This window comes from Gossypium hirsutum, chromosome A01, assembly GCF_007990345.1.
Source record: "Gossypium hirsutum isolate 1008001.06 chromosome A01, Gossypium_hirsutum_v2.1, whole genome shotgun sequence".
NCBI classification, from domain to species: domain Eukaryota; kingdom Viridiplantae; phylum Streptophyta; class Magnoliopsida; order Malvales; family Malvaceae; genus Gossypium; species Gossypium hirsutum.
Window position 1 is genome coordinate 100733183 of NC_053424.1, and position 71807 is coordinate 100804989.

Consider the following 71807-nt stretch of genomic DNA (forward strand, 5'->3'; position numbering starts at 1 on the left):
GAACTCGGGAAAGAGAATAGAAAAGCTGATTTAGAAGTTAGAGAAGTGTAAAAGAGGTCATCGAGCAAGTTATTTCAATCTGCATCAAAGAAGTTTAGAGATGATTATAGTTGTTCAATGACTAATGTGGGATATTCGAATAGAGATCGTACTAGATCGCATTCAAGTTTCAAAGCTCTAGCTACATCTATTGCCATTGTTGCAAATGTTTAATTTGATCGCCCTGAGTGCAAACACTATGGTAAAAGACATCTCGGCAATTGTAGATTTTATGATCGGACTTGTTTCAAATATGAATCATTAGACCATTTCATTCGTGATTGCCCAGAATCTGTTGAGCAAGAAACTGTACAAAATCCTAGGCCAAGTGGCAATGCATCTCGTGGTAGACCTTCCAAAAATTTGAGAAATGTGAGTGATAGTCAAAGAGGGACTAAAGACACTGCTTTTAGATCCGATGCTCGCACAAGTGCCAGAGCTTATGCCATTCAAGCTCGTGAGGAAACTTTGTCATCGAATGTGATTACGGGTACATTTACTCTTTATGATACTTCTGTGATTGCTTTGATAGATCCTGGATCAACGCATTCTTATATATGCATTAATTTAGTGAACAGTAAGACTTTTCCTGTAGAGTCTACTAAATTTTTTATTAGAGTGTCAAACCCCTTAGGCAGATTTGTTTTGGTTGATAAAGTTTGCAAGAACTGTCCATTAATGTTTCAAGACATTTGTTTTCTGGCTGATTTAATGTTATTGCCCTTTGACGAGTTTGATATAATTTTGGGTATGGATTGGTTAACTTTGCATGATACTATTGTGAATTGAAAATGGAAAACTATTGATTTGAGATGTAAGAATGATAAAATAGTTTGAATTGAGTCCAGTGATTTAAATGGGTTATCAGCTGTAATATCTTCGATGAAAGCTTTGAATATTGTGAGAAAAGGTTGTGAAGCTTACTTTGCCTATGTGATTGATTTGAAAGTGCTAAAAAAGAAAATTGAATCAGTACCTATTGTCTGTGAATTCTCTGATGTGTTTCCTGAAGAACTTCCGGGATTACCTCTGATCTGAGAAGTTGAATTTGGCATTGAGTTAGTACAGGGAACTACTCTGATTTCGATAGCTCCGTATAGAATGGCTCCGACCAGGTTAAAGAATTAAAGTCTCAGTTGCAAGAGTTGACTGATACAGGATTTGCGAGACCAAGTTTCTCACCTTGGGGTGCTCATGTTCTGTTTGTGAAAAGGAAAGATGGCACGATGAGAATGTGCATAGATTATCATCAGTTGAATAAGGTGACTATTAAGAATTAATACCCTTTGCCTCAAATTATTGATTTGTTTGATCAATTGAATGGAGCTACCGTATTTTCGAAGATAGATTTAAGATCAAGTTATTATCAATTGCGAGTGAAAGACTCAGGCATTCTAAAAACTGCATTTAGAACAAGGTACGGGAGCTATGAGTTTTTAGTTATGCCTTTTGGATTAACTAATGCACCTGCTATCTTTATGGATTTGATGAATTGAATTTTCAGACCGTATTTAGATCAATTTGTTGTCGTATTCATTGATGACATATTGATTTATTCACATGATGAATCTGAGCATGCCGAACATCTGAGAATAGTACTACATTTTTTGTGAGATAAGCAATTATATGCGAAGTTCAGTAAATATGAATTCTGGTTGTGAGAAGTCAATTTTCTAGGCCATATTATATCAGCATCAGGTATCCTAGCTGATCCGAGAAAAATTTCGGCTATTCTGGATTGGAAGCCTCCAAGAAATGTTTCTGAAGTCCACAGTTTTCTAAGACTTACTGGTTATTACCGTAGATTTGTATAAGGTTTTCTATAATTGTAACTCCATTAACAAAACTGCTTCAAAAATATGTGAAGTTTGAATGGTCCGAAAAGTGTCAGAAAAGCTTTGATCAGTTGAAAACTTTGTTGACTGAAGCTCCAGTGTTAGTACAACTCGAAACGGGTAAAGAATTTGTGAGCTATTGTGATGCTTCGTTGAACGGTCTGGGATATGTTTTAATGTAGGAAGGAAAAGTCATTGCTTATGCTTCGAGACAGTTAAAGCCACACGAAAAGAACTATCCGACGCATGACCTTGAGTTAGCTGCGATTGTGTTTGCATTGAAAATATGGCGTCACTATTTGTTCAATGAGAAATTTCATGTATATTCTAATCATAAGAGTTTGAAATATCCGATGACTCAGAAAGATCTGAATCTGCAACAGAGAAGATGGTTAGAACTGTTAAAAGTCTATGATCTTGTAATTGATTATCATCTAGGAAAAGCAAATGTTGTTGCTGATGCTTTGAGTCGAAAATCACTGTTTGCTCTGCGTGCTATGAATTCTCATTTGGTTCTGTCAAATGATGGTTCGGTTTTAGCTAAATTTAAATCAAGACTGTTATTCATTCAATAGATTATTGATGCTCAAAAAGTTGATAATGAGATAATAGCAAAACGAGCTCAGTGTGATTTAGATTTTGATTCAGAATTCAGAATTGATAAAGATGATTATTTGAGATTTAGAGATTGATTTGTGTTTCGAGAAATCCAGAGTTGATTCAGATGATTTTGAATGAAGCTCACAATAGTTGTTTATCTGTTCATCCGGGTAGTACGAAGATGTATAATGATCTGAAAGAGCATTACTGGTGGTCTGCAATGAAAAGAGTATCTCTATCTTTGTTTCTAAATGTTTAATTTGTCAGCAAGTTAAAGCTGAACATCAGGTGCTATCCGGGTTGTTACGACCGATTATGATTCCAGAATGGAAATGGGATAGCGTGACAATGGACTTTGTTTCGAGTTTGCCCCTATCTCCGAGAAAGAAATATGCAATCTGGGTTATAGTTGATCGATTGACGAAATCAGCCCATTTTATTCCGGTACAGTCGGACTAGTCACTTGATAAGTTAGTTGAGTTATACATTTCCAATATTGTAAGATTACATGATGTGCCATTATCTATTGTGTCCAACAGAGATCCGAGATTCACATCACGATTTTGGAAGAAATTGCAAGATGTTTTGGGTACAAAATTGCATTTCAGCACTACTTTTCACCTGCAAACAGATGGTCAATCCAAGCTGATTATTTAGATTCTTGAGGATATGTTGAGATGTTCCATTCATGAGTTTGAAGGTACGTGGGAACAATATTTGCCTTTGATTGAATTCGCTTATAATAACAGTTTTCAATGAAGCATTAAAATGGCACAATACGAAGCCTTATATGGTCGCAAATGTCGTACACCTTTGTATTGGACTAAGCTTAGTGAGAATAAGATACACGGGGTTGTTTTGATAAAAGAAACTGAACAGAAAGTAAAAGTGATCCAAGATAGTCTGAAAGCAGCTTTCGATCGACAAAAATCTTATGCAGATTTGAAAGGAAAAGATCAACGACAAAGTGTTTTTGAAAGTATCTCCGTGGAAGAAAGTACTCCAATTTGGAAGAAAAGGCAAATTGAGTCCGAGGTTCATCTGGCCGTAGGAGATTACCAAGCATATCCAGTCGGTTGCATATAGATTGTTGTTGCCACCTAAGCTAGAAAAGATTTACAATGTGTTTCACGTATCGATGCTTCGATGACACAGATCCAATCCTTCGCATGTAATTTCTTCGTCTGAGATTGAGATTCAGTCTGATATGACCTACAATGAAAAATCGATCCGTATCTTAGCTCGTGAGGATAAAGAATTACGAAATAAGAAAATTTCATTAGTTAAAATGATGTGGCATCGGCATGATGTTGAATAGGCTACGTGGGAGATCGAAGATGCTATGAGACAACAATATCTGAACCTATTTGACGGAGAGATTTTCGGGGACGAAAATCCCTTAGGGGGGAGAATTGTAACAGTCCGGTTTAGACCCTAGTCGGAATAGAGGTTTTGAGAACACAAATCTGAGTCAGAAAAATATTTAAATATTATTTTCTGTGTTTTCAGTATGTGACTAAGCATGTGTGAAAGTTTCGTATGAAAATTTAATCGCTTGTGTGCTCAATTTGATAAAAGGACCTAATCGCGTAAATTTTAAAAGTTGCCAACTAATTGTTAAAGTGCCTATTTAATATGTCTTTGTAAATGAAAGGTCCTTATGTTGATATTTGACCATTTTAAGCTTGAGTGGACATTAATCAAATTGTATATAGTGGTTTATTAATGTTTTAATGAAAGGACAAAATGGTAAAATAAATAATTACGTTAATTAATTTAAATAAAGGCATGAAAATAAGCCATTTTATGTTCATGTTGGCCGAATATATCAAAGAAAAAGAAAGAAAAAGGATTCTTAGGGTTTGGCTTTGATTCTCTTTGATTAAGGTATGAGTTTTGTTCTATTTTAAAAAATTTCTATGTTTTTTTTATCGTTGCTTTGTGTTTTACTAAGCTCATACCTCAATTTATGATTTCATTGATGATTTTTTGTTGAGCTATTAATGAAACTATAAGTTTTATGAAGTTTGATGTTTGTAAATGAAAGATATGTGTTGGGTTAGTATATTTTGTTTTTGAATTTTTGATGAATTTGAGTAATTTGGGCTAAATTATAAAAATGAGATTTTGAGGGACTAAAATGTAAAATAAATGAAATATATGGACTTGTATGAACTCCATAAAAATTTAGCTAGACATGTGTATAAAGAAATTATGTGTATTTTGTTATTTTATGAAATAAGGACTAAAGTGTCAATGTGAAAAGGTGAGGGCTAGTTTGTAAAGTGCCCTAAATATATGTTTGTGGATTGATTTGAATGAATGTGAAAGTGAATAAGTTAAATTTGAATTGATATAGATCAAGAATCAAAGAAAACAGAATTAGGTCGAGGAAAGTCGAAAGTCGTCGAGTAGCCAACTCTATTTATTACATACGAGGTAAGTCTATATACAAATAAATGTGTTTATAATGATTTACTTATGCTTAAATTCTATTTAAAAATGATGAATGGCTTATTGAATTGAATATGAGATATCCGAGAAAGTATTGACAAAGTTTCGACGTCCAAAAAGCCTCGTACGAACCTTAAGAATAGTTAGGATACATATGTCATGACATAGGATCCGATATGTGTTATCGTGTAGGACCATGTTTGGGACATTGGCATCGACTTATAATTTACGTGTAAGACTACGTCTGGGACGTTGGCATCGTACTTTATTTCGTGTAAGACCTTGTCTGGGATAGTGGCATCGATATTTGATTACATGTAAGACCATGTCTGGGACGTTGAAATTGTATGAGCTTTCTGAGCTATCCGCATATCCTTATGATTCCTAATGATTCAATGGGTATTCCAAGAAAAGAATGAATATATGAGATGTGTATCCAATTCAGGTACTTTTGAAATGTATACTACTTTTTAGAATTAAAAGGTAAGTATATGTATTAATGATGATATGTGATATAAGTATGAGAAAGTATGCCATATGTGTAAATGAATTGAGTATATGAGAAATGTATATAAATTATGTGGTTTGTAATAGTATTTGACTATGAATTATATGTAATTATATGATGCTTATATGTTTTAATTGATAAGTTTATTTGTATATGGCTTACTAAGCTTTTGAAAGCTTACTTTGTGTGTGTTTGCATTGTTTTATAGATATCGTAGCTATTGGAAGCTTGGGGATCATCGAGAATTGTCACCAAACTATCAAACCTTATTTTGGTACCTTTTGACATTGTGAATATAATAGTATGACATGTATAGGCTAGAAGTATTTGGATATGTTTTGTAATGAATATATATTTAGCCATGTGATATGGCTAGTTTGTGTTTGAACTTATGGTTTGATTTTGGTATATGATATGTGATGCAATTGTGGTATGTTTGATGTGTTCATGAATAGCTAAGAGAAATGGTAAGTTTGGTATGTGCTTAATTGTGGAATTGGTAAGAATGTGGTGTGAAATTGAATGTGAATATCAAGGTTATAATCATATGTTTTGGTATGTATTTGGCTTATAGAATGATATATTTTGATATTTGTTACAAGTGTGGAAATTGTTGAAAATGAAATGGCATGGAAGATGCATGATTTGGGTTTGAAATTGGCTGAAATTATAGTGCAAATGTGTTTGGTTTTATGCTTGTAGGTATGACCCAAAATGGGAGGCAAGTTGGCGTTTTAAATGGCCTATTTTTTCCCACACGGGCAGGGACACGGGCTTGTGTATTAGCCGTGTTGCTCGAGGGCCATTTTGAAATAAGCCTGGGCAGACCACTCGGTCGCACACACGGGTGTGTGCTAGGCAGTGTGGCCAAGTCAGTTTCGACCACGGGTTTGACACACGGGCATGTGACTAGCCGTGTGACCCAAATCAGTAGCCTCCCTAATTTTCACACGGCCTGGCACACGGGCGTGTCTTGTAGTCGTGTGGACTAGTCAGTATGTATGCCCTGTTTTGACACGGTATAGACACATGGGTGTGTCTAAAGCCATGTGAGGCACACTGCTTATTCACATGGACGTGTGACCTGTACAACTTTGAAAAATGTTTAAATTTCAAAAAAATTTGTATGAGCTCGGTTTAGTCTCGACCCCTTTCTAAAGCATGATTAAGGTCTCGAAGACCTATATAAGGGAGTTTATAATGATGTTTTACTATAGTGGATGATGTTATTGAATTGTTTGTAAAATGTTCTGATTTGTCTGGTAATGCCTTTAACCTTAGTCCAGCGACAGATATGGGTTTGCAGTGTTACATTTTATGTTTTTGAGATCGTTGCATTTAGGTCCTACTAACTCGAGTGTTAATTCATTAAATCATTAAATTTTTTGACTTGTGCCATTGTTGAATTTATAGTATTTTTGAAGTTTTATAATGGTTTTGTGAGCTTGATATTTGAACAATATTAATTTGTTAAGTAAGTTTGGGTGATGTTGACGATTAGGGATTTAAATGTTAAAGTTGTAATAGTTCATGGAATTTTTGTGAAATTGTGAAATTTATGAGTTGTTATAGAATTATAGGAATTTTGGTTAGATGGGAATTTGGCTTAAGGTTGGTAATTGATTAAATTTTGAGGAAGGGATTAAATTGTATAAAAGTTAATTATTGAGGGTAAATGAGTGAAAATAAAATTTAAGGGTGAAAGGTTTGAATATAAGTAATGAATGGTGTTTGAATTAGTTAATGGAATTAATTTATTATGTTTAGATTAAGAAACGAGTGGATCGGTTGTTAATTGTGGGCAAGAGAAAGTTGTTGAGTAATCATCTTCGGGTCTTAGTAGCTATCTCAATTCAATAAGTTTGTAAACTTATTTTGGTTATAATTAGTTAATAAATATTGTTGTTGATGTTTATATGTTTTCAAAAATTGTTGAAAAAAAATTATTTATGTTAGATATACTGAATTTCTGAAATAATTTCGATGGATCAAGTAAAAGTTTCTTATATGAGATTTCTAACAAAATTTTTTATTTGGACCGAGTTCCTGCATGTGTTGCAGACCCGAATGTACATGTAACACCCCGTGCCCGAGACCGTTGCCGGAGTCGAACACGAGGTGCTGACCGACTTAGTTCATTTACTTGCACAGTTCATTTTAAAAATTTCCAGACAGCTGGCTAACTGTGTCACTGTAACCTTAAAAATCATATCTTGATTTCCACAACTCGAAAATCAGTTTCGTGATTTTTCCCTGAAACTAGACTCATATATTCATCTACAATTTTTTTTCTATAATTTTTGGTCAAGCCAATTAGTACAGTTTATTAGTTAAAGTCTCCCATATTACAGGGATCAACTACACTGCCTTCACGCATTTCGACTTGGATATCTCCCTGTACAGGGCTTCAATACTGATGCCATTTGTTTCTATAGAAACTAGACTCAAAGAGGAATCTATACATATATGGCATGACTCCTAATTATCTCTGGTTAATTTATAATGAATTTCCAAATTCGGAACAGGGAATCCAGAAACTGTTCTGTCCCTGTTTCACGAAAACCTAAATATCTCTTAACATACAACTCATATGACCGTTTCGTTTCTTCCATATGAAAGTAGATTCATAAAGGTTCATTTACATAATTTATTCACTATTTAATTCCATTCCTACTATTTTTAGTGATTTTTCACATCCACATCGCTGCTGCTGTCAGCATCTGCCTTTAAGGTAGACTTTACCTATTTCATAGTTTCCATGATTCAATTAGCCCTTTTTTTTTTTTTGCATACATAGCACAAAGTATAATCATGATTAACCATTCCAATGGCTAATCGTTTCCAAACATTTCCACACCTCTTAGTGATCAACATACAAAACAATTATAGTACTATGCTAAAAACGTATATAAGCCATTTTCGCATGGCTATCCAAATTTACACAAAATCCATGGGTACATGACCAACAACAAGAAGGGTAGTCCTATACATGCCATTTCAAAGTTCAACCAAAATTGTACCAAAAGGGGGCTTTGATAGTGTGGGAGACTTCGACTTCCAAAAATCCCGAGTCCGATAGCTGACGAGCCAAAATTTATAAAACAGAGAAACAAAGAAACGGAGTAAGCAATTTATGCTTAGTAAGTTTTGAGCAAGGGATTGCAGCACAACAAAAGTATAGCATTCATATAGCTAAACGGATAATTTCATATGCACAAATTCTCAATATCATACTTACTTCACATTACCAACCCTTATGTTCATACACAAAAGATCAACTTAGCCAAAGGCCGGTAGCTCATTTATCGACTGAGCGAATACAGATTTGTAAGGGATCAACTAATTCAAAGCACACACGAAACATACCTCATCGCTGGGATTTTACGAGCGTATAAATTTAAATTTTTACAGCAAGATTGCTCATTCCCAAATCAAGCATCTTCGGGGTTTAGCCGGATATAACCACTCGCACAAGGCCTTCGGGTCTTAACCCGGATATGGTCACTAGCATAAATGCCTTCGGGACTTAGCCCGGATTTAGTCGCTAGCACAAATGCCTTCGGATCTTAGTCCGGATATAGTCGCTTAGCACAAAAGCCTTCGGGACTTAGCCCGGATATCATTCGAGTAACCATGCACATATATCAATAAGTCATGACACATTCATATTTCATTTTCATTACCAAAGCTCAAACACAAGACACTTATCACATTTACAATTTCGGCTCAATAGCCACATACAAGAGCATGATTTTGATTTACTTAAGACATAATCTAATCGAATCATAATTTAAGTCCCATTACTCGAAAACTTACCTCGGATGTTTTCGAACGATTCCGATGGCTATTCGACCACTTTTTCCTTCCATTTATCGGATTTAGTTCCCCTTTACTCTTGAGCTTAATTTAACAAATAAATTGATTTAATCATTTGAGCATCGAAAAGAGGAACTCAAGGTACTTGGCCCACATATATTCATTAGACATTAAAGTCACATATGTACGGAATCATGAATCAAACTCAACGCATTAGTTAATACTCTCCTTAGCCGAATTTTCTAAGTCAAGATAAAGCCTTCAATATGCTTACCCATGGCCGAACAACACATCAACCTATGTACTCATTCATGTGGCCGATTATGCATGTCTATGTTGAGGCCAATTATATACTCAATACCACACACAAATGGCATACCTTTTACTAACTAATGCATTACATATTATAACTCAATACGCATCCATCATGTACTCCATAACCGAAACACCATCATATGTAAATATATACCTTGAGATATTGTATATGTCATACCAATACGTCATGTGCAAACATATATATATATGTGCAAGAGCTGAACCTCAAAGTTGATTATAACTAAACATGAACATAAATCCAAAACACAAATCTTACCTACCATGCAATAAGCATAAATCATACTTATGGATATACCATGGCCGAATACATCACAACACCATACCATTTCAATTTTGGTCATGGTTAAACAAAGAACTTAATGTCTCACTCAAAAATGCTAAAAAGAAAATCCAAGAGTCATCAATCCACCATCACATGTATCATTAACAAGCTTCATATTTAGCATGCAATGGCATTAACACAAAATCCACCTAGGCCAAATATCATCCCCATGACATAGCAAAGATTTGAACCATGGGCTAATTAGAACTCAAGCTAGCAACTAAAAACATGCATGAATCTCATGGCACAACCTCAAACATACCTTAATCTAGATACAAGTATGGCCAAACCTCCTTCTAATCCTCTTTCAAACCAAACTTGAAGCAAGAACTCCTTCCTTCTTCCTTAGAATTTTCGGCCAAAAGAAATGAAAAAGGATGAACAAATTTTTTCTTTTCTTTTCTCCAACTCACGGCAATGGGGGGGGGGAACACTCACACACATTCTTTTTTTTTCTTCCTTCCATTTCTTATTAGTTTATTGCCCATGCTTCTTATTTTATTTTTCCATTAACACAACATGTTTTATGACATGTTTTGCCCATCATCCCTTGTCATGGCCAGCCACTAGTACTTAAATGGGGGGAAATTGACATGCAAGTCCACCCCTTTGATTACATGCACTATTAGGCCACTTGCATTTGCCTAGCACATTTCTAAATTTTCTCACATAAGTCCTATCAACTAAATTCACATGCAATTAACTAAATCGAAGCTTAAAACTTTCACACATTTATATTCACATATTTTAGGCAATAATTATCATATTCAAATAATTTGGTGACTCGGTCTAGCGGTCCCGAGACCGCTTTCCGACTAGGGTCACTTTAGGGCTGTCACAACTCTCCCCCACTTAAGAAATTTTCGTCCCCGAAAATCTTACCGGTAAATAGGTTTGGGTATCGTTCTTTCATCGAGCTCTCGGTTTCCCAAGTAGCTTCCTCGATCCCGTGTTTGAGCCATAACACCTTAACTAACGGAACCCTTTTGTTTCACAACTCTTTCACTTCACGAGCTAGGATACGCATCGGTTCTTCTTTATAACTCATATCGGCTTGAATTTCAACCTCTGATAGGCTAATTATGTGCGATGGATCAGATCTATAGCGTAGAAGCATCGAAACATGAAAGACGTCGTGAATCTTTTCAAGTTCAGGGGGCAAAATCAATCAATACGCAACTGGACCGACTTGTTCGGATATTTCGTATGGCCCGATGAACCTCGGACTCAATTTGCCCTTACGCTCAAATCTGAGTATCTTTTTCCAAGGTGAAACTTTAAGAAACACCTTATCTCCCACCTGATACTCAATGTCTTTTCGTTTCAGATCCGCGTACGACTTCTGGCGATCTGAGGCTATCTTTAGACTTTCACGGATTACTTTTACTTTCTGTTCAGCATCTTTAATCAAATCCACTCCGAAAATTTTACTTTCACCGAGCTCGGTCTAAAAAAATGGTGTACGACATTTACGCCCGTACAAAGCCTCGTAAGGTGCCTTCTTAATACTTGATTGAAAACTATTGTTGTAAGCGAATTCAATCAATGGTAAATACCGTTCCTATGAACCACTAAACTCAAGGATGCAACATCTCAACATATCCTCAAGTATCTGAATTACCCGCTAGGATTGACCATCGGTTTGTGGATGAAAAGCGGTGCTAAAATGCAGCTTGGTACCCAAAGCTTCTTGCAATTTCTTCCAAAATCGCGAGGTGAATCTCGGATCTCTATCCGACACAACAGAAATCGGTACCCCGTGTAATCTCACAATCTGAGAAACATACAATTCAGCTAGTTTATCCAATGAAAAATCCGTACGCACGGGGATAAAGTGAGCCGACTTAGTCAGTCTATCAACAACAACCCAAATCGCATCCTTCTTACTTGCTGACAATGGCAGTCCGGACACAAAGTCCATTGTGACTCGATCCCATTTCCACTCGGGTATCATGATCGGCTGAAGTAATCCTGAAGGCACTTGATGTTCCGCTTTCACTTGTTGACATATTAAACATCTCAAAACAAAGTCGGAGATGTCTCGTTTCATACCATGCCACCAAAACTGACGTTTCAAATCGTTGTACATTTTTGTACTCCCTGGGTGCATTGACATTCGGCTACAATGGGCTTCGTTCAGAATCATCGAAATGAGTTCCGAATTCCTTGGAACACACAAACGACTTCTGAACCTCAAACAATCATCATCATCAATTTGAAACTCCGATTCCTTGTTCGAAACACACTCAGCCCGTTTTGCAACCAATTCATCATTGACTTTCTGAGCTTCACGAATTTGATGAATTAATAATGGTTTGGCTTTTAATTCAGCTACTAACACATTGTCGGGTAGAACAGACAAGTGTACATTCATCGCTCGCAAAGCAAACAGTGATTTCCGGCTTAAGGCATCCGCAACCACATTAGCCTTTCCCGGGTGATAATTAATGACAAGCTCATAATCTTTCAACAACTCAAGCCAACGCCTTTGTCGCAGATTCAAGTCTCGTTGGGTCATCAAATATTTGAGACTTTTGTGATCCGAAAATACATGGCACTTCTCACCAAACAAATAATGTCGCCATATTTTCAAAGCAAATACGATGGCGGCTAGTTCGAGATCATGGGTCGGATAATTTCTCTCGTGTGGCTTCAATTGTCTCGACGCATAGGCCACAACTCGACCTTCTTGCATCAATACGCAACCCAACCCAAGTAGGGATGCGTCACTATAAATGACAAACTCTTTGCCTGATTCGGGTTGCACTAAAATTGGAGCTTCAGTCAAATAAGTTTTCAGTTGATCGAAACTTTTCTGACATTTCTCTGTCCATTCGAACTTAACATCCTTTTGAAGTAGCTTCTTCATTGGTGTGGCTATCATCGAGAAACCTTTTACAAATCGTCGATAATAACCGGCGAGCCCCAGGAAGCTCCGAACTTCGGTAATATTTCTTGGAGGCTTCCAGTTAAGTATGGCTGAAATTTTGCTCGGGTCAACTCGAATACCCGATGCGGATACCACATGACCCAAGAAGCTAACCTCTCTTAACCAGAACTCACACTTACTGAACTTAGCATATAACTGCTTATCCCGCAAAATTTGCAACACTAATCTCAGGTGCTCAGCATGTTCGGTCTCATCTCTTGAATAGACCAAGATGTCATCAATGAACACAACTACGAACCGGTCTAAATACTGTCTGAAGATCCCATTCATCAAATCCATAAATACCGCAGGGGCATTAGTGAGCCCGAACGGCATCACTAAGAACTCGTAGTGACCGTACCTCGTTTTGAAAGCAGTTTTGGGTACGTCCGAATCTTGAATCCGCAACTGATAATAACCCGATCTTAAATCTATCTTCGAAAACACTGAGGCTCCCTTTAGTTGATCAAACAAATCATCAATACACGGTAACGGATATTTATTCTTTATCGTCACTTTATTCAGTTGACGATAGTCAATGCACAACCTCATGGTTCTGTCCTTCTTTTTCACAAACAATACTGGTGCACCCCAAGGTGAGAAACTTGGTCGAGCGAAACCTCTATCCGTCAATTCTTGCAACTGAGCTTTCAACTCTTTTAACTCGGTTGGTGCCATACGATACGGAGCTATCGAAATCGGCGTAGTCTCAGGTACAAGCTCAATACCAAACTCTATCTCCCGAACAGGTGGCAAACCCGGTAATTCTTCGAGAAAAACATCCGGGCATTCACAAATTAATGGTACCGACTCAAGTTTCTTTTCTAATTCCTTGTTATCAAGTACATATGCAAGGTATGCTTCATACCCCTTTCTTACATATTTCTGAGCCAACATTGAGGATATTACAACTGGCAACCCATCCAAGTCCATAGACTCAACTCGGATTACTTCGTTATTTGCGCACCTCAAATCAATAGTCTTGCTCTTGCAATTCACAACCGCATCATGCACGGTCAACCAATCCAACCCGAGAATAACATCAAATTCATCAAACGGCAGAAGCATCAAGTCCGCCGGAAAACAGGAACCTCGAATTACTAGGGGACATTTCTTACACACTTTGTCGACAAGCACGTAACGACCCAAGGGATTTGACACCCGAATTACGAACTCAGTAGACTCAATAGGTAAAGTCTTACTGGATGCTAAGGTTCACATATATAAGAATGAGTAGAACCGGGGTCAATCAAAGCAATTACATTAGTATCAAAGAGAGTAAAAGTACCGGTAATAACATCAGGCGAAGAAGCGTCCTCGCGGGCACGTATAGCATAAGCTCTAGCAGGCGCACGAGCCTCAGATCTGGTTGTAGTATCTCTAGATCCTCTCTGACTGCCACTAGCATTGCTCGTGTTTCTAGACGGTCTACCCCGAGCAGTAGTAGCACCTGGTTTCCCACTCTGACTTACATTTTGTTCAGGCAACCTCGGGCAATCCTTGATAAAGTGGTCAGCTGATCCACACTTATAGCAGGAGCGGTCATGGAACCTACAGCTCCCCGAATGCCATTTACCACAATGCTGACACTCCGTTCTGTCTCGACGTTCATTCCCAACACTGGCGACCGAAGTTCCTCGTGTACCCACAGGGGGTCGATCACGATCTCGTCTAAAAAGGCCCGAAGTGCCTCTAGACCGGCCCACATCATCTCAAAATTTCTTCGATGCCTGTTGAAGAGACTTTCCCGAGGATCTTTTACGAAACTCTCTAGTTCCCACATCAACTTTTTGTTTTTCTTTTCTAAGCTCTTCGGCTTTACAAGCTCGCTCGACAAGTACTACGAACTCTCGTATTTCAAGAATGCCAACGAACATTTTTATATCTTCATTCAGCCCATCCTCGAAGCGTTTACACATGATAGCCTCGGACGAAACACATTCCCGAGCGTATCTACTGAGTCTAACAAATTTTCGCTCGTAATCAATAACTGACATAGAACCTTGCTTAAGCTCAAGAAATTCCTTCCGTTTTTGATCAACAAATCTCTGACTGATATACTTTTTCCGAAACTCAGTTTGGAAAAACTCCCAAGTTACTTGCTCTCGGGGCACATCAGAAGTCAGAGTACTCCACCAATAGTAGGCAGAATCGCGTAGCAAGGAGATTGTACACTTTAGGCATTCATCGGGTGTACAAGATAGCTCATCGAGTACCCGGATAGTGTTGTCCAACCAAAATTCAGCTTGCTCGGCATCGTCGCTATCCGTAGCTTTAAATTCAGTAGCCCCATGTTTTCGGATACTGTCAACTAGGGGCTTATTTGACCTTATTTGGTCAGTTACCGGAGGTATTGTAGGTACGGGGGTTGTATTAGTCGGGAATGGAGGTTGTGGAACAGCCGTATTAATTCGAATGTATTGGTTGAACCAATCATTCATCACGCTATAAAAAGGTTGCCTAGCCTCATCATTCGGATTGCTAGCAATCGGTTGAGAGTCCGACGGAGCTGTCCCTTGTGCGGGAGCAGGCGCCACACTCTCAAGATCATCAGCTACCGCTCGGTCGGGATCGGGATCCATTACTATAAATAAACACATTTTCAATTGTCAAAAATCACCACACTATCAAATAATCACAAAATGGCATGTATAGCTAGACCGAAACGTATTATGGTAGTCCTAGAATCGACTAAACCGTGCTCTGATACCAATAAAATTGTAACACCCCGTGCCCGAGATCGTTGCCGGAGTCGAACACGAGGTGCTGACCGACTTAGTTCATTTACTTGCACAGTTCATTTTAAAAATTTCCAGACAGCTGGCTAACTGTGTCGCCGTCACCTTAAAAATCATATCTTGAGTTCCACAACTCGAAAATCAGTTTCGTGATTTTTCCCTGAAACTAGACTCATATATACATCTACAATTTGTTTTCTATAATTTTTGGTCGGGCCAATTAGTACAGTTTATTAGTTAAAGTCTCCCATGTTACAGGGATCGACTACACTGACCTTCGCGCATTACGACTTGGATATCTCCCTGTACAGGGCTTCAATACTGATGCCTTTTGTTTCTATAGAAACGAGACTCAAATAGGAATCTATACATATATGGAATGACTCCTAATTATCTCTGGTTAATTTATAATGAATTTCCAAAGTCAGAACAGGGAATCCAGAAACCGTTCTGGCTCTGTTTCACGAAAACCTAAATTTCTCTTAACATACAACTCATATGACCGTTTCGTTTCTTCCATATGAAATTAGATTCATCAAGGTTCATTTACATAATTTATTCACTATTTAATTCTATTCCTACTATTTTTAGTGATTTTTCACATCAACATCGCTGCTGCTGTCAGCATCTGCCTTTAAGGTAGATTTTACCTATTTCATAGTTTCCATGATTCAATTAGCCCTGTTTTTTTTGCATACATAGCACAAAGTATAATCATGATTAACCATTCCAATGGCTAATCGTTTCCAAACATTTCCACACCTCTTAGTGATCAACATACAAAACGATTATAGTACTATGCTAAAAACGTATATAAGCCATTTTCGCATGGCTATCCAAATTTACACAAAATCCATGGGTACATGACCAACAACAAGAAGGGTAGTCCTATACATGCCATTTCAAAGTTCAACCAAAATTGTACCAAAAGGGGGCTTTGATAGTGTGGGAGACTTCGACTTCCAAAAATCCCGAGTTCGATAGCTGACGAGCCAAAATCTATAAAACAGAGAAACAAAGAAACGGAGTAAGCAATTTATGCTTAGTAAGTTTTGAGCAAGGGATTGCAGCACAACAAAAGTATAGCATTCATATAGCTAAACGGATAATTTCATATGCACAAATTCTCAATATCATACTTACTTCACATTACCAACCCTTATGTTCATACACAAAAGATCAACTTAGCCAAAGGCCGGTAGCTCATTTATCGACTGAGCGAATACAGATTTGTAAGGGATCAACTAATTCAAAGCACACACGAAACATACCTCATCGCTGGGATTTTACGAGCGTATAAATTTAAATTTTTACAGCAAGATCGCTCATTCCCAAATCAAGCATCTTCGGGGTTTAGCCGGATATAACCACTCGCACAAGGCCTTCGGGTCTTAACCCGGATATGGTCACTAGCATAAATGCCTTCGGGACTTAGCCCAGATTTAGTCGCTAGCACAAATGCCTTTTGATCTTAGTCCGGATGTAGTCGCTTAGCACAAAAGCCTTCGGGACTTAGCCCGGATATCATTCGAGTAACCATGCACATATATCAATAAGTCATGACACATTCATATTTCATTTTCATTACTAAAGCTCAAACACAAGACACTTATCACATTTACAATTTCGGCTCAATAGCCACATACAAGAGCATGATTTTGATTTACTTAAGACATAATCTAATCGAATCATAATTTAAGTCCCATTACTCGAAAACTTACCTCGGATGTTGTCGAACGATTTCGATGGCTATTCGACCACTTTTTCCTTCCCTTTATCGGATTTAGTTCCCCTTTGCTGTTGAGCTTAATTTAACAAATAAATTGATTTAATCATTTGAGCATCGAAAAGAGGAACTTAAGGTACTTGGCCCACATATATTCATTAGACATTAAAGTCACATATGTACGGAATCATGAATCAAACTCAACACATTAGTTAATACTCTCCTTAGCCGAATTTTCTAAGTCAAGATAAAGCCTTCAATATGTTTACCTATGGCCGAACAACACATCAACCTATGTACTCATTCATGTGGCCGATTATGCATGTCTATGTTGAGGCCAATTATATACTCAATACCACACACAAATGGCATACCTTTTACTAACTAATGCATTACATATTATAACTCAATACGCATCCATCATGTACTCCATAACCGAAACACCATCATATGTAAATATATACCTTGAGATATTGTATATGTCATACCAATACGTCATGTGCAAACATATATATATATGTGCAAGAGCCGAACCTCAAAGTTGATTATAACTAAACATGAACATAAATCCAAAACACAAATCTTACCTACCATGCAATAAGCATAAATCATACTTATGGATATACCATGGCCGAATACATCACAACACCATACCATTTCAATTTTGGTCATGGTTAAACAAAGAACTTAATGTCTCACTCAAAAATGCTAAAAAGAAAATCCAAGAGTCATCAATCCACCATCACATGTATCATTAACAAGCTTCATATTTAGCATGCAATGGCATTAACACAAAATCCACCTAGGCCGAATATCATCCCCATGACATAGCAAAGATTTGAACCATGGGCTAATTAGAACTCAAGCTAGCAACTAAAAACATGCATGAATCTCATGGCACAACCTCAAACATACCTTAATCTAGATACAAGTATGGCCAAACCTCCTCCTAATCCTCTTCCAAACCAAACATGAAGCAAGAACTCCTTCCTTCTTCCTTAGAATTTTCGGCCAAAAGAAATGAAAAAGGATGAACAAATTTTTTTTTCTTTTCTCCAACTCACGGCAATGGGGGGGGAACACTTACACACATTCTTTTTTTTTGTTTTCTTCCTTCCATTTCTTATTAGTTTATTGCCCATGCTTCTTATTTTATTTTTCCATTAACACAACATGTTTCATGACATGTTTTGCCCATGCAAGTCCACCCCTTTGATTACATGCACTATTAGGCCACTTGCATTTGCCTAGCACATTTCTAAATTTTCTCACATAAGTCCTATCAACTAAATTCACATGCAATTAACTAAATCGAAGCTTAAAACTTTCACACATTTATATTCACACATTTTAGGCAATAATTATCACATTCAAATAATTTGGTGACTCGGTCTAGCGGTCCCGAGACCGCTTTCCGACTAGGGTCACTTTAGGGCTGTCACAGTACATGTGACTCGGATTTAGCGTGGACTGGTAATCCGTTGTTGTTTTACATTTATACTTAGCCTTGGCCAGGCTAGTTTATCTAGTTGTCATTGGTTTAACCCAGACAGGTAACCTGACATATTTAATATGTATCTAACTAACTCTTACGAGCGTTATCAATCATGTATTTGAAAAATTTTACAAAGATCCATTGGAAGAATAAAGACTAATTGATACGAAACAATTTCAATGAAATAAGTGAATTACAAATTCTGATTATTCGTACATTCAAATGTTACTAACATGAAATTGTTGGAATGTGTTGTAATAAGGTTGAGGTTTATTTGCTATGTGCAAATAACATTTAAATGAGTTTGGTAAGTTAATATGTTAAATTGTAAAAACTTACTAAGTAATTCGTATACTTACTTTGTTATTATTTTCTGTAGATTTTGAACTTTTGGAGCGTGTTGAGCGGATCATCGAAGCTCACACAAATCATCGACTATCATCGGTAGATTTTGAAGTCTTGGTTGGTGGTTATATGTGGCATGCATATAGGATGCTTATTATGTGAATGTTTGTTTGTATTAGTTTGCAAATGCTTGTATATATGTAGTTGATATATGTTTTATAAGTTTAGTTCTTTTGGAAGTGTGTGTTATAAGTCATGTTGAATTAAGTTGATATATGGTATGAACTTAAAATGATAATGTTGATAGTTCTTGATGTTTGAATGGATGGAATGTATGAATTTGTTAAAGTTGAATGCAAATTTATTTGATGATTGAATTGTGGTGTCAATGAGAGCATATTGGTTAGACACATAGGTTTTATGTTTTTGACATGTTTTAGACTTGTTTGAAGTTGTTTTTGACAATATATAAGGGTTGGTTTTAGGCTTGGCTTGGTTCCCAAGTGATGTGTGAAATTTGTCTTGTTTTAGAAGCAATTTTTGGTGCACATGGCCTGGGACACGGGCTGTCACACAGTTGTGTGCCATACACCGCGTCCTAACACGGTTGTGTTTCATTTTAAATTTTAGTGCATGATTGTTCACACGGGCTAAGAGAGCTACACAGTTGTATGATGAGATTTCGAATACCCATATGGGCAGGCACACGGGCTAAGACACTACCGTGTGATCCTATTTCGAATACCAACACAGGAGAGCACAAGGGCTAAGACATGGTCGTGTGACCCTACTTCTAATTGTACATGGGCAGACACACAGGCTGGGACACGGCCATGTGTCCCATAATTCGAATTGTACACAGTTGGCCACACAACCATGTCTTCGAGCCACACAACCTAGGCTATGTCACATGTCCTGGCCACATGGCCATGTGACTCCTTTTTCCAAAATTTTCTAATTTTTCTAAAATCTTCTATTTTGTTTCGAATTAGTCCTTGAATGTTCCCAAACTATTTTTAGGGCCCCATAGGCTCGATTTAAGGCACGTAAATGCATTTATGCTATAAATGAAATGTCTATTTGAATATTAGTATTTAATTTGAATTATTTTTTTCTATTTGATGTTAAATGATTTTAATTTTATTGTAACTTTAATCTGGCGATGGAGACGGGTTAAGGATATTTCACCAACATTTTTCATTAGACATTTGCATATCACATTTTTGGATTCTCACCATATAAACACATATAACCATTGTATCATATATCCGTTTGAAGCCATTTATAATATTGTCAAAACATAATTCATTCATAAATATTATCATAGTAATGTTATCAAGATGATATTAATAGTTAACACATACCAATTACTTTCAAACTCATCAAGCCATGATAACTCATAAATACTAATAGGCCATCAAAATAATTCATCGAATTTTAAGTGCTTAATAAGTTATGTAAAGAAATCAAATTAGGTTAGCACAAATCGATATCATTACTCGTCGATTGCTTTCGCCTTTCCTTTGACCCTTGATGTTCCAACATCATCTTTGGCTACATCCAATAATTCAATTATCAAAGCAAGTTAATTACAGATATTCAAACATAGATTTCATTAACAGAGAGAATAAATGTATTCTCTCAATTTATCCATTTTGTACCTTAATATTAATTTTTTCTATAACTCAAAACCCACTTGTTTGAATCTAAATCTGACCCTATATACAAACTCTAGGGATCCTAAATTATCTAAAAACTTATATAACTTCCATAGTTCTCATCATTTTCTTACAAGATTTAAATTATTCATCAATGGTTATATTGTTTATACTTCATCAGGTCCCATTTTTAAACATCACACCTTATTTCTAGCTTGCTTTTACCATGATTTAAGCTTTGACTATTAAACATTCATGATTTCAAGCTTTCATTCTCTGAGTTCTCTAAAGCTCGAACAATGGTAAACTATACAAAACTTTGACAATTTCAAAATCTAATAAATTGGTTATGAAAACCTAATAGGCTTATCTAATATTCTAACAAAAATAAAAGGAAAAAGTCTCCTCACCTTTGAAGATGATGGACAATTGTAGAGGAAGGAGAAGACTTTAAATATTTTTTTTCGTTTCTTTCTTTGATTTTTGGTGAGGAAGAAGATAATAGGAATAACTAAGGTTCATTCTCTCATCCACTATCTCATATATATATATAAAGAGACCTTCTTTGATCCAACATCCCCATCTTGTGCCAAATCCTGTTGTAGCCATATTGTCAAATTCAAGCATGATAATAAGACCACCTGCCCTCATTTTGACTTTTTACATTCAATGCAAGTACAACTCCATCCACGATCTACCTTCCCTTGAAAAATTAGTTTATCAATAACCTTTTGAGGTTTTCTTGCTAAAAGCTTAGAGATGATTTTGTAAGTTGATTTAACGAGACTGACTACAGCAATCTATAAGTCATTTTGTATTTTCCTTCTAGTTTCAATCTCTAGGTTAGCTCAATGTGTCAAAAGTTCCAGCTTTCATTTCTACATCAATTACTTTTTTATCAACGTCTCCTAATACAAGGGCTTTTCTTTGATGCTGTTTGGGCCAAATTTTTTAATTACATGGCTACTAGAGGTCATCATGTCCTGCCCGGCTAGAAGGTCCACTCGAAAAGTGAGAAGGTTTGAGTAAAATATAGGCTCAAATAATGAGATTCGATAAAAAATTGAAGCCCGTTTTCTAAACGGGCGAGGCCTTGGGTAAACTTTTTTTGGCCCAGCCCGCATTTGCAAAAACAAAATTACCGTTGTTTCCACGGTTTTACTATTGCTTCTATTGTTTTACTAATTAATTGTTATAGTTTAGAAATATTAGGAAAGATGAAATGATTTTGATGGTGGGCCAGCTGAAAAGACTAGTTTTGGTAGGTGAAAAATTTTGTAAAAAGATTTTGATTAATCCACTCAGATTGGATTTAAAATTAATGGAAAAGTGATCTTTTTTTTTTTGAAATGTGTTTTACCTTCTTCACTACAATTGACTTGAAAAAGATTGTTCAAAGTCAAAAGGGAGAATATATTCAGACATTAATCTCCCATTAATTGGATATAGTTAGAGGTGTTTATCGGTCGAGTTGGATTCAGGTCGAGCTTAAGCATGATATTAACATATCTTATGTTTGTTCAAGTTTGGTTCGGCCCAAAATATAGGGTTAAAATTTTGTCCAAACTCACCCATATTTGCAAAAGACTAACCCAACCCATTTTAGGTCCGTCCATATTATTTTTAAATTTTCAAAAATATTTATACTATATTATATTAATATTTAATGATTTCTTTGAATTTGATCAATTGAGATATCTTGAAACAAGAGCAATATGAATATAAAATAATATATATTTCAGTCGAATTCAAATTGGATTCTTTATACATTTTTTTATTTATTATAAATTTTTATATAATCATCTTAACATTATTTTAATGTTTACATTAGAGTAGTATTATATATTTAGTGTTGTAACACCCCTTACCCGTACCCGAGATCGGGATCAAGTACGAGGCGTTACCAGACATGTACTCGAACATTTTCGAGAAATATGGGTTATAAAATTTTGTTCCAATTTGAACCCAATCAAACAACATCTTAGTGTCCCTATTATGGGCCTACGGGGCCCAAAACATACATTGAGAAAGGTCTGAGACTAAACCGAGGACCTGAGAAAGTTCTTGAAAAAATTTTTAAGTTAAGCCTCACACGCCCGTGTAGAGGCAATACACACGCCCGTGTGCTTTGGGACACGCCCGTGTCCCCTACCCGTGTGGAATTAATTGAATTTATTTTCTATTTCGAACCTACAGGGGTTTTCACATGGCTAAGCACATGCCCGTATCCCTGGCCCGTGTCCTTCACACAGCCTAGACACGCCCGTGTGGCCGCTTTTGTCCAAAAACTCGAGTATTCTGTTTATGACGTCAGCATGCATTTAGGGGCACTCGGCCAAGACACACACCCGTATGCTAGGTCGTGCCCTCCACACGATTGAGGCACACGGCCGTGTCTCTACCCGTGTGTTTACTACCATGCATTCTGACTTAATATTTTTAGGTGCAGGGGACACATAGCCATTTTACACGCCCATAGGGCGGTTCGTGTGTCACACACGGCCTAGACACACGCCCGTGTGGACCTTGTTAGGTTATTTTCCAAGCCTTAGGTCACCCTCTAATAACCATATCCACTTATAGTTTTCAATAGCACTTAACATGGTCTAATTATACTCTTAAATGACCTTAATATACCTCATTGCATGTAAACCTCATCTCATTAGTTTTTATACATGCTAGGTTGTCCCCTTTATCTTAAGGATTTCCATGACTTGTGACTCAATTAAGATTGGCTCGTTATCTTAACTCATTGCCAAAATTGTGGCCTAACCACCCCATGTGATTTGGTCATGCTACATATGACTAATTGTAATACACCATATTTAATCATCACAAGAACATTGGAACATAACATGCACAATTTGGTAGGTCATAACCTAAACCAACCTGAGCTAATTTCCATGGCCATATACAAGTGAATATGTAAAATTTTATAAGCCTTCATATTGGCTAATCAAATGACACATATAACAAAATAACAAAAGGTCTATACATGTCATTAAACAAAATAAGAGTATCTATATACCAAAGCTAGACAAGATGATAGTGTATTGACTCTCCAACCGTCTCCCAATCTTTGCGAGTCCATGAGCTCTGTAAGATAGGGAAAAGAGAAAGATAAGCATTTACATCTTAGTAAGCCCGAATAACTGGAAAGTAAACTTACCGATTAATTAGCATGCATCCATATTAGGCAATAAAACCAACAAACATGAAATAGTTTCCCTCTCACATGCACTCAATCAACAAGTTAGTCTCATAACAATGCACCATGTAATTTGTCTTAGATGAGCTCATCATTCAACATTTTCATTTTTATATCTCATGTTAATACCGTTGAGTTTCTCAAAAGTCTCGATAGATTATCCATTTACCGTCAAGTCATAAGAGCAATCATCTCAAGTATGCACTTCCGGAAACCTCACATCATACGACGGGATTACCAGTCCAGGCTAAATCCCTGGCAATTTAAACTCATAGGGTGATGTCGGGATTACCAGTCCAAGTTAAATCCCTTGCAGCGACAAACACCCGTAATGAGCTCGGATCTAAATTACCATTCCAGGCTAAATTCAGACCCTAATTGGATTACCCGTTCGGGCTAAATCCCCAATGCACACATATTCTTCGGGAGGCTCGATCACTCAAGGAACACACGTCTGGGCTAGATCCTTTCTATATTTGAGATCAACAAATTACCCATCCGGGCTAAATCCTTTTATGCAACACATGCAGGATCTCAAGTCATGTAAGTCATGGTTTATCCATCGAATTTCCCTTTTTACTTCAACAGGGACATTCATGATCATTTCATTATTATTAACATACTTCATGGATTTTCATGCCATCATTATAACCAATTATCATACATTCATAACACATGTAACTAGGCATATTAATAGTTTACTTAAAGTTATTCAAACTTACCTGGTATCCATTTCGGTTTTGCGTCTCGATTATTTTGAAACCTTTCGTTTTCCTCGATTGACCTCCGGAATTTGTTCATCGGGGTCTATAACAATAAAAATGAATCATTAATACCTCACATTATTCTTTTCGAGTCTAAATTTCACCCCTGGACAAAATGATCATTCTGCCCCTAACCTTTCACATTATTTACGATTTAGTCCTTAGGCTTGTATGATGAAATGCATGAATTGTCTAAATTACCCAAGCCTAGCCGAATGTTCTTTCCTCTTATGGCATCCCATATTTTCCCATTATTTCACATTTCTACCACATATTTTACACCTTTTACAAAAAGGTCATTTTAGGGGTTTTTCATGAAAATTACCTCGAAAAAGATGTTTAACACACATCCAACTTTCATATTCCTCCATAAATCATTAAAGAATAAACATGACACACATGGGTCACTTTACATACATAAACCCTAACTCAAAATATGGGTAAAAATGGAGAGAGTAAGTTACCGGAATTTCAAAAATACGAAGAACATTAAAAACGGGCCTTGAATGTTCAAGCCCAAGCCAACCCATATTTTAAATAGGCCTAATTTTTTTTGCCTAAGCTCATTTTTCAGGCCTAATATTTTTACCCAAACCTAGGGGTGAGCATTCGGTCGATTCGAGTCGAATTGAGTCAAAAAATTTTGGGTTAGTCGAGTTGACGAATCCTATTTTAGCAACTGAACTCAATTTGAAATTTTTTTGAATCGAGTCAAGTCAAGTCAAGTTAACGAATCCTATTAACCTTAATTAATCCTTAATTAATTAATTATATTCACGTATTAAATGAATGAAAACCCATGTTCCTATTAGTTGGTTAAGATTACCCCATGGTAACTTAATTCAATGGGTGTAAGAATTATCGTTGCAATGACTTACAAACTATTTTCGGAATATTTTTTTAATACAAAGATAATTAATGAATGACAATTTTATTTTTATAGTGTGAAAAATGGCACTGACTTCATTGATTAATTTCCTTATTGACAATTATTTAAATGGGAACAATTATAAAGAATAGAAGATAAATATTCACATTTTTCTCAAGTATGAGAAACACAAAACAATCATTGATATTAAATGCCTAGTGTAAACCAACTTGAGGCTAGAACCCGATGAAAGGATTCCAATGAGATAGCTCATTGCTATATACTAGCAAGCGTAACCAGTACTTTAGAAAAATAATTGGAGAGCTATGGAATCGCTAGAGAGATGATGGATAAGCTAGAAGATATGTTTGGGGGCCAAGCTTCCTTAGCTTGACAATCTACTATTACTAGCTTGATGAACTTTCGACAAAAGCCCAGTACTTCGGTTAAAGACCATATGCTTACACTTATGGGTTACTTTGCTAAGGCAAATGACAATGGGGTTGGACTAGATGTGAACATTCAAATTGAGATAGTGTTCAAAAGCTTTTCTAAGGACTTTGTTAACTTTAGGGTCACTAACACCATAGGCAACAAATACTTATCTTTTACATAATCCATGACAGAACTCCATTCTTATGAGTTAATATTGAATGGAGGTCAAAAAGTACAGAAAGGAAAAGCAAACTTAGCAGTTGCTTTTTCGTCTCATGAGGAAAGAAATAAAGCTAAGAAAAAGGTTAAGACTTTAGGTTTGCCAAAAGCGGAAAAGAAGAAGCCTAGGAAACCTAAGAACTTATCTAATTTCAAATGTTTCTTTTTCGAAAAGAAAGGGCAATTCAAGGTGAATTGTAAAGAGTGGAAGGGTTACCAAGCCTCTAAGGTCAAGGGTATGAAACTCTTTGTTATAGAAACTTGTTTAATGGAAGATTGAGTAGTTCATTAGGTCATTGATTCTAGAGCCACTAATCATGTTTGTGTTCTTTTACAAGGGTTCAAGGAAACGTGAAGCCTTCAAGATAAGGAACTCTTATTGTGAACAAGAGATGGTGTAACGTCCCAATTTTTCAACGATGTCAGAAAAGTTGATTATGGGATCGAATTTATTAAATTGAATTGTCCACAGATTTTCATCAAACAATTATGAAGCAATTACAGAATTAGAAAAATAGTAATATTAGCAATTACAATAGAAAAAAATATTTAATAAATTATTAAATAGGTCACCTACATGGACTAAATTACAAAGTGAGTGGGTGAGATTTGATTGTGGAAATAACTAAGTCTTAGTGTGTAATTTTTCCAAAGACTTGAGAATAATTAAACCCTTATGTGATACTCTTAGTCAATCCCATCGTCAAACCTGAGCTACAAGATATTGCTATAATTATCAGAACAAATCACATACAATTCTGGATTTAAAATTTAATTAAACAATAAAATATACCATAATTTTATACATCACACGAATTACAATAAATATAAAGTCTTGAGTGAGCTTTCAAACGCTCTTAAGTTGACTTGAGAAAAAATAAAGATCAAACTGGAAACTTTTCAAAAAGAAGGAAAAAATTTTAAAACAAAGGTCACACGGTTGTGGTCTGAAGAGCGGAAAGCTACCTTGGTGCAATGTCATATTCATTGAGCACCGAGCAGAAGAAGGTGTGAAGAGGCAAATGAAAGCTAAACTCAAGCAACAAGAGGGGAAGAATAAAGCCCTCGGTGCTGTCACTCTAGTGACACTTCCTCGGACTAAACGAAAATCGTAAGCAAAGTTTGGACGAAGGATGGCTCTAGCCACTAGATATCGAGTCAGCTCCTCCTTGATAGTGTTGCATTCATACATGGGAGCAAGTACATGATGGGTACCATCGATACCTCTGGGTCTGATCACGACAGTATTTTTAGGGCTATCACTTCTACCACTTTGGGTATGGCTTCTTCCACGTGTGGTAGTTTTAACCATTTTAAATAATACGAGAGAGAAAAATAAGGTGGATTACCTTTGAAGAAAATTGCAAACTAAAGGTGAAAAAAAGCAATGGAAAAGTCAAAAATTAGGGCTCCAATGATTCAATGAAATAGTTCAGGGGAAGTGTTGAACACCCAATATTTATAAAGAACCAAACATCCATGAGATGTTTTAAACTAAAGTCAACTGGTCGAATTCTTTAATCACAGCTTGACACTTGTCAAGGCTAAGGCTACGAGATGTTTAACAACACAGGAGTAGAAATCAACTATGCTCACGAGTTTGGAATTCTCCAGTTGAGATTGTCTATCTACATACGCACCAATTGGAATCTCCAATGTGTACGTCATAAATGAGAAGTCTGTTATGACTATGTTTGGGCATTCAGCCAAGTAGTATACTACGTCTAATCTAGGAAGTTGGCCACACATCCTTGGTAATGGGGTTACCATGTTGATAAAAATTTCGAGGACAAAATTTCTCTAAAGGAAGGGAGAGCTGTCACACCTCAAAAATTGCAGATCCAAAAAGTGAGTAAGTATGTATGTAAACTATTTTGGCACTATGGTATTATAATCTACCACCATACTGACTTGTTTGTGAGTTAGATTATTGGCACATTCTAGCATTAAAGTATTCACCCATTAGCGGTATCTAAGGATTTAGTTACAGGGTATCTTCAAGTGAAGAAAGAGTATGCCTAAGAAAGAATACGCCTCAGAGTCTTGGTTGAGCACTGAAAGCCTATCAAGTGTATGAGAAAGTTATAAGAGACTCGGTAATCTTTAATACCACGCCATACGCAAGTCACCAAAAAGTTATAGTACGCTCGGTTTACACGAACACTATTATAGTTGGTTTTCATAACAGGATTAGTTGGGAATCAAGTGGATTGATTAGATCCTCTCATGAATTGTCAAACAGTAACAAAAAATTCATCGGATTCTCTTTACCTTCTTCCAAATTTTTGTGGGAAAATTAGGAGATTTGGGTTAGGTAAGCATTGTCACTTGTCAAAGTCTACAGTAAAAGGACAGGGAGTTTATATCTAGAGAAATGGGAATACCTTTTAGATGGTTCTCTTTCTACTTTACATCCTAGTCCTTCTTTCTGACCTAAATGTTCTCTTTTTCTTCGTTAAGATAGAACTTAGACCTCATTTAGTCAATAGGTGATTCAACTTTCTAGTAAGTCTTATAGCCTTGTATGTCATGCTTATTGATGAGTAAGGATGTTAACATGTGTAAAAGCAGTAGGGTATGAGTGAAAGGCCCTACATGAGGATTCTAATGAAAATTTCATGATCTCGTAAGCAGTTGATGCTGCTGGAATGAGAAATCCAATCGACACAGAAACTCCAGGTTCAGGTAAAGGTAAGTCTCTAATGAATCTCGAGACTCGTCTTCTGTACGATATATTATGATGATTTCTTGTACGGTCGATGTTCATATAGATGTGCATATCTTCTTGAAGAGTTATTGTATGTATTTATAGTTGTGTGTGTTCTCTATGAAACATTTTTATGTATGTACTAAATTGTACGATGTGCTGCATGAAAATGACAATGTGTGGTAAGCATGTATGGCAAATTTTGTGTTGGGAAGTATGATTCTGTTAAGAGTGTGAATAAAGTCTATTTAAATGTGTCCAATATGTTATTAAAGTGATGCATGCCAAATTTTGGTTAGTGACAGGGGAGTTCGGGCGGAGTTTGGGAAAATATGTGATATGATAATGAACCCCGCGGTGGTGCTTGACGACGTCTTCCGAGATAGTAAACTTGAGATAAGGCCAGTGTGGCATATATGTGTAAAGACCATGGCCATGGTGCAATCTAAGAATGGTGGATGATTCACATTTGTCTACTAAAGTTTCTATGTGTCCTGCGGGCGATGATGGGCAAACCTCAGGCGATGCTGAGTTTAGGCAAATTCATATCATCAAACACGATAGTTTACGTGGTGCCTTAGTGGCAAACCAAACCAAACCTTTATGGCAAGTCACTTGGGAAGCCTTTCCGGTGAGTCACCTGTAAAGCCTTTGTGGCAATTTATTTGGGAAGCCTTTGTGGTAGGTTACCTGTGTAACAGCCCGTTTTTCAGTGGTGTCAAAAACAGTGGTTTTGGGACCACCAAATCTAACAATTAAGTTCATAAATATTATTTATGAATATTTACGAGTCAATTGTGGTTTTTAAAAGGTTTTTGATATGGTAATTTATGTTATTTGAATGATTAATTAAGTTTAAATGGTAAGATCCTAAATTTAAGTGGTTTTAGAAAATGAGGTATCGAGACCTTGTTTCTATAAACCGAGTCATAAATATTTTTGTAAATATTTATAGAGTGTCATTAATATGGTATTAAAGTTTCATTAAGAAATTTTAATGTTTCGATAGTTAATTAAGCAAAAAGGACTAAATCGTAAAAGTTGTAAATTTTAATGGCTATTAGGAAATTGTACTAAATGATTATTAAAACATGAAGTAGGGGTTTTTAAACGGTAATTTTACCATTTTATATGGTGGGTCGGTTGATAGGTAAATTATATACATTTTTTCTTATTAAATTATATGTTATTATAATAATAAAGTGAATAAAGTTTAATATAATAAAATGTTCATCTTCCAAAAACCAATTCCCATCGAAATTTAAAGAAGAAAAACTCCATGGAAGGGTTCAAGCTTTGGCCTTGTTTTCGATGATGCATGTAAGCCCGTTTTAGCCCCATTTCTAATAATTTTTATGTTTTTTAGATCATTGCAACTAGGTCCAGCTAACTTGTACCTTCGATTTTGATATGGTTAAAGATTTTGAATGTTGCCACTGATGAATCTAGTGATTTTTATGTTAAATGATGAATTTAAAATATTAGTTGTCATTTTAAAATATTTTGTTAAGTGATTTTTGATGAATTTATCGATTAGGGACTAAATTGTTGAAATAGTAAAAATACAAGTATTTGATGTGAAATTATTACAAATTTGGGCTATTTTGGGTTCCATGAATATTTGGCTTATATGAATTGGCAATAAAAATGGTTAATTTCCATGTTTTAGGCTTAGTGACTAAATTGAATAAAAGTAAAATGTTAAAGGTAATTTTGTAAAAATGTCAAAAATGAATAAATTTCAAAAAATAAATTTTTTTATTATCTAAATTAATAAATTGAATGAAATTATTAATTTAGATCAAGATCGAGTGGAAAATCGAGGAGAATAGAAAATTACCAAAATGCCCTTGTATTTTGACATTTCTGCAATTTAGCCAGGTAAGTTCATATGGTTTGGAATTTAATATCAATATGAATTGTTAAATAGATTAACATGGAACAACATATATATATATTTATTTTTAATTGTTGATAATGAATGGTAATTTGAGATATGTTATTGAATTTGATGTTTGGTTTGGACTGAACGCGAGATAGAGTACAATCGTGATTTGGTATGTTACAAGGTTTGGACTAGAGATGATATTGGAGGGAGATATTTGCATATTACCCGAGTAAATCGAAGTTCTGCAAACTCTCGTGGTAGACACTCTATCTGGTGTGTTTCGATTGGATTAGCTCCTATGAGCTTCTGTCTAGTGTGTTTCGGTCAGACTTGCTCTTATGAGCATCTAGTGTGTTTTGGTTGATCTGATGATGTACTCTTATCCGTAAGTCGTTCTTTGAATTGAAATTTTGGTAAGGTAATTTTTTAATGAATTTGATGAATTTTCTATTCATTTAAGTATTCAAATGATTTATATCATGAAAACTATGAAAAATAATGAAAAGAAAATGCTAAATGAAGGTATGTCCATGTTCATGAAATTGATAATTTTAAGTGAGGTTATTCATGTTTAATGACTTATCTTATGTTAATTCAAGTGAATTATGAATTGATGCACTAACATGTGTTGTTGATGATGCTTAGGCTTATGCCAAGCTATTGGTTAGATTGTATTATGTTTACTTTTAAAGTTATGCATTGAAATGTTAAGTCTCCAGATGGAAATATGCTTATGTTCATGAAAGGGTGGTAAGAATCAAAGTATGTATTTTCTAATAAAATGGTTTATCATGTGGGTGATGTTTATGCTTATGTCTTGTATTATGCAAATGAAACAGGTAAGAAAATGTAATGAAACAGTAAGTTTAGAGTTGAGATGTAAAATGATGAAAAAAGGATTGAAGAGTTGAATGATGTATTTACATGTGAGAAACTTACGTATGCTATGGATGAATTTGCTTAGTTCATGAACGAATATATAGTAATTAGTGAATTGATATTGTTAATTAAGTTAAAGCTAAGTAAATGAAATGGAAAGTAAGTAAATAGAATGGTAAGAAAGTAAATGGAGTGGTTCATAATATTATGAAAAGGTTAATTATTGAGTAATATGTTTTACAAATCCTATTATGCTAGGAATGAAAAATATATGTGATATTGGTGAACTGAGTTGATGGTTATAAAGTTTGATAAACTTTATGGAATTGTGTTAGATTTATAATTACCCTATAAAGCTTATTATTAAAATGGCATGTTATGTTTAAAGTTTATACGAGTTTACTAAGCATTCATTGCTTATATGGTTATCTTTTTCTTACTTTACAGATTACCGAAAGCTTGATCGGGTTGGAAGCTAGCCGAAGACCTATCACACTATCCATCGATTTTATCTGTAGATTTTGATGCTTTGGTCGTGGTTATAATGGCATGTATAGGTGGACTTATGTCGAATGTTTAGTTAAAGATATGAGCATGTAATGTTGCTTTGAATTTTTGAAACCTATGTAATTTTGATGCCTTGATGGTTGGTGTGCTTTTGGTACGTTGATGCTTAATGGTTGGTGTTTATAAGATCAAATTGATGCATGGTTTCTGGCCAAAGTGGTAAGTGTTGGCATGGTTGAAAAGTGTTCATTTAAAGCATGTTTTGATATGAAAACAAGCTAATTGATAAATGGTTAAATATGCACATGTTTAGGTATGTTTAATATATGTGTTTGAGGTACCTTTATGGCATACTGGTTGAATGAAATTTGGTTATTTGAAATTGGTTATTTTATGCATGTTTGAACATGTTTTAATACCTTGATCATATGTGCAAGTGGCTTGTAAGGGTGAAATTGAATTAGGTGAAAGATTTTTTTTTAAATTTAGCCTATTTCTTGTCCACACTGCTTAAGACACGAGTGTGTGTCTCAGCCGCGTGTGACACACAGCCATGCGACATGGTCATGTGTCCCCTGTAGGTTCTAAAAGGTTGCATTTCGAGAGTTACACGGCCTAGCACATGGGCATGTGGCTTGGCTGTGTGATACAAGCCAGTGAGTTACATGGGCTGGAATACAGCCGTGTGTCCCTATTTCAAATATCCACATGGCCGAAGACATGGGTGCGTGTCTCAGCCGTGTGAGTCACACAGCTGTGTGACTCCTACAATTCAAATTTTTTGAATTTTTCCTAAACTTTCTAATTGTTTCTGATTTAGTCCCGAATCGTTTCTAAAGTGTTTTTAAGGCCCCGAAGGCTTGAATAAGGGATGATATGCATGTACTTGAATGATTTATGATATGGTTTATCTAATATTTGGAAATGAATGTCTAAAGTTATGTTGGTAAGGTAATGTTTTGTAACCCTATTTCGGAGATGGATACAGGTTAGGTGTGTTACAACCTATAAAGCCTATGTGGCATAATGTCTAGAAAGCCTATCAAGCAAATTCTATAACGCATAAATGGCGAGTTGTTAGTCCGCCCTTGTGGTGAGATCTGGGTATGCCTTTGAGGCATTTTCTATAAGAGTCCTTGACAATGTACTCGACTGGTGGATCCACTATAGTAACTCGCTATATTAGAAGGAGAGCTTAGCATATATGTAATTATAGGAGGTGTAAGTGTCTGCCAAATCTAGAAGTTTTCCATTTTGTATTGAAGCCATCTAAGTTTCTATTAAGTGATCTAAAATATTACCTTCATCGAACCAAGTTCGTTGTCTGGATTGACGTGAAGTTATGACATGACTGATATTCCAAAAATTGCTACAGCCAATATATGAATCCGTCTAGAGTAGTGTCAGTAGGTATATCATTCTGAGAAATGTATTCAATTTCTATCTTCAAGCAATTGTGAAATAGGATAAGCTATAAGGTGGGAAGTCTGTGACCCGCCAATCGAATGGAACGTGTACAAGGTGGTCAAGTTAGAGATTGGCATATAATTATCTGTCATGAATCAGAAAGGTATCCTCCAAAATCTGAAAGAAAGTCCAAAATTCTTAAATCGAGGAATTCAACATCCTATACTACTTTTAAGCATCTATCTCACTAAAGATTTAAGTTGTAATGTTTTATACTACTTTTAAGAGTTTGTTACAGTTAATAAACGTTCATTCAAATCTTTTGGTTTAGAAAAGATTATAAATAAATAATAAGTGCATCCAGTATCTTTTTCACCAGTTGTAAAAATTTTTTGTTAAGTAGTTAAATGTTGTAACATCATATATCCGGATCCAGTAATCGGGTCAGGTATAGGTGTTAGAATAATCCTTAAAACTCTTATATATTAGAGGCTTGTGTAAGTTAAAAGTATGGAGAGTTAAGCATTTAATTTGTTCAATAGGAATCTGTTATTGTGAATGCGTTTTGTAAGTAAACAAGTGAGTCACTTGGTTTACATACTAAGTTTTCAGAGGAAAAATTTAGGAGAGAGTGATCTATATCTTACATGTATACCAGTGTGTGATAGAACTTAAATCACTTGTTGTACGAGGTTGAAAGATAGAGATTATTTTCGGGCAAAGCTAGGGATGGCAATGGAGCAGGGCGAGGGCAAATATTGCTAAATCCACTACTACTCCACAATTGGCACGATCTGCTCCACCACTCGCCCCTCTTCATTATGGATATATAATCTTGAAAACAACTAACACCTTCATGGATGTTGGATGCATCAATCCCCGCCCCACCCGGCTCCGCTTCAATTTAATTTTTGCAACTTATCTTTAATTTTTTACAATCTTTTTAAATTCAAGTAAATATTTAAACATAATTCTTCAAAAAAATTTTAAACATAAAATATATGATTTTTTCTATATTATGTTATTACATTTTTACCCTTTAATATTTTATATATACAAAGATAAAATGGTAATTTTATATAGTAGAGCGGATCGGGGTGAGGGAAGCAATTATCATAACCACTCCATACCCACTATCCAAAAGAAAAAATCTATCAATAATCTATTCCAAGAATCCATCGGGTGTTTCAGGTGTTTCCGTCTTTAGACAAAGCCCCCGTAAACGGTAAGAAAATCAAACTAAATAAATATTTTGTTGTATTCACTTCTTTTCTATTGCAATGACACTTCTGCATTGCTTCCTTATTCTTTCAAGTTTCTACTAAGTTTTTAATAAACTATTCTCTAAGTAAAACCCCGTAAACATAAAAGATTTTAAATTGCGTAAACAAACTTCTAATGTTAATTTCTATTTTTTCTAATAGCAGTCACTCTGAATCAACCAGAACTCCTTTCAAGGGTAAATTTATTATTGTACCCCACTCTATTTTAAAATAATTATTATAAATATAATTTTAGTTATTATTTAATATAATGTTTCTATCATTTTAATATTTTATTTAATAAATTTAAGTATTATATAATATAAAATTTTTAATCTATATTTTATTTTTATTAATAATTTTTTTTTATTTTTCAAAAATAGTTTTAACAGAGTTTAACTGTTTATTATATTTATAATAAAAATGTTGTTGATACATTATTATTTTTTAATTATTATTTTCTATAAATATTTTTAAAAAGATTTATTTATTAGCTTCAAAAGTATTAAATAAAATACCACTTTCTTTATATATTTATACCTTTAAATAATATACTTCTCAATATGATTCATTCAACTGCCATTAATTGAATTCAAACACATATTCTATTATTGATTTTAATCTCTTTTTTTTTAGTAATTTGCCGGGTATTATTATTAGAACACCAAACACAATGTACCCCCATAAAAGGCAAAAAGTAGGCCCAATTATATGACCCAACCCAGTGAAAAGGCAGGAGATGCTCTAAAAGCCTCTAAATTGTAATAGGTACAATTAATATTAGCACGACTCTTGAAAACACAAACAGAAAAACCTTCCAACTTTAATTGTTTCTCTTTTCAAAGTTTCAAGAACTGTTCATTTGCTTCCAACATCTCTTTTCATGATAGATTACTCACCCATCAAATCGGCAAGCTACACAATCGTTCTCTCTCGACCTCCTCTTCTGCAAAAACATGTACTCATCCACTCATATTCCAATGTTCCTTTTGTCTCAAACCCTTCGTCGCAAGTAGGTGAGCCACTCTAATTTTTTTAACATTCCCCTTATTTGAACTTTCATATTTGAAAACTCCTACTAATCCCTTAATAGTCTTTTATGTAGGCATGGATTTTTTATTTGTCATTATCCCTCCTATGTGCTTTTTTGATGACAGGCAAGGCATCACCTTCTGTAACACCCTTCACCCGTATCCAACTCCGAGACAGGGTTTGAGGCGTTACCAGACTTAAACATTCACAAACATACAAAACCGGGTCACCAAATTTCGCCCAAAATTAAAACTTTTCAAGCACATGCATATCGTTCCTTATATAGGCCTTCGAAGCCTATAACATACATCGGGGTGGTTCAAGACTAAACCGAGAACTTTGAAAATCTTTGGGCAACTTAACCAATTTTTCTTGCTTTGGTGAGTCACACGCCCGTGTCCTCAGCCTGTGTAACTCTTTGTTTATGACGTCAGCAACCGTTTAAGGGCACACTGCCAAGGCACACGCCCGTGGCCAGAGGCCGTGTCCTCCATACGGCTGAGACATACGGTCGTGTCTCTACCTGTATGGTCAAAACTTAGGCTAATTTCCAAGCCTTTTTTTCATTTTCACATGCACACACATACATTTGACCTTGTCATCTATTAATCACTTATACCATTATGTTATGGTTATTAACTTATACATCAACATCCATGTTCAGGGCACTAACAACTTATTACCATATCACACAATCATTCCATGAACATGAACGCCTCGAATGGTCCTAAGGCATTCATCGTGTACACATGCCATATACTTCTCATACATAGTGAACAAGCACAATCACATAACCACATCACAAGACATTAACACATATCATGGATAAATAGGCTTACAAGCCAAAATCATTATAAGTCACATCTCATGGCTGTAAACAAAAAAATCAATATAAGTCAATATCTTTAGCTAATCACAATAATGGTCATCATAGAAAAACTAAGTCCCTATACATGCCACTCACTTGAAAACATTTAACATACACATATCAATACTCCACGGATAATGGCTCGATAGTGTGATGCTGCATCCGACGATCTCCAACCCTGAGCTACCTGACAAAACTAAAAGAAATGAAAAGGAGGGAGTAAGCTTTACCTTAGTAAGCTCGCATGAAAATAATAAGCAATGCGATAACATGCTATTTTCATATTCTTTCTATTTTTCAAATTCTAGCTAAGTTGTTTTCCCAAGTCACAGTCATTAAATTATTTATATCTAGGGATACGGAACTCCAAATTAAGATCTATTAATTTTACCAAAAACTAGACTCATATCTATTGTTACCATTAAATTTTCAGAATTTTTGGTCAAGCCAATAAGTATAGTTTATTATTCAAAGTCTCCCCTGTTTTACTGTTTGACAGCTTCGACCTTTCTTCACTAAAATTTATTTATCTCATAGTACAAGACTTGGATAATGTTCCCGTCTCTTTATCCTAAAATTAGACTCATTTAGGATTTCATTAATATGATTCCTAACTCATAATTATTTTTGTACAATTTCTAGTGATTTTTCAAATTCAGAACATGGGATTCCAAACTGATTATGACTCTGTCTCACGAGAACTCAAATATCTCATAATATTAAATTCTTTTGCTTGTAATGTTTCTTTTATGTGAAACTAGACTCAATAATATTTTATTTAATATTTAATTCAGTATCTAACTCAATTTCCACTATTTTTGGTGGATTTTCAAAGTAGGACTAATGCTGCTGTCCAATTCTATTTTGGTACAATATAATGTTTTACTATCATAAGATCATTTCCAACTAATCATGAACTTACCATTTCATGGATTCCTTACTCATTTTTCACAATAGAGCTTAATATAAAATTCATTATTTCTCATGGGCATACTTAGTCATACATCCCAAGTATAGGATAATTCCCTATCACATGCATTCAACCTTCAAATTAGTCTCATGACAAAACATCATAGTATTAATCTTAGTTGAGCTCAATAATTCAAGAATTTCCATTCTCATTTCTCATTTTGATCCTGTTGAATTTATCGAGAATCTCGATGGATAGCCATTTACCATCAAATCATACAAGTGATCATTTTCAAGCACGCACTCCCACGAACCTCACATCTTATGGCGGGATTACCAGTCCAGGCTAAATCCCCCAAAATATAAACTCATAGGGTGATGTCGGGATTACCAGTCCAGGCTAAATCACTTGCGACGACAAACACCCTCAATGAGCTCGGATCTGAATTACCAGTCCAGGCTAAATTTAGACCCTAATTCGGATTACCCGTCTGGGCTAAATGCGTTTACACATATTCTTCGGGAGGCTAGATCACTTTAGGAACACCCGTCCAGGCTAGATCCTTTTTATTCCAAGATCAACGGATTACCCGTCCGGGCTAAATCCTTTTCTACAACACATGCAGGATCTCGTATCAATTAAGAATGGCATATCCATCAGATATCTCTTATTCATTCAACCGAGACATTTATCATTTTTTGTATTTATTGCTAACACATTTCATGGATTTTCATGCCATGATTATATACAACCATCACACATTCATAAAACATGCATTTAGGCATATTAGAGGTTTACTTTAAGTTATTCGAACTTACTCGTCGAAATCTCGTCAGGTACAACCGTGTAGCAATTCATACAACCCATGTAATAGTAATTTAACATTCAAATCATGTAACAATAATTTGCCATTCAATTTCACATGACACAACAAGCATTACATTTTCCATATCATACACACCATTCATCAACTTCTCTTAAACATATTAAATCATACAATTTATATCATATCAATACAGAATTACAATTTATGCATGGTATTGCATTATTATTAACACACGAACTTACCTCCGATCCAGAAACGGCGATTTATCATTTTAGTCCATAACCTTGTATTTTCTCGAGTTAAGCCTAAATCTCGATTTCCTTGATCTATAATATCACATTTAGCCTAAAAACTAGTCACATTATTCAAATGGGTCCAAAAATCATATTTTTAAAAATTTTCATTTTGACCCCTAAACTTTCACATATTTGCACTTTTGCCCCAATGCTTGTAAAATGATTTTTATTCAATTTCCTTACATTTTAAGCCTATATGAATCATTTTCATAACTATGGAAGCCCCAAATTTCCACTAAATCACCCTTTTATGACCAATTTTACAACTTTTACAAAACGGTCCTTTTGGACGTTTTCATCGAAAACCGCTTAGTAAAAGTCGTTTATTTAACACCCAACACTCATTTTCTACCATTAGACATTAAAATGCATGCATATTACTCATGGGTAAATTTTTAAACATAAACCCTAGCTCAAAATAATGGTAGAAATGAGTAGATCATATTACCAGGACTTCAAAAATGTAAAGAACATTAAAAACAGTGTTCGAGATCACTTACAAATGAGTTTGGAAAGCTTGAAAACCCTAGCCATGGTTTTTTTATGAGACATTCGGTCATGAGGAAGAAGATGAGCAAATTTGGCTTATTTTGGCTTTTTAATTCATTTAATTACCAATTTACTAAAATACCCTTAATGAAAACTTTTAAAAACCTATCATACCATGCCCATTTTTATCCACAAACTTCAAAATGGTATAATTAACATTTAAGGACCTTTAATTTAAAAAATCATAACAATTAGACACCTCTAACATGTAGAACTCAACTTTTTCACTTTTTACAATTTAGTCCTTTTACCAAATTGAGTGCCCAAACGTCGAAATTTTCGAACGAAATTTTCATGAAATTATTCTGTGAAATATTAGACCATAAAAATATAATAAAAATGAAATTTTTCTCATCGAATTTGTGGTCCCAAAACTACTGTCCCGACTAGGCCCTATTTTGGGATGTTACACCTTCTATCTCCACGGTAGTGAAACCCAAATCCAGGCCCATTTGAAGACATTAAATACAAGGCTAGGGCCCCTGGTGCAAAAACCAAAGGTATGTTATCATTGAGAACAGTTCTAGAACCCAGGACTCTTCATTTTGTACCTCGAATCAGTAACCCTGAAATTTTCAAAGAACCAGATAACCTAATCTAGAAAACACAAATTTTCAAATTAGCTAAGCCATGCACATTGTAATTGTTTCCAAATCTCCTTGATCATAGGGCAGTCCCTAAAAGCATGCTCTAAAGTCTCTGTTAAATTTGCACATTTAGAACAAACAGTTTCATTTGATAACCGCTTGTAATATAAATTGCATAGAGTAGGGATATAATTCTTCGAGCATCTCTAGAATGTAATTTTCAATTTGGTGGGCAGTTGTAGGCCCTTTTATTTTTGTAAAAATGTCTGTATGTTGTATGTTGAAGCAGAAGGTTTGGGTCCATTGATTGTTGTAAAAGCAATCTAAGCACTGCGGACAGAATAGTCACCAGAGACCTCTCCTTTCCACACTTGAAAATCCTCATGTGCAACCCTTACCAAAGGAGTTCTTAAAATTCTTTCAGCATCAATCTTAGAAAAGGTATTATGAATTAGCCCTTTATTCCACTGTCTTGAATCCCTTTCAATTAAATCTTCCACTATCGTTGAATCTGGGATAAGATCACTCATTCTTACTTTGTAATTAACAAAGCCTAGAACCCAAGTAGCCTCCGTAACTGAGATTTTTGTACTTGTTCGTACGCACCAACACATTCCATCTCGAAGAATTCCTTTTGAAGCCCAAATACTTTATCAAGTATAGGTATACTCCTTAATCTTGCATTGGCAAAGTCACTTTCAGGATAGTATTTAGCTTTTAATGTACGAGCTAACAGAGAATTTGGATAATTAATTAACTGTCATCCTTGTTTCGCAAGTAATGAAATATTGAATTTTGCTAAACACCGAAACCCAAGACCACCATTTTCCTTTAAATTGCGAAGTTTTCTCCATTCACACCAATGAATACCTCTCTTCCCATGCCCTTTTGCCACAAAAATTCATAATTGTGTCTTCCATTTCATTACAAAGAGAGATCGAAAGTAAAAAGACAAGCCATCTTGTAAGTCGGAATGGCTTGTAAAATTGATTTTATAAAAATTCTTTACCTCCTTGAGATAGAAACCTGGGGCTCTAACTATCAATTTTACATCACATCCGATCCTTGAGCAGTTGAAAGGCCTCTTTCTTCCCCCTACCAACCAAATTAGGAAGCCCCAAAGACTTTTCTGAGTTTGTAGAAACACGAACAGGTAAGATTTGCGCTATTGCCTATTTAGCCTGTTCAGAAGTATTCAAACTATAGAAAATAGTTGATTTTTCATGATTTACACATTGACCCAAAACATCCTCATACTCTTGGAGTAGTAGTTTAAGGACATTCGCCCCCTATCTAAAGCTTCCCCAAAAATAATACAATCATCAGCAAACAAGATATGTGAAATATTTTGTCGCCGTCTACTCACTTTGACACCTCCCAACTCTCCTTCCCTTTTGGCCAATTTCATTAAGGAAGACAAACCTTCACTGCAAATCAGAAATAAATAAGGGCTTCATAGGTCCCCTTGTCTTAGCCCTCTTGTGGGGAAGAATTTTTGTCCTTATTTTCTATTAATTACAATGCAGTACGAAAATAAGTTGATACACTTCATAATAAAATTCACCCAAACTCTATCAAAACCCATCTTCAGCATCATATGTTGTAAAAAACCTTATTCAACTCGATCATAGGCTTTGCTCATATCTAATTTCAAGGTGAAAGAGCCTTTTTCCCTAATTCCTTTTTTGCTTAAAAGGTTTAAGACTTCAAAAGCAAGAAGGACATTATCAATTACCATACGGCCTAGGAAAAAAGCACTTTGGGCCTCATCAATGCAATAATCTAAAACTTGTTGGAATCAATTTGCAACAATTTTAGAAATGATTTTATATAAAACCGTGCAAAAACTTATGGACCTAAAATTGTTCACATTCAACGGCTTGGCAATTTTAGGAATAAGCACACTATTAGTAGCATTAAACTGTTCCATATTCGTAACTCCATTTAGAACTTCCAGGCTGAAGTCGTTTACATCTCTTCCAACAATATTCCAAAATTTCTGGAAAATTAGTGCTGGGAATCCTCCAGAACCAGCAGTTTTTGTTGGACCCATTGATTTCAATGCTGAAACCACCTTATCATCTGTATAATTGGACAATATCATCTGACTCATTTCTAATGTTATACAAGTATCCACTCCTGACAGAATATGTTCCATATTCCTGCTCCTCTTGATGCAAAAATATCAGTAAATTATTTGCGTGCAAATTCTTCCATTTCGCTTTTTGACGTGGCTACATTATCTGCTCATCCACCAACTTCCGGATACGATTTGAACGTCTTCTTTAGGATGCAAAACTGTGAAAGAATTTGGTGTTTCTATCTCCCATTTTCAACCAGTTTGTCCTGGCTCTTTGCTTCCAATAATTTTCTTCCTTCTCAATCTCCATATTAAGATGGATTTTCATATCGATTATCTCAGCCAATGTATCATCATCCCTGTCAAGTTCCAACAACCAACCCAACTTGTCTTGCAAGCCTTTAGAAACTTCGTTTCACTTGCTTTTTATACCTTTTGCCCATCTTTTTAGCCTAGCTAAAAGCACTTCAAGTTTCTCCATAACCGAACCAGAATTCAACTCCCAATAACGCCTTACTTCCTTTTCATAGGATTCCTTCAAGACCCACCATGATTCAAAATTAAAATTCTTTCGATTTCTCTACTAATCCCCTTGATCGGTTTTGATTAGAAGAGGACAATGATCGAAAAAAGAATGCGATAAGTGGTTTATTGAGAAATTCAGGAACAAATCAAACCACTCAACTTTAGCCACCCCCTATCAAGTCATTCTCGAATATTAGTTTCATGAAGGTTACCTCTTTCCCAAGTGAATCGAGGTTTAAAATACCTTGCATTCATTAATCAGCAATTATCAAGCATTCTCTGAAAACATTTCATCCATCTTTTGTCTATTGGCACCTCACTAAATTTCTCGAGAGAATATAAAATTTCATTGAAATCTCCACATACAAGCCATGATAAGTCTTGATTTCGACTTTGTAATAAATTTCACCCTTCCTCTCTAAAGCACACATCTGGGATACCATAAAATCCAGTTAATTTCCATTTACTACCATTATCATCCATCAAAGTTTCAGCATCAATGTGATTTTGAGGATAACTTCATAGCTGGACCAATTCATTTTCGTTCCAAGCTAAACCAAACCCACCTCTTGTTTCATTTGTTGAAACATCAATTCCATTAGAAAATCCACATCGCTTTTGGACCTTCTCCATTAGATCACTATTCAACTTAGTCTCCATTAAGAAGACAATTTGGGGATTGTATATCTCCAACATGTGCCGAAGTCTTCGAATCGCTCGTGTACTCCCCAATTCGCTAACGTTCTAACTTATCATTTTCATGGTTTCCGGTAAGGGAACAAACATTATTTTGCTCATTCGCGGTACCCATCGAATCTTCCATTCCTAAAATGCTAGAGTCCAAAAAGACTATGCTATGCATTTTCTTTCCATCCAACTGTGCAATAGGGCTTTCCTCAATATCATGGTCCATTTCAAATTGGCCTACACCATTGGAAGATCCTATAGAATTCATTTATATTTTTTTTAGTAAATCCCTCCAAATTAAATCCCAAGATTGGATTTATTTTCTTCTTTAAATCTCTCCTAACATTCTCTCCTTGATTTCTCCCCAAATGATGGCTTGTTAGATTTTTTTCCCAAAATTCGTCATCCCTTACCTCCTAAACCAGACGCTATTCTCAACCACAACTCTTCTAGATTGTGCTTTCAGATTTGAGTTCTATCCCAACTCCAAAACCTCGTCCCCCTTTGTTAATCGGACAAGGCAAAATTTATCATTATGTCCCAATCGCTCGCAGAGAAAATGAAATAAAGTCAGCCTCTCATATCAAAAGGAGACATAAGTTGAATTTGATGAGGATAACATGATCTTCTTTTTTCTTTTCAATGGCTTCCTGATATCCATATCTACTCTAAAACGCAAGAAACTCATGAATCCTCTACTCAGAGGTTTCGCATTGTACTCCACAAAACATCCAACAAAATTCCCCATTTGGTTTGCCACACTTTCTGGAAAGAAACCAAGGGGAAGATCATTAACCTGAACTCGTAAAGGTGAAAATACCAGAGGAACTTGCATCGGGTTTTCATTTTCTCTAAACGATGATAAATCAACAAGTGATTATTGAAAGTCCATGGGCCCCTTCCATTACACACTTGATATCCATCTCATGGAAAAACTTGAAAAGAAACATTTTTTCTCCAAAATCTGAGATCAGTACTCCCGTTAAGGGATGCCAAAGATTTACCGTAGTATTTTTCATAGCTAGGAAATAAACAATACTTGATGTTAATAAACAACCAACCAAACAGAACTCGTAAGTCGATTTTTGTGCCTCCCGATCTATTAGCAACGAAATTTCAATATCTTCTTCATCTTCAAGATTTAAGCCTTCCATTTCCTTCTCTATCTTGTCTTCTCTCCATAACTAACGTAAAAAAAAAACTTTAAAAAGACAAAACAAAACTTCAAAAAAAAAAAACAAGCACAAGAATACTAAAAGACAAAATAAAACCAAAAATGCTACCAAGAGCAGACAGAGGACGTGCTACCAAGAGCAGACTATTTTTCGTTTTTAACCTCACTAAAACTTAGCGCCCATTCAAATGGACCTACAGGACTAATATCTAACAGACAAAAATCAAGGAATCGTCAAATAATTTGGACTGAAAATCGTCAAAACATGTTATTTTTAATTATTTCTCAATACAATTTTATTTTAAAAATTAAAGTTAATTGGAGCCAACGAGACCTTTTTCAAACAGTTAATTTTGGAAATAATATAATTATTAATTTAATATCTTCAACTAAACTCTCAAATCTATATACCTATGCATAAAAAGAGTGTCTATGGATATTGGCATAATGACACCTTGGAGGAATGGATAATGGGCTAATCCCAGATTTGGTCCGTCACATTTTGTTGATTATGCAATTAGCATGTTAAATTAAGTCCATACCTTTAATAGATTAATTTATTTGTTACTAAATTTAGACCAAAATAAGTTATATTTGCTCAGAATAATAAAAAATTATGTTTGAATAAAATTTATTAATTATGTATAATGATAATAATTGAAAAAGAATTTAATAATTTAAAACTATATTTATAATTTCAAATTTTAATAACTTGAAAAAAAATTATTTTTTATTAAATTTGTATAATTTTTTAACATTATTATCATTTATAAAAAAATAAATTATATTTAGATGATCTTAACAACTAGAAATTTTAAGCACCAGTCAAATAATTTCACATCAACTTTTAAAAATGTAAATTTATCATTATACACTTCACCATACTTAGTATTTTCTCTAACTTAACTTTAATTAAATTAGTAAAAATTTTAAAAATTTTAATAAATAAATAAACATGTTTTCTTATTTTATAATTTTCAAATAACTTTTAGTTTTTTTTTAATTTAATCATCCCAAATTCCAGTTTCTAATATTTTTCTAGGCTTTTTAATTTTTGATGACTGGTTTCAGTTTTTCTATTTTCGTCATTTTTATAATTTTTATCAGTTTTTTAATGTTTAACAATTGATTTCAATATTTTCAAATTTCACTTTTGATTAATATTGTTCCTGCAAATAGTTTCAACATGTTGACATTCTCTTTTCCAAATTTTCAATTATTTTTAAGTAGTTTAAATAAAATTAAATTAAAAAAGATATCATATATGATTGAGTGTATATAATATTTATATGTCCTTAAAAATTAATAATAATTATATATTTTAGGATAATTTTAATATTAAGTTGGGTAAAAACATTGTCCCGCAAGTAGGATGGGCAGATGATAGGGCTGTTTCTTGGCATCATACCTTGATTAATTTAACTACAAATGAATGTGTTTAGGCCCACATGAACAAAACTTGCGTTTTGCTCCGACCAAAACTGGTAGTCGGACGATTCTCAGTCTAGCTCTCCCAATCCCTGTACTCCTCCCCCACTTAAAATTTAATCCTTCCATCATAAGCTAATTTTTAATTTTAAAAATACTAAATAATCCAATATCTGAATAGAATAAAATTTCTCTAATAATCTTGTCAACTAAAAGAAAAGAAGTAAAAGGTCTAAATTTAAGAGTAGATAGAATAGGACCCCAGGAAACATCTTCATATAATGTATGCATACACGTACAAACAAGTTATTAGTTCTGCGATTTAGAATATTTATTCTTTCTTTATACATTTTGTTTCTATTTCATTTTCACCTCTTCTTCAGTGTTGTATGTTTTACTCATTTTACAACGTCGGCATAGGCAAAAAAACACTGCCCAAAGAATATAATTATTATACTAAAAAGAAACAAATGAGAGGATCACATCTGGGGTCTTGTCTGGACAACATACACCTTCCCATCTCTGATCACACCTTCTATGTCTTGTGGAGATCCATACAGTTCCTCTACGGCATTTCCTGCACCAGCAATGCTAGAAAGGATTGCTTGTTGAAACTTGCCATCATTTATCAACGGGTCCGATGAGTAATCAACCACCACTTTCTCTTCTTCATCCATTGGCACACTGCACAAAAAAGATTGGTGTTATTAAGCGTCCGTGCAAAAGTTTCTTTTAAAAAGAATTAGGGGAACAAGATCATATGATAAGTAACTTTCTTTGTTAGACCAAATTGCAAGACCAAGAACAAGTGCTAGACTTTTAGTGGCGTTAGTATTGGCCATCTGGAGATTCCTCTAGGCTCTAGAAAAGCAGTTACTACATAAAAATCTAACCATGCCCTTTGCATGAAAAACAATAAGGCAGATTGGACCCTGCTTCCTTCAGCCGTAAATGTTCACTTCATGTGCATCTCCGGAAGAATAAAATAATAGACATTGATCACTAACAATTCGGAAGATGGAACAGTTTTCCATTTAAGGACAGTACAGTCCCAACAAAAGGAAAAATCAAACACATCAAATAATAAGCACACTGCACGCTTTCTGCAAGGAAGTTTGGAAGGAGATTACCTGTCATAAAGGCCAGCACCTGCATAACCTTCTAGATCTTCACCATTAGAATCAGATCGGAAGATAATGGAACGCCTTATGAAGAGACCAATTGGTTTGCTTGGATATCCCAAAACCTGAAATATGTCGGAAATCGTTAGTGGAGAATATGATTAGTTGCTTTGTGATCAAATATAATTTTTTCAATGATATGATGGTAAGGGAATTGTATTGATGGTTAATCTTATTCTGCATTACTTCGTTAATTGTACCCAGTATTAAATATGTAGGCATGTTTTACCTGAGGAGAGTTGAGATTGTTTTTCTTGCAAACAAAACTCAAAGCACGACCTGGATAAGCTCCAACAAGAGTTTCTCCAAGTCCCTTGACAACCTAAGTCAAACAGAAATCAAATAATTCCTTTTTCTTCCTCAAGGGGAACAAATGACAGGAGATCATGATAGAAAATTGATAAATGCTGATGCATACCTCAGCATAGATCTCTGAAGTGTCCCCTGACGATGGATTAGTAGTATGAATAACAAATGCATAGTCAGCATTGATTACTTCCTGAACCAGGACAGCCATACAGAGGTAGTCGTGATCTAGTTTGACTTTCCTGGTGCTGAAATATGCTCTCTCATTCCATTTTGAAGCCCATACCTAGATTGAAAGCATAAAACAAATATGTCAGTGCTATAGATCAAAATGGAAATCTGTGACTACAAGCCAGCAAAACAATTAAATTAAGAACTATGTGAATAGAAGGAACAAATTTTGAAAGACCTAGTTACAGGTAAAAAGTTAACGTGGCTGAATGCTAAAAGAAACATAGTGTATGGATCACAGAATTTTAGGAAAAGGAAATTGGAGAAAAAAACTAAAATGCAGAGAAAGACAAAAGGCATCCTTCTCCTGTTTGGATGCAAGTAAAACGTAAAGGACAATGACATTACTCATTGTGATCCTAGTATGATTACAGATAAAACACTATTCGAATGAAGTGGCATGTTGTAGAAATCAAAATTTATCCTATGTTAGGATCAAAGTAAAGGGAAGGAAAACAAGAACCTTTATCTCGTTTGGATAAGTTATTTTATTTAAACACGGGAAAGTAAAGAAAGTTGAGTATCCATTACTTTCCCTTGAAAAGAAAATTGGACGTGAAACATACTTTTTGTCCTTCTAATCTTTTATAAATTGTTTTATAAAAAGGATATAATTGGAAGAAAAATCATAACGTATTGTTTTCTTTCCTTTCCATAACATTCCTCCCTTTACATTTTTCCTTTCTTTTCCTTTATAATTGTTTATCTAAACATGGTGTTAGAGGCATAAGCTCCTTCTTTGCAGAAAAAATCGTATACCTTCTTTATAGCAGTCCATGCTTGCTCCCACCTCTGCTCACCTTCATCTCCAGGCCAAGGCATGCCAGAAGTCAGCATCTTGGTCTTCAGCTCTTGCACCTGAAGATAAATGAGAAATTGAAATAAATCTGATCAACTGCCTGTGAAAGAAATCTCCTAGCCAGAAGTGCAATCAATTTCTTAGATGCAATAAACTTAGGGAGGCAAAAAATTATTGAGAAAATTCAGATTCACATAGAGATACAACTGTAGGAGAATGCAGAAGGGAAAATTTTCTTTTGGACAATCAAAAACTTCTCATCCAGAGAAGAACTCAACAAAATATTGTTTCAAGCTGATGATGCTATGATTGCTATCAAGTAAGCATTGAAATCTTAGCAGAAGAAACATCTCAAGTTCAACTACTAAAATACATACCAATTGGGATGGTGCCCTCAGCTGCAGAACCGTCTGACGGATTTCCTCAAGTGCACCAAAGTCTCCTCCTCCTAATTTCTTCTTCAAAATTTGCAACTTTTGATCCACTTCCTAAGAATTTAATATTATTAAAATAATATTATTGAACATAATGTATAATCATATTAATGTAAATTATTACAGAATATATATTTTAAATTGTATTAACGAGTATTATAATTAACAATTTTATATGAACCCCAGCATTTGACCTATTGGTCAAAGGAGTTCACCATATCCCCAAGGTTGTGGGATCAATCCACAGGCCCAATTTAAATGGGTGTGTGAGTTTGTGATTCTATTGTATCAAAAAAATTAATAATTTTATATTATTAAAAAAAATTAAAGAACAATAAAGGGCAGTTTATGATTCTATTAATGCATAGAATTTCTTTTTCTGATACTCTGGGAGAGGAGGGTGTGTCTCAAGGTTCAAACCTTGGGTGTGGGTCACAACACCTATTGAATATATGTTTTACAGTTATAACTGGAATTATTACGTAACTCTATTTAAAATCTTATGTAATTATTAATTATTAATATTAATTGGGCTAATATTTTACAATATTAATGATGGTACTTAATAGTAATATTAATTAATAAGTTATTTTTAAAATTATATTTTATATATTAACTAATATTATAAAATTTTAACTTAAAATTATATTAGATTTTGAATATAATATATTTTCAGGTAATTTTTCATCATTATTTTTATATTTATCATCATTCTTTTACTAAAACAAAATTATATACTGTGTAACTACTAAAATTTTGAATTAATTATTTTATATTAAATTTATCTTTTATTTATAAAGTAATTGTTTTTGTTTATTTTTTTATTATGAAGATATATATAATATAATTTGGCAGAAAAAGGGCTAAATACCAAAAGGGAAACTTGCAGTTGCAAGTACTGGAATTTAAACCTCTACACTAAAAGATGCGGGTAAACCACAAACTACTACTCATCTTTGTATATGATATTATATTAACATGTAAATACTGAACATGTCCAAGGTTTGAACCTTATAGGGGTCGTTCCGGACATTAAGAAGCTTTGTGACTGCCCAAGAAACGCCCAACTCTCTAGCATAGTCCAAGCTCGTGCAGCCCACTCAAAGTTTACACATAGTGATCGGTCTCTCTTGAAAAGAACAAATATCTCAAAGATTTGTACAACTAATGGTAAAACGAACAGGACAAGGTTGAGCTTTAAATAAAAAGCTATGACCAAAACCAGCCTGTTTTTACATTGGGCCTTTTTATACCCAAATTCATTTTTTGAACTTAATATTTTTGTTCAAACCTTCCTAAATATTGAGCTGAAAATGAAAACAAGTTCCCAACAGTTTTAGAATATTTCATTTTCAGGAAGCAGCACAAACATGTTTCCAGAAAAACTAAAAATGAAAAAAGAAATTGCTAAAAAGCTCTTAGAGAACTTTCCAAAATGGAAATATAACCCCCAAATGAAGCCATCGTAAACAAAAATGTATATATGCATGAGTTAAGAAAGCAGGGACATGGTTAAAGTTCAGAATTAGTATAACCTTGTTTGCTTCTTCTGCAAGAACCTTCTCAAATACTCCAAATGGAAGGGCAACTGATGTGGGAATCCCAACCCAAGATGGCACTTTTCCTTTTAGATATGAGATGTTGCGTGATTTAGCACCAACCTAGGACAGAAAAAATGTCCCCATGCATAAATTAGATGTGCACCATTCATAAACATAGTTCAGGAACACACAGAAGCTTAAAAAATTCTATACTCAATCTCATTGTAACTCAGTAGGTTAAGAAAGAACAAAGTTTTGGAGATAAAAAGAGTAAGATTTTGCAAGCCTAACCATTTCAGGTGTAAACTCCTCTGCTGATATGGCGTATTTACCAACAAACTGCTTTCTGACCAAAGTGACAGATGGACCATCTCCCTTCAAGTTGCTTGAACTTGAATCAACTAGCTCACCTTCCTTCACCTCACTTGAATAATGCATGAAAAGAGGAGCAAGATTCAAATTAGCTTTGCTAGTATAAAAACAAGAGGTTTGTTTAACTTCACGTCATGGTTTCATGATACGTTAGACAAATTCAGAATTAAGTTAGAGATAGCAGTACCTATAAACTACATCTGCAGATGAAGGTTTTAGGCGCAACAGTTTCCCTTTTTTTGCTTGTAGGTCAGCCAGAATATTAGGATCAAAACAAGTAGCAAAGCAAACCTGCAGTTGGAATTATATCCATCTTAAACACACAATAAATTATCAGCTACAAAGAAATCTCAAAGCACCAGGTAATCACCTTGCAATTTCTTGCTCGGACAGAAACATGTGACAAAACATCTGGCATGTCAGGGGTCAACACAGCAACTGTACCATCCGGAATTTCTTCCTCTCCCTTTACACTTTTTGCCACTAAAATAGTAGGTCGGTTATAAGATTTATTCTGCAAAGAAAGCAGCTCGTCCACAACTTCAACATATCCAACAACCTCAACTGGACTGATAACCTGCCAACTGTCGCAGGACAGAAAAGTTGCATTAGTAAGTTCCAATAAGTGACAGACTCATATGTCTTAATTCCATGAAAAATTCTTCTTAAATGATTAAGCCTAGGTATAGTAGCATAAAATTTGTTTCACTGCCAATATATTCTAAAAATGAGTCAGCAGACAAATGATTATATACCAACCTGCCAAGATGAGCAGTCTCTCGAAGAACAGGATCAAGTCTGTTAATTAGAGAGGATAGAGTTGCAGCTGATCCAGCACGGATAATTTCTTCTGTGAATATGTTGATCTGGAAGAAAATTCAACGAATATGCTTTATCTTTCTATTTCATAATGAGATCAACATCAAGTAACAGCATAAAAATTTTCAGTGACCAAATTCGAGATCTATAATAACATACAGCCCACTGGTCTACTCCAAGCAATGAGCCAAGATATTCTGCTGATGGTTGCAAGATACGCTGGTACGTCTCAGCTTTGCTAGCCAGTGCAAGGCGAGTTCTGTCTAGTACTGATTTTGCATACAATGCCCAGTGAGCACTTTTACTCTTGCACATGCTTATGGAATGGTGCCATCCCTGCATAAGTTATGAAGTCGAAGTTATCATCCATGATTTAAATGTCACAGAGACATCTCTGAGATTACATTCCATAAAGAAAAAGTTCCATTGTGTTCTTTAACGTTATCTTTCTGCAAAGTACATAAGTAAGCAATCCATGCACATAAATATGGTAGTAATTAATTTTTTCATGGTGCGTCTAACCATTAGTGACTGGAAGAGGGAAGATTGGCTTAGTGAATCAGTATCTATCTGGCACTGTGTTAAAGTGGAGTGAAATATTCAAGTTTCTAAAGCTTCAAGCAATGGACTGTCAAACCATTCCACAGAAGAATTACATGAAAGAATTCCAACCAGCATATACAGTGTTTAACAATCTTGGCAAGCTTCTTTTCTTCAATACTATTTCAATATGCTCTCTTCCAAATCTCTTCAACTTGCAAAAGGGGACTATTGTAGCTATTGAACTCTACAAAGCAACCTAGCACTAGAAAGAGAGTGGTTATCTTGCAACATATACATTTACCAAAAGTTAAGCTTGAAGTCTAACTTCAAAGCTACAAGGTTCCTTTCATCTGCTATCACAAATTGAAATACATTTTGATAGAATCTTTGGCGCAGATGAGTAAATGTTGTCAGTACTCAGATCTGCCCCCAGAAAGTTTTAACTTTAGAATCTATTGATGCCCTTAAGAAATAAGAACACAACCATAGCTCTTTATGACAGTAATTTACCTTCAAACAATAGACCAGATCCTCATTGTCATCTGAAGAAAGCACAAGGTTTTCTAGAACAAGAGTGATGAAATGCATGATTTTCTGCACAATGCACAAGAAGCCATGAAATAAATATACAAAGTTCATCCACTATGCCATGAAATAAATATACAAATCAGGGAACAGCATTGCAAAGAAATACTAAATGTAAGATACATTGGATGTGGGGAAGATGAAGGATTTACCTCTGGTCTAGCATTATTCAGCTCCTCATAACCTCTTTCAATAGCTGTCCTAACAGTAGAGTCAAGGGCAATGTCTAAAAACAAAAGATCTTTTAGACGACCAGTAGACTTGAGCAACAGTGGTCTAAGCTCTTGACGAGCCTCAAGCAAGCCCTGTGAAAGGAGGGGTTGAAAATCGGTGTATCAGAGGAAACAAATGGGAACAATGATTATACATTTCCGATCAAATGTTACATACCTCAAGCAAGGCTTCTACGTTTCTGTCTTCAATGTGTTCAAGAACAAATCGAAGCAAGTCCTGTTATGAGTGTATCTTAAATCTTCGATAAACATTTTCAGGGAAAAAGTTAAAATAAAATAGAACATTTGAAATAAAACTGAAGCTAAAGTTAAACATACTGGAAATCCTGATGGCAAGCCAGGTATAGGATTTATTTGCACCCCAACCATGAAACCTTGACCCTGAACACAAAGAAAGCTCCTGTAAAAGGCTGACAATAATACTTCATCTGGGAGATTTCACGTTACTTCTAATATTACCTCCGCTCTGTAGCCCATGCAATTAGAAATAGCAGACTCAAGATCTGCACCAGAGTGAACCGCCTATGCATAAATTATAATTAGAGAGAAACTATCAAAAAAATGCAACCTCATATATAAGCCAAAGGAAAGAAATTGAATAAAATTAATCCAGCATAATGGAGAGCAGAAGAAACATAATGAGAAAAAAGTACAGCTAAGGAACAGAATGATAGTCTTTAGAAGTGAATGGATGCCTACAAGAAGGTGCCAATGAAAAAAGGAAAACTATAATGAATACAACCATAAAGGTTTAAGCAACAGACCTTCAAGGTTCTCATATAATGTCCAAGATCATGCAAAAGACCATCCTTCTGATCTCTCCTAAAACTTGGTTCAGAATGGATAGCACGATCATAACTTAAGAGGCGCTCCTTTGTTATTCCATTCTCATTTAGGGTCTTCCAGTAGATACTGATGTCAAAGTCACTTTTAATATAATCAATCAATGCCTGCCAGCATATGTTCTGTTAGCTGATGAAACTAAAATGGAATTTTCACTGAATTCACATATCTGATACCTGACAGATTATAACATCGTCGGGACTGGTATTATTATGTAACTTCTGGTGCCATTCCTCCATCATTCCTCCCTTGCAATCATTGTGTCTCTGGGATAGAATGAGAACAGTTCAAGTAAAAATAAAACAAGAAAACCAGAAAAGATAGGAACATGTTCTTCAAGATTAACCTGGATGACCAGTATTTCATCCCTAATTCTTTGTCCCACATCCCCTTCGCCTCCACGACCAACGGTAGACATAATCATGCGCAAAAGCTCCCGATGCTGTGGATGAGTGGTGTAAATACTCTGTAGCAAGTCAGTCAGTCTATCCTGTGCCTTACTTATCTCGCTGCACAAAACAAAAATAACAATTACATTTGCATTCACATGATCATCATGCACAGCACAAAATTTGTAATTAATCTAAAGCGTACCGTGGTTTCACATTGTAGTTTTTGTTCCATATGAGCTGCCTTGTAGCCATAAACCTCATCCATACCAATATCCCAGCAAGACCCAATTTACCGGTATTTTTTGCTTGGTCCATTAAGTCTGACGCTATATTAAACCTGAAAAAGGGACACAGCAAGACTTACTACTTGAAGAACAATGGAAAACTGAACATAAAACTATTAAGGTCTCAATTCAAGTAAAATATGAGTATACTGAGAGAAATTCAAAGATTTTAGGACTTGACTAAACTGCTGAGTGAAATTTCAACCTCCAGTCACACATGGAACCATAACAAGACAAGTGGGAGCCAAAAGAAACACAACAGCAGCTTGTGTGTGCTTGAGAGAGAAAAGGCAAGATTTAAAGAGCTCTACCATCTTCAAGGACAGAAGGCACTAAAATGTGATTACTTGATTTGAGTAACAAACTTTATCTATAAATCATATACCCATAATAGGACAGATTATCTGCATTTTCTAGGAAAGGAGATACAACTCCAAAAACAATTTTCTCATAACTATCTCCCTTGTAGATTTCCAGAAGCTATAATGCAAATTATATTTGTATTGAATGCTACAAAGATGACTAAGTTCCTAATAACCAACTCAGCAATATCATAAATGAGAAAAAGTTGGTGATGAAATTGAAGTCAAAGTCCCAGAAGTTCACTGACCGGTGCATAAAAGACTTTTGCGCCTCACTCTCCAGTGCAGCTATTCTATCCAGTAAAACCTTTGAAGTACCTTTGCCATCACCAGCATCCTTTTTTTACAAGAAAACTCCAGTTAATCATATGAGAAGGCACTTCAAACTGAAAATAACTGATAACATATTCAAAACATGTAGATGGACCCAAAAATTTCCTGGTCGAAATCAAGAAACAACCTTTTGAGCTAGCTTGAATCTCTGGCTGAATTCTACATAGAAGTCAGAGCCATTATTTTTATCCACTTCCCACCAGACAGAAGAACAAATGGCATCCCTTTAAAATTGCCATCCGCAATCTCCATCTCAATGCATTGCACCTAAATAAGATTTCAGGATATAAATACGGGGACAGTCTTTAACCTTATTATATTTTAAATCACAGAAAATCCAATTTATGTGCATCATTGGACTTCAGTCCTAAGGCACGCATGACAAGATTGAAATCTACTCAGTGTACCTGTTTAGGAAGATCACCAGAAGTGCTTGTTGAAAATTTTGATTCAGCAGCCTTTTCTAAAGAAACTGAACCAGGAGGAAGAACAGCAGGTGGTGGTGCCTGAAAATGGTTCACATAAACTAGTCTCAGATTTTTCTGAATTCAATCCCAAAGTTCAATGTCTTGTTAAGGATTGTTATAATTCAAGGAATCTTACCAGCCACTCTCCATCTTTTTCAGATAGAGCCCAGTGAAGGGTAAGAGGTTCTTCCAAATCAGTGGCTAGGTGGATCTTTATCTTACCAGCAGGTTTGGTTACTAGTACCTGGAATATTTGGAAGTAGTCAAACTTCAAAAGTTTTTGCATGTGAAAGACAAAAGGCAGAATTAAAGAGACACTTCTTATCTTACCAAAAGCTCCTTCTCACCAACTTTGTAAATTTTCTTGCTCATAACAGGGTTGCCATCCAGCTCCTTTTCTTTAGCAAAAGGCTCAACAGCTGTCAATGGTTTGGGTTCAACTTCAACAGAGATACTTTCTTCTACCGCTTTTACTGCATGCTTATTAAGAAGCTGCATCAAGTCCCTCTGCTTGCGCTGGATTCGTTCAGGACTAAAATATTTTTTGTTCTGCAGTTGCTTTGCCACTTTAGTCTTTATTTCTCCTTTGGTAATCTTCTTTCGGATTTCATCAAGAGATGCACCTTTCTCTAGTTCAGATTGCAACTCTTTCCTTGCTTCCTCAAATTCCCTCTAATATATTGAAACATTGCTTCAGTCAGTATTTAGTACAGGCAAGACCGAGAGGTTCATTAACCTTCTGAAATAAAATGAGCAATCAAATAGTCCAATTTGCTTGAATAAAAAAGAGCTTGAAAAAAAAAAAACTCTTAAAGTCCAGAAGGAGAAAGGAAAATTACAAGCTGTTGCTCCGGTGAATAACTCGGCTTCCCTGCTTTCTCCCATCTTATATAGGCTTGTATTTGGACGAGATCATCAGGTATCTTGTTATTTTCTTCATTAATAGCAGTCTCCTTATATTCTTGTCCACTTTTTTTTGTTATTTTTGACCGGATGTCATCCACAGAAGCACCCCTGGATATTTCCTCCAATAGCTCAGCACGAGCTGCTTCATATTCCTCCTATGGCAAAGGAAAGTTCTTTGAGACAAGTACAGAGATAAAACTGATAGTACTATTTCATACTGCTTTGAAATTCAAAGGAAAAAATAAGTCTACGATTCATGATTTACATATCTGCATTGATCAATGATAATCCTGCTTTTCTCTTAAGATGGCTCCACTAATTTAAAAGTCTAAAATGCAATTACAACAAGAGCTTAGACTATTTCTTGAATTCTTAAGATATTGCAGCCAAAACTTTTGTTACCAGTAGTGGGGCATGTCTTAAAATTTTATCTGACGCATAATAAATTGCTCCACTCTATAGAAACATTCTGTTAAAAGCACATCTCTGAAGCTGCTTATATTATGGCAGACAAAGAAAAATTAGTTTTCTTTTTTTGAAGAACGAAGAAAAATTCGTTTTAAGTATTAATTAATTCATGAAACATTGACGGTTAACTCTTAGGATAAATAAAGAAAAAGATAAAGCCTGAAACCTATTCCAATGGGCTAAGTAATGAGGGAGCATGAAACTTATGTAAGAGGATATCAAAATTCAATAATTTCACTTCTAACCAAAAGGAGCAAGAATAATGAAACAAGATGAAAGGACCAGAAAAAGAACAACAAACTGAAATGCAGAAGTGAAACTGTATAGTTATTAAACTTATTACTTGCCTTTTCTTGCTCAGGGGTATACATCTGTTTACCCTTTCGCTCCCACCTTAAATATGCCTGAATCTGAACAAGATCCTCAGGAACTGAAATGTTTGAGACCAATGTCTTCCTCCGTGGTAACTTTACATGAAAGTTCTGACCATTATTCTTTATCCTGCAAATAGCAAAACGGGGAGAGAAAACAGCATATTTATTTAAGTAGCCTTCTAAATGCTATGAACTTAGTAAAAACAAAACCAACAGATACTTGCCATTTATTTCGGGCTTCATCAAATATGAGAAACTCTATAGCTTGTATTTGAGGATCATCAATTTCTAACTTTAAATATGAACTGGAGCCGGACTACAAAAGCATCATGCAATATGTAGATAAATCTGTTAGGACTGGTCAAAACTAAATTTTTTGTGTCACTTTTGGCACTAACCTTCACAAATGGAGTTCTTAGGGCTCTATTCTTGTGGTTTTGGTCCCTTCTGGTTGACGTGAAGGAAGTACCCACTTGCTGTCAACAAAGAAAAAAAAAGAGCAGAGCTTTCTCAAACAGCCATATACTGAAACTCAATATCAGAACTTGAAAATCAAAATCAAATGTAAGGTTAACATAATCCATCAACCATTAGAAGTGAACTTACTCATTACTACCACGTATTGCACCCCAGTGCAAGAGCAAAGAGTCACTAGTATACATAACTCTAAAATTTACGTTTGTGATAGACCCTGAAGTAGGAGCACTAGCGTCAACCTGGTCAAGTAAAAAGGGTGATTTTTTAGCTGGAATAAGACAGAAAGGAGCTTCAAATTCCAAGCTAAAGTCAATTAAACCAGCAGTCTATGAGAAGCATATAGCTTAGCAAAATTAGTTAGCACCAAGCTATAACTACCTGCAATTCAATATTCCCGTCGATGTTGAATTTTCCGAGATTCTGCAGCAAAATAAGAATTCTTCAAAATTTTTTGATAAACAATACAACAAAATTCTGTGCCATACAAATATCATCAGAAGGAAATCAGATCAGATATAATCGGTTTGTTTCAAACAAACAAAAAGAAATATGAATATTTGTTTATGTATCCCCACTCGAGAAAGGAACAAATACCATTTTATGAAAGGATATACATGATAACAGGAAGCAAGATTCAGATGTCTCAGAACATTACAAAATATACATTTATCCAATAAACCTCTTTTCAATGGATTGTAATACATGTTTTATGCAATTTATGCAAGTGCTTCTTCAAACCCAAAATAGGTTGCCACAAAGATATATTATAGCCGGTTTCTATCCTTTCATGCTCGAGTATAAGTTGTAGTAAATTGCCCTAAGAGTTCAACAGTTAAAGAGTGACCCAGAGAAAGAATCGCTTACATAAATTTTGGGGAAAAAAGTCAACTAAATTTGATAGTAACCAAACTAGCATAATATGCACTTAGAACAATAGGCTAAAAATGAAACAAAAGCTAAACTGCAATGCAGTACATTCTCTTTTTCCTGGATAAGTGTATGTTTTATTTATCCAAAGATGCAGATTTAACTGCTACAGTGAAACAACCACCACTTGGATCATCATCCTTAATCCTATTACAACCAAAAATTCAGTATTTAGACCCTGTATTAAAATCATGCATGAGTTTTGGTTCAGATTTTATTCTGATTTAAATCCCACCGTGTGTGTTATCTAGTTTTATTCCTTTGCAAAATCCAGATATATTATATTTCAATTGGATTGTACCTTTTAATAGTTAATTATGGTTATAACTATTTAGATACGCATTTTTCATAATCATAATTGTGATTGTAATTATCTATATGTAGCAACGGTATCATTTATGTCAAAAAAAGAAAAGAAAAAATAATCTTCTTAGCAAAATGAAGGAAAAAAAAAGGTATAAATATGGCAGAAAATTTTGAAAAGCTCTAAACGATTTACAGCCATTTTCTTCAGCATTTTTTTTTTATATAATTGAAAGATCATATCAAAATCCAAAAATGCAGAATACAACTATTTATCAGAATATTCATTTTTAAAGGTAAAACAGGTACAGGAAGAATTAATCTCATTTACTATATACTAGATTTATAGCACACCTGGGCAAAAAAAACTATATAACAAATATATTTATTAAAAATTCATAAAAACTAATTGATATTTTGATTACAATAGTAACGTGAGTGGTGTTTTAGTTTGATTTATTATATAATAAAAGACAAAAGCACTCTCAAGGTGATTGAGTAATTTCGCAATTGAATCGGTGCTCCGTTGATGATTAATAAATAAATAAACCACCATAATTGCGTCAGTCTGTGTCGCAAAATTCTAAAATTAAGGGGAAAAAAAAGGCATAAGCAAAGTTGCAAGGCTAGAAAAGGCGTTTACCTCAGAAGCCGGATCGGTGGCTAACACGGCTTGAGGGATGAAGGCCAGAGGGCGTTGGCTCCCCATGGCTAATTTGTGTTTCCTCTTACTCAAACTGTTACCATAAAATTTAGTAGATATCTGATATTTGCGTGGCTGAGCTAGCGATTGATTCAGAGAAGCAGTGGCACACAAGGAATTTGAAGCGATGCCAGAAGAACCTTTTAGCTTGATTTGATGCTCTAAAACCGTGGGACGGAGGAAATGCTGCTGTATCAAATTCTGGCCCACGCTATTACTCATCTTCCTTGTTAACACTTCGTAACAAAATCTAATTAAAAATTTTAATAACGCTTCTTTCTGTTCTTTTTTTTTTAAGCTGGAGGAAAAAAAAACAAACAGTATTACTATAATGGTTCTAGTAGCATCATTTCCACATACTTAACGAACAATCATAGTAACCCAAAGAAAAAAAATCCATAATTTCGTAAAAATGAAAAAAAATATATATATATATATATCAATACGTATGAAATGCTAGTGAAAAATCTGGAATTAAGAAGGATGAGGCGTTGAGAGAAGGAATTAGTGAAAATACCTTGAAAGAGTCGGAAATCTGGACGAGAGAATTTGAGAATATATGATTTGATTTCGAAGAATAATAAAATAGGAAATATTTTATCAATAATTTTCTTCTTCTTTTTTAGCAAATGCACTTAAGCTTTGAGTGAGTGAAAGCTATGAAAATTATGGAAAAACAGGACCAGAGTTCCGTCAGTTGTGTATGCCAATTTATCATCAACATTTGGCACGTGTCGGTTTGCTTGTAAGAAAACGTAGCAAAGATCGGGATTGGGGTCGTCACGTGCGATATCGGGAAAAGGGCAGCCAACGCGTGGGGTCCGTGAACAGTGTGTCGACTTTCGTCGACTTATGATATTTAAATTGTTAGTCGACAATTGCCCCTTGGTTTTCGATTGAATTTCGAGATTTACCCCTCCTACTTTTTATATTTCTCAGATCTTTTCTTCATATCTTATGGTTTTCCAAAATTAAACTGATTTTTTTAATAATAATATAGATATTTTTATTTAATATCAATATAAATATTAAAATAAAATTTTATTTAATCATATTCTAGTGAGATGATGATGTAACAAAATTTAATTGATTGATTTTTTTTTAGCAATACTAACGAGTAGGTACCAATTTTAGTAACAAAATCAAAATTTAGATACTCAGACCAATCAAAAAATAATTTATCTACCTTAAACAAATTCAATAGTTTAGGTACTTCTTATTCAATTAGGCCGTTAAAATATATATTTGCTCCATTGTGGCTCTTGGGTTAAAGCCTATCGGAACTCCTTATATTATTATGTAAAGTTCAGTTTAGTCCATGTATTAAAAATAGGTTCAATTTAATCCTTGTAAATTAAAAATTTATTCAAATTATGACATCATTAATTTTTTCATTAAATTGGTAATAATTTTGACAAAATATATCATGTTCAACTTATTTACCATGACCTAACCCAACCCAACCCATAAAAATACTCAACCATCCCAAAAACATTCTATGTATCTTTGAAGTATCATTTTTCTTCAATCACGCAATAGTTCAAAGATACATGCATGTGTATAGTTGAAGAAATTTTCAAATCAATTACAAAGTGCCACGTGTCAAGTTGAAATTAACATGGTTCAGGCAAAACTACCATGATAAAAAATGATGACATCATATTTGTGTCATAATTATTTTCTCTAATTAATTTAAATTAATTAAGAGATAAATAATAAAATTTTATATTATCACTAATTAAAAAAATAAAATAATTATGTGATAATATTAAATGATGATTTTATCTCTAATTAATTAAAATAATAAGAGATAGATAATAAATAAAAAGTTTAAATTCTTGTAGAACAATCAAATTAAGTAGGTAATGTCTATTAGAATTCTCTTTTATTCAAGCAATAGGCACTATAAAAAATGGTCACCTAAGTCATTCTATACATTCACAAGTTTTGAAAAAGTAGAAGAACTTGAAGAAATTCTAAAGAATATCACATCAGTTTTGAAAAAAAATAGTTTTCTAATCCAATTTAACCTTAGAAAGGAAGACAAAAGTTGTTTATGAAGAAAACCACTTTTCGATCCAAATAAATTGAAAAGAAGGTCCAAATTTGTTTCAAGAGTAAGTCCATACGACACCTGGAGCAATTTGCATCCATCTAAGACCAAGTCTAGACAATCCTGAGATTGAAGCCAAATTGAAAAGAAGAATCAAAGGAGAATTTCTTTGCATTCAAAAGATTTATTTAAGAAATTTCTAAAAATTATAACTTTTTACAAAGTTATCAATAAATTTGACTCTAAAAATTTCAAGTCAACTTTTGACTTGAAATTTGTGTGTACAAATTTCTGGCATACCTAGTAGTTTAATCTTTGCCTTTAATCTCTTCTCAAAGTTACAATCAACTCAAAGAAGATCATCATCAACAAACCAGCTTGCAAACTCATTCAAGCTAATCTTGTAGCTCATTCCTTTTTAAATTCACGTTAACATTTTAATTAGAATAGTTAAAGCTATTAAGAATTTGAATTAACCATGTCATTATAAGTAGAGGACCAATTTATGTCAAATTAAATATAAAGATTAAATTTTAAATATAAATGTAAGAGAGATCAAAACTGTAATTACCAAAGAAAGAGAAATAAAACAGTTGTACATATGTCATCAAGAGAAGATGCCTTTAGGGCCACAATTTTTTTAGGAAAAAAAACACATTTTTAATTAACATAAGTTATAATATATATTTAAGAAAAATTCAACTTTAACATTTTAATAAAATAGTTGAGGATAAAAATTATTTATATAGTTTAATATTATTGTATATCAAATTAAATATAATGATTAAATCTCAAATATGATCATAATTATTATAAGAAAATGGCACTAGTGTAGGTGGAAAAAACTAAATTTACGTAAATATAATTATAAAATTATATAAAATAAAAAACTAAATTATTGATTGAAATAAAAAATAATAATACTTGAGGGTTTTTGTGTCTTATATTCAACCCATCATTCTTGGATTTATTGTGAACTTTATTTAAAAAAATATATAACCATTTTCTCAGTTACAAATATCTAATTATAAAGTTGCATGAGAGGATAGAAATGGAAAGTGCTAAAAGATATTTGAGAGTGGTTTGCTTTCTAGAAAAATGGTATACAAGAATAGATGCAGCTATCGGCATACGGTGGGTCTTCTAATACTGACATGCTTGTCGAGACCTAACCAAGCTATTAAACTCTCCTTTTTAGTTGAAATCCTTAATCTTGAGACACTGATGGGCCTAACTTGGTTTTGGAATAATAATGAAACCTAGCTTAACCCATAAGACCCATGCATCAACTAAAAGAAGAAAGAAAAAGGGGGAGAACCCATGAACACGCAATTCAAAGATCCTCACTCCCCCGGCATTGTTTTGGCGAATTATAGAGATGCATGGTAGGGGAAATGGGTCCCAATCCCAAATATCTTTTCCCTGTATGGAGTAGTTTTATGTCGGTAAGCAATTTAATTTCAGCCCCAAATGAGATCATAAATATCATCCCACACCGAAAAGATAAGAGAGAAAAAATTATGTGTAAAGAAGAAGACAAGCATTTCTTTTTCTTTTTATCACTCCTGATTATGCAACTATACTAAAGCTGTTTTGCTTTCACACCCAAAACTCAATTTGTGTTTTCATTCTACTGAAAATTTTATAAAGCTATTAGGAGAAATAGTAACGTTAGAGGGAACGGCAAGCGCTTTGGGAGTTGAAGTGAGAGTCACTAAAAAGAAAGATATTTAAAGGGTTCATGTGGCTCCCTTCCCAATATCACACCCATCTTACATATTTTTTAATTACATTAAATAAAATTTTGATTTTAATTGATATGAGTCCAAACGCCTTCAAAATGTAATATTTTAAATTCTGTTAATTTTTATTTGTGTTGAGACTTTTATAAATAGCACTAACTTAATCAAATACTTAAAAAATAATATTAAATATTATACTATTAAACTGAAAATATTTTATCTTAGTATGGAATTTTTATATGGTAAAAATACAAGGCATTAGTCAATAAGGAAAGTAATTTTATTTTTTCTTTTGGTATATGGAAAATTATTTTACTTTATTTTAAAAAATAAATTTATTAAAAATATTTTATAATTACATTTTATTTAATTTATAATCCAACTTTTTAAGTAAGTGTATCTAAGCTGAGTAACACTTAATTCGGTCAGCTGCATTGTTTACATTAAGTACAAGCAAATTAATGAGAAAGAGAAGGAAGCAACGGAGGGCCGGTTTCAATTTGTATCGTTGAATTTTAAAATGAAGCGGCCCGATTTAGACAAATAACGGGGTGAAATACTTCAGATTTTTTAAAAAAATATTGGATTAAGTCGATTTTTGAAAAATTTCTCCAAGTGACGGCGGGCTATTTTTTTCTATGTAAACCCTATTTTATTATTTTTTCAACTTCATCTCAACTCATCTTTCTCTCAATTCTCTCTTAATTTCTTAACTCTTTTTTTTAATTAAATTTGTATTAAGATTTTTTAAATTAATTTTTGTATTACAATTTATTTCGTATTTTTTGAAATTACTAATGGAAAAATCTATAATTCGTTTGAACGGCAAGCACATTTCGGTCGATCAATTGCAAATAGTAAGAAATTTTTTTATTATATTTAATCTAATTTAATTTAAATATTTTGTTGTTATACTAAAATTTAACAATTTGTATTTTTTAATATAGTTGGAAGATCAAATTTTGGAGACATATATTTGTAAGCTACCCGCTTCTCCATTGTCCTTAATCGAACCATACTTGAGAGATGCGAGATTTTTGCCCGTGGCCCGTATGGGTAGGGGGTGTGAATTTGACCCCACACTTGTAAACGCGTTAGTGGAAATGTGGAGACCCGATATGCACACATTTTATCTTCCATGCGACGAGTGTATTGTCACACTTGAGGACGTGCAGTTATAGCTCGGGTTACCGGTGGATGGGCTGGTAGTAACTGGGTTAGTTATCGCAGTCGATTGAAGAGATGTATGCGAGTAACTTTTGGGAGGGTTTCAGACGCGATTTATGGAGCCTAGATAGATATGAATTGGTTGAAAAGAAATTTTGGTGGGCTGATGCAGAATTGAGTGAAGTCCAAAAAGAGCAACACGTTCGTGCGTACATCTTTATGATCATCAAGGGTCTCCTAATTCCCGATAAATCATGAAATCTTGTCCATTTAAGGTGACTACTAAAACTCGTGGACTTTAGATGTGTTGGGGGTTAACTGTGTTCGCGACATTGTACCGGTAGATATGTCAGACGATGGAACCACAAAAATAAAATCAGTGGTTGCATGTTACTATTACAATTATGGGTGTGGTACCAACTGCCATTTTTACGTCTTCAAATGAACTACCTTTATACATTCTCACTCGTAACAAGGTAAATTTATTAGATAATATATTTACTATAATAAATTATTTAAATTTTAAATTATTGTGTTAACATATTATTTCAATAGGTGGAACCATGTGCCAAGTTACGTGGGACTACGAAGAAGCTTTAAGATATACAACTTCTGTTAGATCAATGATCGGAAGTAAATGTGTGGATTTTTTAAATTTGAATTATATAATATTGACATAGTTGATTTAAAAATTAATAGTATATATAATTAAATTTTTTATTGTTTTAATATAGTTTGAATGGATGCCATACTCTGATCTGATAATTAATAATACATCTCGTTTGAATTCTTGGTGATCCCAACATCTGGCACGTGAGGGTGCCATTGGTAGTGTACGCTACGGTGGAGATGCAGGAATCAAATAGATTTATGCGGTAGTTTGGATTTAGGAAATTGATTCCACTGACACTCCAAAACATCAAAGATCTACACCATATCGACTTGTGGGAGAGAACAAATGAAAATTGGCATATAGTCCATATGGAATATATCAACCTTTGGAACAATAGTATGACTTTTTACCTACTCACGAGGCCATTATCGTTCCAGAGTTAGCCTACGATCTGGAGTACATGCCATGGTTAAAACACTATGGCAAGTCATATCTACTAGCGGAAGAGATGAAGGGTTGGCAACGTCATACGAGGAGGCCACAATGGGCGCCTAGGCATTCAAGGTTTGGAGCAGTTGTCGTGGCGGGTCCATCATCTACACCAATGCAAAAACCAACGCTAATGACTGCACCACCAGCCGGTCAGTATGACTGAACTTATTCTGGTACTTTCACTAACCTTGTCATTTTTAAACAAGCACCACATTTGTTTGCTTCTATATTGATGCTAGGTTTTATTTTTGGACCACTACCTCCATCCCCGACATATTACACGCCAATGCCATTGACGTTTTAGACTCCGGTGATGACATATAAGTTATTACGTTAGGGGTGCCGATTGCAAGTCCAATTGTTTTGCCATTGGTGAATGGAACACAATATGGTTATATGTTTATAGTGTCGCAAACCATCTTCGTAACCATTTGTTTCTAGAACAGAAGATATACAATGGCAACCAAAGAGCACTCTGCAATCAACCACGAATGAAAGAGAAGAAGATGAGAAGCCGATACCACAACCTGTACCCAATGGTGGACGTAACAATGAAGATGAGGAGGTCGATATATAGCTTGAATGAAGAAGAAATTCGACTCGCAACCGACAACCACCTTTTTGTAGCACACATTTTGATTGAGGATATAAATATTTTTTTTTGTACTTCTCATGTAAATTTTAATTATTTAGCTAAGTTATAGCCAATAATATTATACGATATTGGATATGAAATGTTTTTAAATAAATATCTTTTTTGAATCAAAATTGGTTATTGTTGTCATTTTATATTTTTGAATCAAGTCTGCATGAGAAAAATGGAATAAAGTTGTATATTGTATTGTTCTTTATAGTATAATAAAAACACATATTTACAAATTACAAAAACTTGAGTATAAATGAAAAAAATCAACAAATAGATTTCAGTTAAAACAAATAAATCAGTTAATGAGGTGTTGTCCTTATATTATCCCGTCAATATGGGCATGACGTGTAAAACTGAACATGGATAATGGCAATGTAGAACAATCGCAAAGTAATAAGAAAGAAAAATAAAACACAAATATTTTATGTGGAAATATTTTTTGGAAAAAAAACCACGGGGAGTGGAGAAGAAAATTCACTAATGTTGAAAATCGAATGATACAAGAAGAGTTTTGATTACATCTATTTAAAATGTTAGAATTAAGTGACCCGAATCCTTATTAAATAAAATACAATGGTAAAATAAAATAAAAGAAGAATCGATATAGAATTACACTTCTTTATTTATTTTAGAATAAGGTTTTTTTAAACCTTATTAAATTCTATCTATTTGATATTGATTAGAATAAGGTGTTTTAGTCTTACTAGAATATGGTTTTACAAGCCTATAAATAGACATAGTCTATTCCTCTTGTAATAATTCGAATTCGACATGGTGAATTTTCTTCTCCTCTGCCCTTGATTTTTCCCAAAAGGGTATTCATGTAAAATCTGTGTGCTTTTTTATTTTATTTTATTTTATTTTTCACAAATTGGTATTAGAGCTTCCGGGTTGTTCATCTCGATAACGATAATGGCATCTTTCAAGTCTGAAATTTCGCTGTTGGATCGCAACACCAGATTTGCATTGTGGCAATTAAGATGCAAGTAGTTCTTGCATAGATAGATCTGGAGGATGCCCTACTAGGGATAGATAAGATACCTTCGACATTAATAGATGAAGAGAAGAAGCGTAAGGATTGAAAGGTATTAATACAATTACATCTGCATTTGTCCAACGAAATTCTGCAGGATGTGATGAAAGAGAAGTCTGCCGCTGTATTATGGAAGAGGCTAGAACAATATGTATGTCGAAAACTCTAACAAGCAAGTTGCATATGAAGCAGGGTCTTTATGCTCATCGTTTGGAGTAAGGTGCGTCTGTACACGAACACTTAACAGTGTTTAAAGAAATTCTCTCAAACTTGGAGGCTATGGAGGTTCAGCATGATAAGGAAGATCTAGGATTGATTCTACTTTGTTCGTTGCCCCTGTCTTATTCAACCTTTAGAGACACGATTTATATAGCCGCGAGTCTCTCACAGTTGATGAGGTTTATGATTCTTTAACCTCATATGATAAGATGAAGCATCTTGTGGTTAAACCCGACTCTCAGGGAGAGGGTCTCATTGTTCGTGGGAGACAAGATCGCAATGCTGATAATGATTGTGGTAGAACACAGGAATGGAATCCTCGTGGTAAATCTAAAGGTAGATCGAAGTCTTCAAACAAAGGTAAAACTTGTAACTTCTATAAGAAGAAATGGCACATTAAATTTGAGTGCTATAAGCTACAGAACAAGATTAAAAGGGAGACTGCGAATTAAAAAGGAAAACAATCAAAAAATTCCGGTGAAGCTGATGTTGTAGAAGATTACAGCGATGGTAAACTTCTAGTCGCTTCTGTCAATGATCTAAAGTAAGCGAGGAATGATATTGATTCAGGCTGCACTTCACATGAGTCCAATAGGGATGGTTTACAACTTCAAAATAGTGTCTGAAGGTGTTGTTTTGATGGGAATAATGCTTCGTGTAAATCGCAGGTGTTGGACAATTAAAGTAGATGTTGATGGAGTTGTTAGAACACTAGTGACGTACGACATGTTCAGAATTGAAAAGAAATAATTCGTTGATACCTTGATCAAAAGTACAGAACACAGCGAAAGGGGTTTAAAGATTTTCAAAGGTCCTTGTTGTGATGAAATAGCAAAGAAAGATACCAATTATATGTTTGCAGAGTTCTAGTTACTGGTGATGCAGCTGTTGCTTCCTCTTCTTTGTCAGATGATGATATTCTAACTTGAATATGCGCCTAGGGCATATGAGTGGAATGCATGAAAATGAGCAAAAGAGGACTTCTTGATGGGCAAAGAATTACCAAACTGAATTTCTGTGAGCACTGTGTTTTTAGGAAGCAAAGAGAGTTCGATTCACTAGAGGAATCCATAACGTGAAGGGAACGTTGGAATATATTCATTCTGATCTGTGGGAGACATCCAAAGTGCCTTCGAGAGGTGGAGCTAATTATATGCTAACCTTTATTGATGATTTTTCCATAAAGCTTGGGCGTTCTTCCTGAATCAGAAAAGCAATGTGTTTTCCACATTTAAGTCTTGAAAATTATGATTGAAAATAGACGGGAAAATAGATAAAATACCTCTGCACAAATAATGGCTTAGAGTTCTGTTCTGATGAGTTTAATAGATTGTGCAAGTCAGAAGGATCATGAGACACTTGACAGTTCGTCATACTCTACAGTAAAACGGCGTTGCAGAACAAATGAACAGAACAATCATGGAGAAGGTTCGATGTATGTTGTCAAATGCCAACTTACCAAAGTCATTTTGGGTAGAAGCAGCCTCTACTGCATGTTCTTTGATCAACCGATATCCATCCGTTGCCATTGAGAAAAGGACTCTACAAGAGGTATGGTCTGGTAATCCTGCTAATTATTTTTGATTTAAAGAGCTTTGGGTGTCCTGCGTATGCTCATGTTGATAATGGAAATTGGAACCGAGATCCATTAAATACATTTTTCTTGGTTATAAAGCTGGTGTAAAAGGGTATACGTTATGGTGTCCTGAAAATAGAAAAGTTGTGATTAGCAGAGATGTTGTTTTTGATGAAACTGCTATGCACCTAACTTATCCTAAAACTCTTCCAATAAGAAATCAAGTAGAGGAGCACATAACGAGTCAATATCAGCTAGAACAAAATGAGATAGAGTGCTTCTTCACCAAATACGATCGCAAAACAGAATAAAGAGAAATTAAACTCCAAGAAGTAGGAGGCTGATCTTGCTTCTTAAATGTGGCTGAAGATATAGAGATCAGGCCATCTAATTATCGAGCAGTAGCGTGAAGATCAAAAGTGGATGTGCTATGCAAAAGATGGAATCACTCCACAAAAACAGAACGTGGGACCTTGTGAAACTTCCTAAAGGCAAAAGGCTGTTCGTTGTAATGGGTGTTTAAAAGAAAGAAGGGACTCTAGGGGTTGAAGAACCCAGATAAAAGCAAGGCTTGTTGCAAAGGGTTACAATCAAATTCCAGAGTGGACTTCACAGATGTGTTCTCCCCAGTTGTTAAGCATAGTTCGATTCGAGCTTTGCTTGGTATTGTTGGTCATGCATGATTTAGAGCTTGAGCAGTTAGATGTAAAAAACTCATTTTTGCATGGAGAACTTGAGAAGGATATTTACATGCAACAACCAGAGGGTTTTATAGTCTAGAAAAAGAGGATATTTTGCTTGCTGAAAAGTCCCTTTCTTTGAAATCCAAGAGTGTACAAAGGTTTGATTACTTTATGATTTTCATGTTCAAAAAAAGTGTTCTTTTGTGTATCTACTTCGTTTGTTGATGACATGTTGATAGCATCAAAAGATAAATGAGAGATAAGAAAGGTCAAAACCCAACTAAGTAAAGAATTTGAGATGAAAGATTTAGGACCAGCAAAAAAGATACTTGGAATGGAGATTCTCAGAGATAGGAAAATAAGTAAATTTTACTTTATTCAAAAATGGTACATTGAGAAAGTTCTTTGCAGGTTCAATATGTAGAGTGCTAAGCCTGTTAGTACTCCTTTAGCAGCCCATTTTCAGACTTTCATCGGTTTTGTCTCCACAATCAGATAATGAGATTGAGTACATGTCACATGTTCCATACTCTAGTGCAGTGGGATCTCTCATGTATGCTATGGTTTGTTCACGTCCAGATTTATCATATGTAGTTAGTGCAGTTAGCAAATATATGGCGAATCCCGGTAAAAGAACATTGGAAAGAAGTTCAATGGATTTTAATATACTTACGAGGTACTACTGATGTTTGCTTATAGTTTGGAAGAATTAAAGATGGAGTCATTGGGTATGTTGATGTGATTTTGCTGGAGACCTTGATAGAAGAAGATCTCTCACAGGTTATGTCTTTACAATTGGAGGTTGTGCAATCAGTTGGAAAGCCACTTTTCAATCTACAGTCGTTTTGTCTACCACTGAAGCTGAGTACATGGCGATTACTGAGGCTTGTAAAGAAGCTATTTGGTTGAAAGGACTTTTAGTGAACTCAATGAAGACCTTCAATCAGCACAGTATTTTGTGATAGTCAGAGTGCCATCTTTCTTACAAAAGATCAAATGTTCCGTAAGAGAACAAACATATTGATGTTCGGTATCATTTTGTTCGTGATATATGCTCGTGGTGATATTATTGTGAGCAAAATTAGTACTCATGAAAATCCTGCAGATATGATGACTAAGTCACTTCCTATAACCAAGTTTGAGCATTGCTTAGACTTGGTTGGTGTTTATTATTGAAGTAACCTTAAGGGGTTTTATGGAAGAGATGAAGAACTTGTTCGTTGAGAGTTCACGATAAAGAACTTGTTCATTAAGAATTCGTGTCAAGGTGGAGATTGTTAAAATTAAGTAACTCGAATCCTAATTTAAATAAAATAGTGGTAAAATAAAATAAAAGAAGAATCCATATAGAATTACACTTCTTTTATTTATTTTAGAATAAGTTTTTTTTAAACTTATTAAATTCTATCTATTTGATATTGATTAGAATAAGGTGTTTCAGTCTTACTAGAATATGGCTTTACAAGCCTATAAATAGACATAGTCTATTCCTTTTGTAATAATTCGAATTCGACATAGTGAATTTTATTCTCCTTTGCCCGTGGTTTTTTCCCGAAAGGGTTTCCACGTAAAACTTTGTGCTTTTTTATTTTATTTTATTTTATTTTTCACATAAAGGTTGAAAAACCTTATTCTAATCAATGTCAAATAGAAGAAGCGTAGTTTAAGCCTTTCGCAGATCCCTAATTTACTACTGTATTATTTCTTAAACAAGGATTATGGTCACACAATTCTAACAATCTCTACCTTGATACGAATTTTCAACGAACAAGTTCTCCACCTTTTCTATAAAA

General features: G+C 34.6%; 1 protein-coding gene across 1 annotated transcript; it reads right to left on the minus strand.

Moving 5' to 3' along the window:
• Positions 1-46163: 46163 nt before the first annotated feature.
• LOC107916586 (alpha-glucan water dikinase, chloroplastic) lies at positions 46164-60509 on the minus strand. Its single transcript, XM_016845865.2, is given in 36 exon segments — positions 46164-46591; positions 47038-47153; positions 47318-47410; positions 47507-47680; positions 48385-48483; positions 48802-48912; positions 50394-50519; positions 50691-50823; positions 50959-51062; positions 51142-51355; positions 51531-51637; positions 51750-51926; positions 52644-52727; positions 52871-53023; positions 53109-53168; positions 53270-53332; positions 53411-53473; positions 53716-53901; positions 53971-54060; positions 54141-54303; positions 54389-54523; positions 55081-55169; positions 55293-55354; positions 55357-55432; positions 55573-55671; positions 55769-55876; positions 55963-56304; positions 56472-56693; positions 57354-57507; positions 57605-57696; positions 57779-57828; positions 57831-57856; positions 57987-58096; positions 58236-58277; positions 59731-60088; positions 60308-60509. Coding segments are annotated over 35 exon segments (4410 nt in total). The 5' UTR covers positions 60013-60088; positions 60308-60509; the 3' UTR covers positions 46164-46386.
• Positions 60510-71807: the final 11298 nt, after the last annotated feature.